A 72,089-nucleotide genomic window follows, 5' to 3' on the forward strand; every position below is an offset into this window, starting at 1 on the left:
TTCAAAAGAAAGGAGAGGAGAAGTTTATAGTGTTGGGAGTTTTGTTAGGTTAGTCCATGCTATTTAGCAATGACTGAAGCAAGTACAAGTAGCCATTTTCTCTAGAAAGGATAACTGAATTTACTGAAGACAAATATTTATTACATAGTTCAGTAGAGTGTGAATCCCATAATTCAGGTGCCAGAATGGTAAAGGTATGTTCAGTGGTTGAGAGAGAGTTCGTAGACTACTGTTAGCTTATGACCAGAGCAGGCAAGTTGCATCTTTGATAGCCAGCCTGTAGCTAAGTTAGGGGGAGGAGTGTAGTCACTGTAAATGGTTTTATGAACAAGGTGCATTCATTATTTTATAGTTTCATATGTAAGTACTGGGGCTAGTTGCCCTTGCAGACCATTTTAAGCTAAGCCAGTTTCCCTCTCTCTGCTTGAATTAACATACCATTTGATTAGAGACTGGCTTTACCCATCGCATGGTTGATATAACTTTTACCCCTAATGAGGAATAATTGGGATCAAACTATAGATAATCTGAATGGACCCATGTATGGGATAAAGCAGTTAGTAGCTGTCTGTCCATTGATAGTACAAGAGATACGGAAGTTAAACCTACTTTTACTTATAAAAGAAAAAGTAATTTTAAGAACATCTTGGAAAATAGACCCATTAGTAATATGGACAACTTCCCTATAAATTCAAGGTGTGGACGATGCAACCAATATAGTTAGTTACACTGCGTGCAGTTATGAAGGTTGGTTACAGGATAACATTAGAATATATGCCAGGAGTGGTAGATTTAATTTCCTTTCAGAAAGGATGATTTACTTTGCAACCTGCACAAAATGCCATGGTTTCTATATTGAAAAAATGAATAATGCTTTTAATAAGCATATTTATCAACATCTTTATCTTCTTCTTCTTCTTTAGGCTTTTCCCGGTTAGGGGTTGCCACAGCGGATCACCTGTCCGCTCATGATTGGCAGTGGAGTTTTACAGTGTCGAGTTGCCAGCCCGGTGCCCAAACTTCCACAGAAGGCGCACACACATACACCAAGGGCCAATTAAGAGTGTCCAATCCTCCTGCAGCATGTCTTTGGGATGTGGGAGGAAACCCACGCGACCACAGGGAGGACATGCAGACTCCGCACAGAAGGCACCCCAGCAGAGGATCGAACCGGAGAACCTCTTGCTGTGAGGCGACAATGCTAACCACTGCACCACCTTGGCCACCCATTTATCAACATCTTTATAGTATTCAAAAAAATGGTAAAAGTGCCTTAGCTAGGCACTCGTTGGTATGTGCAGGATTTGAGAAGTTTAATTTTTTTGTGGTAGAACAAATAATTATTTCAGCATAATGGGACTGGAAGAATAGATTACTACAAAAAGAGATGTTTTGGCACTTAAGGTTCAATGCAACAGTACCACCTGGCTTAAACAAGATGATATTAATAGTCAGTGAACTAAAACATAGATTAGTGAAAGTTTGCTCCTTACACTTTTTGGTGTTAACACTTTAAATGTTTTTCTGGATCTCTAAACATTTGAAGTTTTTTGAAGTATGTTGAGGAATGTTATGTATTTTAAAGCATTTACGAACATGTGTTTATGGGCAAGCTTAATGATTGCTTGATTTTAGGGGTGTGTTTGTTATGTTCAGTGTATGGATATATAAAAATGCTCAGCTGTTTTATCTGTGTGGTTCTGATGAGGTCATGTTTTTCTAGACAAAAGCGCTAAACCATACAAGTTTTTTAAGTGTGCTATCTGAATTTCATTTTACACCAATAAAAGTATTTGCAGGAGAATGTGTCCTGATCCTTTGGAGCTCCTGGTTTGGCTTATTTTACTAATACAGTTTAGCTACAAGCCATTGCTCATTCCCATGGCAGGACATAAATATCGGAACTTTATTATAACAAGTTGTATGCAGACAGTTTCTTAAGAAATGACCTTAAAATGAATGTTGGTGACTTAGATGGGCTTTGCCTAGCTCATAAAGGTAAGTGCATCTTTTTTTCCTTGTTGATGGTAAAGAAGATGTTAGAATTTCCTTTTACTGGTGAAAGACATTGGATTTGAAACTCATCTGAATTATTTCCTTTTAGTGTGCAACTGCTTGTTGTTTCATGTTTTATTGGTAAAATGTGGAATAAAAGAGGTAAATGTAACCTCTAGACACTGATGACTTCCTGAAGGAGATTGTTCTGCCCTGCTTTATTGTAAGTTTGCTAGTTTACTTTCCCATGTTACCCTCCCCCCGGACTAAGAAGACTCTGGAAAAGTTCACCACTTCAGTCTGCACTGCTAATATATTTTTTTCCTGTCTTCTGTTTTGTTGAGTTAAACTTATTTTCTCTCTCTTTCTCCTCTTAGATACATTTGCTATCCATTATCTTAGAATTGGGATGCAATTGAGTCCTTTTGACACAACTGTCAATGGTGTCTTACAGTTTCACAGGTAGCAAATGGAATTAATGTGGGTATTTAAATTGGCTATTTGTAAAATCAGACAGGTAATGCTGTCTGTAGGATGTTGGTAAGGTTAAGTTTTCTTTTTTTTTTTTTTAATTAAGTGAATCCTTAAAACCCAGAAGTATACAAATCAGGTTGCTAAACCTAATTTGCAAAAATGAGTAACTAATAGACAAGCAAATGATGAGTCCTTTCCAGTCATCATTTAAATGCATTTCACTTTTTTATTTTAGTTGTTTGGGATGCTTTACTTGTATTGCATCAGTTCATTATTTGGACACTTTGGTTTATTTTCTCTTGCAGCCCCATATTCTGAACCTTACCTAATTAAGAACTATGGAAAGAGCTTATTTTACAGTGTTGATCTCATGGTGGCTTCCCTAAAGCAGTTGTAATCTGGCAAGAAGTGGGAAGCAGTTGTAACTTGGTGAGAAGTGGGGGGGGAGAACTCAAGGAAGTGACAATGGAGCAGATTTTTACAACCAGTGAAGACTTTGATGTAATCAGTGACCTGTCACTGAAGTTAAATGAGAACTTGCATGTTTGTTCTGTACCAAAACAAAACAGCCTGAGAGAGCATCACAGCAATCATGGGTAACAGTAGATCTGAAGTAGGATGTTCATTTGTCAGCAACCTGTGGGTTACGGATCCGATATCGGATCCGAGCCGGCAACTTGTTTCAAGCTAATGGATCCGAGCTCCTAGCTCCTCCCTTCACCCATAATCCCCTGCTAACCCTCCATGACCCCAGATCTAGTTTTCCGCGGTTGTGGATGGCTGGATCCTTGTTGAGCTCGTCAGATAAGTGAAGAAAAAGTTACCTTTTTCCAAGTACTTTTTGTCAGGAATTTCTTTTTAGTTTAAATTAATACTTTTGAAGTGTGTCTGAGTTAGGTTCCTTATTTTTTAATTAGTACCCACCCTTCGCTGGTCGCTAGTGTGTGTGTTGCGTGTCTTTTGGGGCCTGTGTGTGTGTGTAGTTGCTTTTCTTTTTTAGTTTTTTTTAAAAAAAAAAAAAAAAAAAAAAAAAAGGGAATGGCTGAGGCCCCAAAAGCCATATTTTCTAAATGTACCGAGTGTGGCCATAAGCTCTCCCCGGCTGATGGCCACACTCGTTCGGTGCGTTCGGTGCCTTGGGGTTGACCACCTCACCTCGGGCTGTACCATCTGTGCAGCGTTCAACCCCAGGGCACTGAAAGAGCGGAGGTCGAAGCTGGTCCTGGCGGGACTTTTACCCCCGGATTCGGCTTCAGCCTCCGCTACCTCTGCTGCTCCCGTGGCTCCACCACAGCCTGTGGTAGCTGCCACTCCTGCCCCCCTGCCTCCGTCCGGGACTCAAACTCCCGCTAAAGTGTCGGAGGACAGGGAGGCCAGGAGGGAGAAATGGAGGGAGAAGCACCACAAGCGGCGGGCCGAGACCTCCGTTTCGGCCCTGCCAGCTAAGCGGGCTTCTCCCTCCACTGCTTCTAGGTCTCCTCCTCGGCTCTGATCCCCTTGTTTCTCCCCGGGGCCCGAGGAGGAGGAGACCCGATCTCCGTTGAGGTCATCGAGGCGGCATTCCAGGCCTGCCTCGGTGGCCTCCTCAAGATCTACCTTCAGTTTATCAGATGCAGACTTGGACCGGATGATGCAAAGATTTATCCAGGCCCAGCTGCAGATGGGAGTGCTCTTGCCTCCCCCCCCCCCCTCACGGGGGGAGCTCGACACCTTTTTTCCACCCAATTGCTCCTTCTACGACCCGCTACCTGGGTTCGGAGCCGAGCAGCCTTGGAGCCGGGGGTGGGTTGGTGCCGACAGTACTTGGTACTTCGGATCCGACCTCTCGGAGCCGTGGTCCGAGCTTCAGATCCGGGGGATTGTGTGCCTTCGGCTCCATCCAGGTCAGAGCACACTGGTCCCTCGGATCCGACGGTCTCTGCGCCGGCTCCGAACCCTTCATCGGATCCGAGTGGGAGCCGACTTTCGGATCCATTGGAGAGTGGCTCTCCCTCGGTCTTCGATGTTGTGGAGAGGGCTCTGTTGAGAGCATCCGGACCCCCGGTCCTTGCATCGACTCTTCCCTGCACTCCCTCTCTGCTGGGCCAGGCTTCCATCACCCGGCCAAAGGGACAGCCTGCTTCGATGTCACAGATGGTTCCATTAGAACAAGATGTTGCTGGCGAGGCCTCCTCGAACAGTCCCCCCGAGGAAGCTCCCCACAAGCATAAGTGCAAAAGGAGGCACGTGGACTCCCCTGAGTCCTTAACCGAGGACACGGACTTGGAGGAAGGGGAAGGCTCCCCAAGATCGCCCCCTGAGGATGTCTCCTTTGGAGACATCATGGAGATGCTGAGAATCAGAGGTGGGTGGTCTGCCCCTAAGTCTTCCTCTGACGAGTCCGTGTTTCTGGGGGCATTCGAGGCAGGCCCGTCTACCTCTTGGGTGTCCCCTCCAGCCGACCCCCAGGTGGACCTCATTACCACCAGGGCGTGGAAGGATCCGGACACCGTGGAGCCAATACCGAAGCGACCGGATAGGATTCTTAGCCCCCCCTCAGACCGATCACATTGGAGTAAGGGCCCCCCTGTAGATGCCATGTTGACGGCGGCAGCCACAAAGAGGGAATTGGCTCAGGAGAGTCCCTCAGTCCATCCACCGAGCAGAGAGTCCCGTTTGATGGATCGCTTAGGGAAGCGAGTCTTTAGTTCAGCGACCTTCTCAGTAAGGTCTCTGAACTATATGGCACATGTCATCTGGATGCAGCGGGATCTTATCAAAGAATACGCTGCATCCCCCCATGAGTCCATGTCAGAGGAGGATAAACAATTGTACTCCACCTGAATGGCCACTCTGAGATCTATTTCAAACACCTCTATGCGGCTGTTGTCCCACGCCACAGAGGGAGCCGCTAGGGCTAGCGGAGCAGGCCTAGTCATGAGACATCAGGCCTGGCTCCGTCATTGCGACTTTACGGAGCCCTTTAAAGTGTCCTTCGCGAACGCCCCTTTTGATGGTTCTGCCCTATTTGGCAAAACAGTTCGCGAGACACTTGTCCAGAGCGAGAAGGATGGGAAGATGTTGTCTGCCGTCGGAGTCCGCTTCTCTGCTCCCCAGCCGTCCTTTTCAAGGAACCAAAAGGGTCAGAAGAAGATGTGGTTCCGGAAATCACAACATTCCCAACCAGCTCCGGACAACCAGTCCTACCGTGGCAGAGGTGGACAGGGAGGACGTCGCCCCAGGGGCAGAGGGGCTCAGAGAAACTTTGGGTCCAGAGAACCTTTCTCTGAGTGGCCCGCGCAGCAGCCCTGAGGGGTTGCCCGGCTGCTCCACTCTGGAGGCAGTCGGGGGGGGGGGGGGTTTCGAAACACCTAGCGGCCTGGGAGTCCATCACAACAGACCGCTGGGTGCTTCGCATCATATCCAGAGGGTACAAAATACCAATACTTCATGTCCCCCAATCCAAGAACCTCCCCGATGTACCACCCGCTCAGAGGGAGGCCGCGGAAATAAAGCAGCTGCTAAGAAAGAGCCATCCAGCCCGTCCCCCAAGACCAGCTCCGATTAGGGTTCTACTCCAGGTTCTTTTTGGTGCCAAAAAAGACGGGGAACCTGAGACCCATCCTAGACCTTTCCCGCTTGAACCTGTCAGTAACCTAGGAAAAATTCCGAATGGTCACTCTTCAATCTATCCTCCCCCTTTTGAGGGAAAACGATTGGATGTGCTCTATAGACCTCAAGGATGCATATTACCACATCTTAATGGACAAACGATCCAGGAGGTTCCTTCGCTTCCGGCTGGGGGCCAGTCACTACCAGTTCAGGGTCCTTCCCTTTGGCCTCACCTCAGCCCCCAGAGTGTTCACCAAAGTGTTAGCAGTGATTGCGGCCCACCTGAGACTCCAGGAAATTCAGGTCTTTCCGTACCTGGACGACTGGCTCCTGACCGTACCAACAAGGCATCTACTTTGTTCGGCCAGAGACTTCTTTCTCCATCTAGCCCCACAACTAGGCATTACTATCAATGTCGGCAAATCTCTACTGGCTCCGACGCAGATCATAGAATTCATAGGTGCCAGAATAGACACCAGAGATGTGCGAGCCTTCCTAACTTCCGAGAGAATCAGGAACCTACAACTTCATGTGCGGGCTATCCTTCATTCAGAGGCTTCACCAGCGGAATTGGTCCTGAGGGCACTAGGCTCCATGGCGGCAGCGATTACACTCCTTCCATGCGCCCGTTTGAACATGCGAGTACTGCAATGGACTCTGTTAGTGCAATGGTCCTTCTTATCCCTTCCTCTCCACCATCCCATTGCTATCAGCAAGGCTTGCAGGAGGGCGCTACTATGGTGGCTCCAAGCATCGAACTTCCATACGGGCCGTCCCTTCTGCACCTCTCCCCCTATCGCCACGGTGACCACGGACGCCTCCCGCCTCGGGTGGGGGGGGGCATTATTCAGGCAGGACAGTCCAAGGCATGTGGAACGATACAGAGACCTCCCTGCATATCAACGTTCTGGAGATGAGAGCTGTGCTGTTGGCGTTGCAAGCACTTCAGAGATTCCTCCCCGCAGGAACGATTACAATTCAGTCGGACAACATGTCAGTGGTCTGGTATATCAACAAACGGGGGAACCAGATCTTATCCTCTTTGCCGCGAAGCCATGAGAGTGTGGGAATGGGCGATCTCCACCAACCGCTTTCTGATTGCAACGCACATTCCGGGGAGGACCAACATCCTAGCGGACAAGCTCAGCCGCACCCTTCTTACCCCGTACGAGTGGTCTCTCAATCCTCTAGTAGCGAAGCAGATATTCACAACATGGGGTCAACCCTGCTGCGATCTTTTTGCATCTCCATCAAACACCAAATGCGACAATTTCTTCGCTCTAATCCCCCCTCCAGGGGAAACTCCAAGAGACGCTCTGGTGCATGCTTGGCCACCCGGTCTACTCTATGCCTATCCTCCTCTGCCAATGATGATACAACTCTTACAGAAAGCCTCGCGGTTGGGGAGCAAGATGATTCTCATTGCCCCATTCTGGCCTCGACAAATTTGGTTCCCTTACCTGTGGTCTCACCTTGTGAATCACCCTTGGATTCTAGATCCCATTCCGGATCTCATCTCCCATCCGTTGAACTTGCCAACTCCAAACCTGGACAATCTGAAACTGACAGCTTGGTTGCTCCAGTTCCACTCCTAGTTAGGACTCCCAGTATCTCTTCACCAGTCAAAGCCATCCTCGTGGCAGCGCATAAGCCCTCCACCAGGAAAGTGTATCACAGTAAATGGAAACGTTTTTCCATCTGGGCAGAGCACCGCGATCTAGATCCCTTTACGGCTCCTCTTCCATCCATTTTAGACTTCCTAACTGAACTCTTTCAGGAAGGCGCTAGTTCAACTGTCAAAGTGCAATTGGCAGCCATATCTCATTATCATGTGGGACATGATACAGGGCCCTTGATGTCAGCCAAATTGTGTAAAACCTTTCTCAAGGGTACCTTTTTACTTAGACCCCCTGTAAAAGAAGCCGTACCCCCCTGGGATCTTACTTTAGTTCTTCAAGCCTTGACTGCTCCACCCTTTGAACTCGCTGCTTCAGTGGATCTCAAATTCTTGTCATGGAAAACAGCATTCCTTGTAGCCATTACTTCAGTGAAAAGAGTGTCGGAACTTCAGGCTCTTTCTGTGAAGCCTCCATACCTGATTTTTCATCCAGATAGTGTACCTCAGGATCAATCCCTCCTTTCTTCCCAAGATAGCATCAGAAACCAACATAAATCAATCCATAAATTTACCGGTTTTCTTCCCTAAATATCAAAATAAGGGAGAGTACAAGCTGCACTCATTGGATGTTCATAGGCAGCTTTGTTTTTATACTCATAGGACAGCTGGCCATAGACAATCTGACCAGCTGTTCGTTTCCTTTGCCAAATTTAACTTGGGGAAAGCTATCTCTAAAGTATCTTTATCTCGCTGGATTTCCCAATGTATCCTACTGGCTTATCAAGCCTCGGGTAGACCCGCACCAGAAGGAGTTCGTGCTCATTCCACCCGCTCCATTTCTACTTCTGCGGCTTTCAAGTCTAGAGTTCCTTTGGATGATATTTGTTCTGCAGCCACTTGGGCTTCATCTCATACCTTTATCAACCACTACAAGCTAGACCTGCTTTCTAGAGGGAGAGCATCCTTTGGCTCTGTGGTGCTTCGTAATATCCTTCCATGATGGCCACCCAGGGTGCAGGTAGCTGGTGACTCTGTCCCACAGGTTGCTGACAAATGAACATCCTACTTCAGATTTAGAAGTTATGTACTCACCATAACGTTCCATCTGAGTAGGTAGTTCATTTGTCTGCAACCATCCCCCCCCTCCTTCCCCCTGACCTTCTTCGGATCTACTAGTTAGATATCCTTTTGTTGGATATATATTGAGAGGCAAACTCGATCTGAGGTCATGGAGGGTTAGCAGGGGATTATGGGTGAAGGGAGGAGCTAGGAGCTCGGATCCATTAGCTTGAAACAAGTTGCCGGCTCGGATCCGATATCGGATCCGTAATCCACAGGTTGCAGACAAATGAACTACCTACTCAGATGGAACGTTATGGTGAGTACATAACGTCTAATTCTCTTCTATAATTTCTATAAAATAAGTTAAACGTTATTACCAGTGACTTAATCTGCTTAACATATCACGCCAAACCATTTCAGAAAAATTCCCAACCTAGTGTGCTTTTTTTGTGGCACTGAAAAGAAAGAGAGAAGTCATGAAAATGCAACAGAGTGGTATATGTGCCTGGAGATGCTCTGGAGCTGGAAGATGAAGAATAGTCTTAAGTTACAGAATTGTTGCTGTATATGGAGCTTGCACCCCTATTACCTCTTTGGTTTGCCAAAGTCCCAGAAAATGCCGGGATACATGAGGAAGTAAGTTTCCATGTTTATGCAAGTTAGATTTGAAAAATCCCATATGTAACTCTCTACTTTTACCTCCAGATTTATGGACAAAGTAAGAAATAAGAGAAAAAGCTCCAAATTAGGGACACTTTTTGAATGCTGGTACTATTAACTTACAACTTCTCAAAATAAATTTCAGTTTTGAGAGGGATAGAGCAAAGGTCTGATAAAAAAAAAAATGCAGGTGTCCTAAAATCTTTACAGTTGTGAGGTATGCAGGACAATACAGATATTTAAGTCAACCAGGAGCAATCCAGAAATTAAAACAGATGTCCTTGTTGTATTTTAATACTATTGGGTTATCTTATCAAATACCTCGGACATCTGGCTGGGGTACCAAAGCCAAAACCATTCATAGAACTGTATGTCTAATGTATGACCTACGCTGGTGTACTTAAGGGTACATTAGCATGAGATCCTTGGTTTATCTTGTCGCCAGTCTGAAAGCGTGTCTTGTACTTGGGGGTCTGTTCTATGCATGATTGTTGGTATCCTCCTTGCCTTTGCTTACACAGATAAAGTGCCCCATCGAGGAAACTTCCTAACATGGTCGCTGCTGGCTATGTAACCTTCACTGTCTTTGACTCACTGTGATTTTTTTTTTGTATTCATTCAATTTCAAAGTTAATACAGTTGTATTAAGTCATATTTTACCTTAATTTTGTTCCATTTGATCTGTTCTTGGGGTGTTTCTCAGTTTTGTTAGTTGTATAATCTCAATTTAGATATTAGAATTTTTACATGGTTTGGTTATACATCCTGTTGGTGACTCTAGACATCTGTTGGGAATGCTGGAGAGTTCTTTGGCTTAGCAGAAGCTAAACAGTGTACTTCCTAACAATTTCAGGCTGTCCATCTGAGTTTCTGGAGTACTGGAATATAATATTAATAAAATAGCAAAAAGCACCTGGCCCCATTGTGTAGAGAGACAATGCTCTGACTACACCCCAGATAGCCTGTGTTTGATAAGTGGCACAGATGCTAGGGGGACCAAGTAGGGGAGAATTGAAGTGAGTAGCTGATGTTGGCTTTCCCATCTTGGGGGGAAGGAGGCACCTCAGTTTGTCGCATTGTTGATATCTACATGAGCGCAGCTGTATCTATCACCCTTAGCAGGGAGCCTAGCATACTTGCAGTGCTGAACATTGCACCACTTAGCCAGATGACTCTACATGTGCAAAAGTGTATGTGTACATCATGAAAGGTAACATTTATGGAGCATGCAGGCCCGAGATAGGAGCATGGCTGGTAAGCCTGGCACTCACTCCGAAGGAGGAACAGATGAGTCATTTGAGTGCAGGAGGGGGGACCATTATGCTGATCCTATGAACGAACAAAAAAAATATAGAAATACAGAAACTAAAAAAAAAACATTTTGTTGATGGCTACAGCCCTTGGGCCTTGGAAAATACCTTCATTCAGGTTATAGAGGCCTAATATATATCAGAGCATTTCAATTACTCTATTAAACAATAAAGAGAAGACCACAAACAGATCATAGCAAATGGCCCCACTCCATAATTCACGCTCCCAATGAATGCAAAATGTATATGAAAACCAGTTTGACAGCCTGTTTTAATAAACTAATCTCAATGTTGCCCCTAAGATTTATGGGAACAGTATATAGCACTGTACATTTTAAGTGGTCACTACTACCTGAGTGCTCTGCATTTATATATTGAGCTAGGGTTACCACCTGTCCCACTTTGTGAGGGACAGTCCCTCTTTGGGCAGTTGTGTCCTGCAAAAAAATTGAAAAAATGGCAAATGTCCTGAGATTTTAGGACAAACATTTTCAAATATTTTCTTTAATAGCATAAAACAGTTATTTTGCATTTGAAACACCTATATGTTATAAGAAACAGAATAAGCAACTAAAATGCTACAACTTTTATTTAGGCAAAAAAAGTGAAGTTATGTCCTTTGTACTGGCCGTAGGTATGTTTTGCCCTGCAAAATCTGACGTTTCTACAAAAAATGTCCCACTTTGGGCATTTGAAAAGGTGGCAACCCTATGTTGAGCAGCAAGATGATAGGGAGAATTTTGCTAGACCTCCCTAACCTAAGCCATGTCCGCATTCTGACCTTAAATTTCTGTATTGTCTTACCAATGTACCATTTATTGTGATTACAGTCCTTTAGCTGTTGCCCATCTACAAACAGAATTAATGAAGTATTGATACTCATTTATATTAACTTTCATTTCCACAACACATTTGCAAATCAAATAGTTGACATTTATGTCTGGCATTTCTTTGTATAAGTAATGGCAAAAACCTCATAGTAATTAAACTTTATAAACTCCTAGCATTCCTGTATGAAAATAATAACTTTGTTGGGTAAAATGGCTTTCAGCTTGTCATCATTTGAAAGTACTCTGCCCATGTGTAGTACTAGGTCAGTTAGAATGAAAATTAACAGGCTTCAGCAGTAAACAAAACCATATTAACTGTGTCAGGCAGTATATCTTCATTTTTAACTTGCCACTTTTATTTGAAAGTACTACACTTTCCTTGGGATGCAGTAAACTCACCTACATGGAGTTTACATGTGTGCGAGGTGAGCAGCACCGATAATTACATATGCATGCCAGGCACCATGTTTAAACGTAAACAAACTTGGTTTCATGGCTAACAAACAGTGTTGCGGCCAGGAAACTGTGTAAAGCAACACAGGTAGCAGTAGAGACGTAGACCTGTTTACCTATGGGCAATCTAGGTCTGTATGTTGCTTGGAATGCCACAATGATTACCAGAGTTAATAATGTAGCAATGTATATGGTCCAAATGGGTCTACTACACATGATTGACATTTCAAAAAACCGAGACCATATGATCGACTTTTGAAATGTCGATCATGTAAAAAAAAAAAAAAACAAGCACCGTGCACCCCCGTGGGGGGGTTACACCCCCACCCCGCCCCAGAACTTAAATATACCAACTCCGAGATCGCACTTCAGTGCGGAAGATGGAAATCTTTCCATTCTGTACTGTATGGTGATGCCCATTCTGCATGGTTGATATTTCAGAAGTCGATCATATGGTCTCAGCCATATGGTCTTCGACTTAGTGAAATGTCGACCGTGTGAAGGGGACCCATCCAAATACATTGAAGAGCGGTGTATACAGTGCAGACTATTGTGGAATCCCATTTCAGGCATACTGAGCAAAAGTTGTAAATTATCTAATGGTACAGGAGTACCATTCAAAATAAATAGTTAGGTGAAGCATGTGCATTGAATAGGGGCACACCACTGAAATGTAGGAATGAACGCTGAAAGGAGACAAGTGAAACATAATGTACAGCAGATGAGGGCATGCAAATGACAGTTGTAGCAGGGGCACTAATCACATAACATGATATTGTACAGACTGCACAGTGAAAATGTATATTATACAACTGTCACACAAGGTGACATAATGGAGAAGATGTCTTTGTGATTGAGATATAAGCATCCTGACATGAGCAATGGAAAGGACATCTATCAGGGATGTTACACTGCATATTGTGAAGCTGTGCAAAATGAGTTGCTTGAATATGACTAATGTCAGCAGAGGTCCCCATCAAGTGGGATACATAGATACAGGCTCATAGACAACAGTAGCCAGAAGCATGCACAGTCATGGACAACATCAGAGTAATACCAACAGTATTCCCATGTCTCTGACAATGATATATGTGCTTGTAAGTAATCCTAGATAGTTCTGCATGAACGCACTTGTACAAAACTATTATGAGATGTCAGCAATCTGTCAGGGTAATCAAGCATCCCATCCTGACACTGTAACGTCTACTGGAGGTGTTAGGAGAGAGACTGCTAAATCTGTATGTGACATTATGATCAATCCAGGCTAGTTGACAGGTGTGCATGGCATATATATGGCACAGAACATACTGTCACAAATGTAACCCATGCCATCAATGTCAAACAGCTATGTATGTATGTACTGTGTGCATTACTGGAACTGGTATCACACATGCATCTGTTATAACACCCTGATGTGCATTCTGCATCATCAGGCAGTAATGTTTATGCAACAAGAAGAATAACTAGATATGGCCAGTAAGATGTGTGGGAGATTACAGTGGCAAAGGTGGTACATGTGAGCTATACATCCCTGGAAGAATTATAGGGAGGTACATGAAGAAGGGTGCATTGTACTCCGTTATTGGTGTGATGAAGGCTATGTACTATGGAAGTATTATGACCTTTGTTGTGGATGTCCTGCATATACTCAGGAGCTGTGTTATGTACAAGGGAGTAGTCACCACTGTGTGCACATGCCAGTGGATGTTCCACATACCATATATTTCATTACACAGATCACATAACACTTGGTCTGCTCATAGGGGTGTGATGTCTACATTATCATTGGGTTGTGCATTTGTTTTTATAATGTACCTCTCTGGACTATATGAAGAAACACATGAATGAACTATCAGATTGTGTCCCAGGCAGGTATGATCCTAGCCCTAAACAGCATTCTACCTTCACCCAGGATGATGCCACAATATAAACAGAATTGATGAACTTCAACAATTGGCTTAGTTTCTGGTGTCAATCCAGGGCGATCCAGTATATCTCTGCCTGAGCCTACATGGTTGTCACACCATGCTGCTTTGCCAGTGATAGTCTAAACCTGTTCCCTTTAGACTGTGGATACTGGCAAAGGCACTTGCCTCCCCCATAGTGCCTTTGTTAGGCAATGTGAAATCAAAAAAAGTTCTGACATAACATTCTTTGGAGGCAAACCCAGAGTTCTGCTGCTTAATGCTAGCAGTCTAAATATGAAGCTGCATCAGCAGAAATAGCTAACCTGCTAGTTGACAGATTTGGCACAAACTTCAACACCCTATTCCCACGGGGCCATACTAGCACCAGTCCCCTGCCTAGTATCAGACATCAGGTCATATCTGTGCTCTCCAAGGCTAAAACCTCAATGATACCAGATAAGAATCCAGGCTGCTTACCAAGCAATCTAAAACAGGATCTAGTGTACCAAATTAGCATAGTCTTTAACCACAGCCTTAGAACTGCATTTGTTCCAGCAGAGTGGACAGCAGCAGCAGTAATCCCTTTGCATAAAGGGAGGCCATCAGCCAATGCTAGGAACTATAGATCTGTGAATCTAACCAGTCTCATCTGCAAGGCCATGGAAAGAAACATCATGGACCTTATCAACAGTGCCATAGGTGACCTTCAAACTCTAGACCCAGCCTAATTTGACTTCAAGGGTAGGTCATGCTTACTAAGCCCACAGCAGACTTGAGGTAAGGCACCAACGCCCTGGATGAAGGTAAGAGAGTCCATGCCACCTATCTTGATCGGGCCAAGGGTTTTGACACAGTCCCCCCACTCAGTTATCTTTGAGAAACTTTCCCAGCTGGAGATTAACCCTTACATCACTAGATGGTTAGCCAATTGGCTCATCGACAGAACACATACTGTTAAAGCTGATGACTCAACCTCTATCAATAGAGCCATCACCAGTGGCATACCACAAGGACTATACTGTTTGAAATCTATTTCTTGTGAAGTCCATGCTAAAGTATCCAGCCTTTGGCTTTTGCTGATTGCAAATTGGGTGCAATCACTGAGTCTACCAATTATGTAAACATATTACAGGAGGAACTACTACAGAGAGATGGTTGGTGCCAAAGCCAAATGGCTTGAAAATAAAAAAGTGCCATTACTTTTGCGCTTGGCAAAGTGGAATCCCCTGCTAATTACAGCATTGACAACAAACACCAAGCTCAAACTCAGCGGTGCAAGGCCCAGGACCCAGGTAGATGGCAATCTGAACATCAACCAAGTTTCCTCAGTTCTAAGGTAAACCTTCTACATCATGCACCTCTTAAGTGAGGCCATAGTATCCAGGTCTGAGGATGTTATAACAGAAGTGTACTTGACCCTCATCAGAACACTAATAGACTACAATGCTGCCTTTTGCATGTACCTCACTAGATACTTGCAGCTGGACCGACCACAGGGGTTTCTCAACAAGTAAATACAGGGCCTACAAACCATGCCATGATGTACTGTACATAGACTGAAAGCCCTGTCACTGTACTCTGCATCATATAGGATGAGGTGACTTGTGCCTGGCCTACAAGCCAGTCTGTGAACTTTCCCTGATGTAAATGCTGCACATCCGCAAATCTAATGGCACAAAAGTCACTCACTCTAGGGGTCTTATTTTAGCCTGTGACATTAGCAGAACATGCTTGAGAGACCGCTATAGCTGATTACATCAGCAGTGTCTGATAAAAGGAAAACGGTAATAGTGTCTGACATGCTGGTGTAAAATGCTCTCCAAATGTCAAGCAAGTGCGCGCACACACACACCAGTTGACTACAGTAAGAACAGAACCCCCTAACTAAGTACACAAACTAGAGATGTCTGTATTTAACGCAAGTGCCACAGCACGAGTCTGACATGGAGAGCGTCTGGCAACACTTTATAAATAATGACATCAGCAGTGTCTGGTGTGAGGAAGATGGAAATAGCAGTATCCCACAAGCTGATGTAAAATCTTTCAAATATCAAGCAAGTGCACAAAATCCCCCCCACACACTTACCAGTTGACTGCAGTGGTAACAGAAACCCTACCTAAGTATTGATGCAAGTGCCACAGCACAAGTCTGACTTTTGACTTTGAGAGTGTTGGACAACACTTTATAAGTGATGACATCAGCAGTGTCTGGTGACAGGAAGATGCTAATAGCAGGATCCCACATGCTGGTGTAAAATGTTCTCTGTAATGTCAAGCAAATGCACAAACACACACACCATTTGACTGCAGTGAGAACAGAACCCTTACCTACCTAATTACAGGGACTAGAGAACTCAGTACTTTATGCAGTCACCACAGCTCAAGTCTGACTTTTACATGGCTGTAGGACAATTTGTGGTGGATGACATCACCATTGGATGTTTGAGAGAAGATGTTGGGAGGCCTGAATGAAATGGATGTGTAGGCATGTCCAACTGTCAAAATGTTGGTACTTCATGGAATTGTAGTGGTGATTGCAGGATACTCAATTATGTTTTTTTGACTAGACAGATATACACACAAACACATGCACACACCAGTTGGCTGCAGTGAGAACAGAACCCCTACCTATATAGGGTACACAGACTAGAGAATGCCGTACTTTATGCAAGCACCACAGTGCAGCCACTGCTGTCTTTTGCAAGGCTACAGGACAATTTATAGCGGGTGACCTCAGTATTGGATGCTTGAGAGAAGATGTTGGGAAGTGCATCTTAAATGGATAGCTAGCCATGTACAACTGTCAGGATATTAAAGTGTTGTATGCTACCAGACTGAGTGCAATGTGTAGTATTTGATGTTTCCAATGTGTAGGTGTACTTTGAGACAGCTTTACAAACTATATGCAGACAGCTGTCCACATTACTACAACTATTGTAAAATCTGAATGTGTGTTATCATTATAAAGATTTGCATGGTATATAAGAAACATTTACTATTTTTGTAGTGAAGTTGATATATTTGTGAACAAGAGCTGAGAAGACTGACTGCAGTGCATGGGGGAGGTAACAGATGGTTGCAGTGTAAATACATTTTTTCCTTAAAAATTTGCCTTCCCCTTGTTTGCAATAAGCATAGGTAATACATGGTAATCTGAACTTTCATTAGCACACCACCAAGCAGCTGGTTTGTGCGATCAAAGGCAAAGTGTGTGAGAATGTGAGAGGCACATTTCTACTGCTTTCTCTGTGCATAGTTAAGAGCTGAGCAAGCACAACCCTCATTGATAAGATTATGAGAGTTCTGAGTGCTGAGTGTATGATACACACCTGCTGCTTAGCTGACTCTGGCAGCAGATGTAAATACATCGACACATTTCTTTTGGAGCCCAGATGATATAGGGTTTGAATCCAGGTGTATGTAATAATTTTACATATGTATTTATAGTGTAATGAAATAATTCTGTAATCTACATACACTGTGTTACCTTAGTCCAGCATGCTTAAGCAGCATTGAGCAGAGGTAACCATATGAAGGAAGAGACGTTTACCATTATTTGGCATTGATGCACAATGAAGAACTCCACGCAAACACAGAGCCCCATAGCTTTTTTTTTTTTTTTTACTTGTGTGTTGTGTGTGATTCTATTTTTATTTTTTGACCACATTAAAGGTGTTAAAATGGGGTAGATAAGAAAGTGGTGAAATGGAGGCAAGCAGGGGGAAGAACAAAGGGAAAGCAATATAAGAATACGCAAGAGGGAGGTAGGAAATTACTATAACTATCCACTTCAACAGTGTAAAATGAAAATGTCTTCAGAATATTAGCTAAATTTGGACCATCACCTCAACAAAGAGGAGTGACAGCAATGCAGTCATGTTGTATAGCCAAGTAGACTAAATCAAGTGTGCCAAGAAGATGTGTGCGAAGTGTAGACCTATGTATGGGATGATATTTTTTTGTGGGACAGCTGCCCATTTTATTTTTTTACTTCAGTAGGAGAGGATGATTGGGTAAGGGAAGTAGATATTTCTGGATCAAGTAGGTGAGGAACCAGATGCAAACAAACAGGACAGACAAGATAGAAGGACGGTGAGGAACATGGCAGGTAGGGGGACACCATGTTTAAGGGTTAAGGAGGGGCAATAAATGCCCATGCCTATCAAACATGGGGACAGTGAGAATCTAGTTCTCACCCACAGGTTTGTCATCGTCACCTTATTCTGCTGGCTGTTGGAATGTTTGACATCTGTGCTCCCTCCATCCAGCATAGGTGTGCACTAGTGGTCTGTGCATAACCCTACGCTCCAACCCTGGCGTCTCCTAGCAGGTGATAAAATCCCCACCTCTGCCAGTACTCCCAGAGGGCACCACAGCATCAGCTGCCACAGTATTGCTATCTGAGGGTGCAGGTACTGTAGAGGCAGTACGTACTGCCAAATGTGCTAGACATCAGTGCTTGAGTTGATGGAGTGGGAGCAGGCAAAGCCACTGAGGTTGGCATGCCTCCCTGTGCTGTAAAGCATTTTGTGATCTGTCAGAGATGGATAATATGAAAACATTTTGATGACACGCACAAAAAAAAAGAGATAAGGATGGGATGAGAGAGAAAAAAGATAAAATTAGTACCATCATATGTGACATACAATGCATTATAAAAACAATAAAAGTATTTTATCTAAACATTTACATTTAAGTATACTTAACTGCAAACTATAATTAAGGATTGCTGAAAGTAATCCTTGCAATGTGCATATATTGCACATATGCTTGGCCCAATTATACAGATCTAAGTTAACACTAGGGCATTTATGCCACTTGTTTAGAAATTAATTTATGTAGTATTTTTAAAGGATTGTACTATTTTATATTTATTTGTAGTATTTGAACTTGCAACGTCTGACTACAGTCTTACACTTGACTCCTACAGCTGGTTGGTGCTACAGACTGGAACATGCATGCTTGCTTACTTGTACCATTAGGATATGCATGGCTTACTTTGCTACAACTGTATAGAGAAGAGATTTTTAATTAAAAAGCTGCAATAATACTCCTATGCTGCATAAATACCTCTTGCTACCCTCAGTTTCTCTAGGTGCTCAGCATGGGCCTGTCTGTTCGCAGTAATCTCTGCATTAGTTGTGTAATGAAGAGAGCAGAAGCACATTTTGCATACCAGTCTTGCCTATATGTAGATTTGTATCTGCTATAAATTCTCTTAGTATACTTACATAGCTGTGGCATGTTACCAATTTGTATCTGCTATAAATTCTCTTAGTATACTTACATAGCTGTGGCATGTTACCAGTCCTGAACTCAGCTACCCACTGGTTGAGTGTACCTTTTCAAATCATTAAAGTGATTCCTACACTGTTCACCAGTGTGTGGAACACCAGTTGCACTGAAGACAGCCTGGCCCAGACTATTCCAAGTCTCAGACTTATGCTGGGAGTTGGTATAGTTCCCCTGCAAAAGCCTTCAGATGTGGAGCTTTACAAAAAGTCCAATAAAGATTCTGGACTCCTGAACACCCCACCTTTGTGTTGTAAATTTGGCACCTTCCCTTCTACTGGAAGTCGTGTGTAACCAGAGAGAACAGCAATAGCTAATGATGATTTCCCACCAATGCCTGTGATAACAGTTTACTGGTAGTGCGCAAATCTGAACAAACAATGCCAACCTCATTTGCACTACGTTAAGTGGAGAGCAACAGTGCCAAGCAGAGAGAGAGCAGTTTTTGAAATTAAAAGGTTAATCTGAAACTTGGAGTTAGTTTAAGGGTTGCCTGCTGCTGGAACTGTTAGGTGATTTAACTTTGCAGACTTTACTGGGGGCATAAATTTCATGACCTCACAAATTATTGGTTTGGCTTTGTCCACTGCTAAAATTGATTTTTACAATGTGGGATTCAAAATCTATGCATAGGAGAGAGAACATTTTTGTCCACAGCTGTGATTTTCCGTCTTTGCTACAGAAGTGCTTCAAATGCATAGTCATGAATTATATATAAATACACATGACAGATTGAGGGGTTAACCATGTATGTGTATCTGTGTGGCCTGACAAGGTCCTAGTTTATACATTTCATGTGTGTGTGTTATTGAAACCTGAAGGCCATCCAAGGCCAGGTAGCACAATTATAATTACAGAAACATAGTTTATATACTCTGTCATATATATAATTCATATGAGCTCCACTGCTGTGCATACTTATTATTTATAATTGTTTAACTTTTTTATGTGACATTTAATATAAAGTGAAGTGGAACAACAGTAAAAATGTTTGGTATTTCCTGTATTAGAACCCAAGATCATATTTATTGCAGCCCTACACTTAAATCTGCTGCCACAGGAATAATTAAATAACATTTAGATATTTCCCTGTTCATTATTAACTTATTTGTGTTAACTGCAGTGCAGTGCCACTTAGCGTGTTTCCAGGGTTCCCAACACAATTGATGCAATGTATCTGTTTTGAAATTGTCTACTGTTTGCTTCCTTTCTGCATGCATTTTAGATCTGCAGGTGTTGGTGAAGCTTGCTAACTGTTGTGCAATTTACTGAGTCGGGTTGTGTGATGGAAAGAAAAAAATGCAACAATGTATCCTTTTTGAAGTCATGAATGTCCGCATCCTGTCTGCAGGTGTTCTGTCTGCTTGGTGTGTGGGCATTACTCCAAATGTATGTGATGGTAAGGGTCACACAAACAAAGCAAGCCAAGCTAAACTCATTTTAGCCTTATGAGTAGTGTTTATTAGGTGCCATCCTTAAAAGACAAAAGTGTGACTTCAACCCTGATCTACATATAGTATGTGCTGTGTGGAGCAACCTACAGATGTGCTACACACACAACAGATTCATAGGTGTAGTAGATATATTTGTTATCAAAGAAGTACTTTACATAACATTTATTGTGTTTATCGCTTTCCCGTGTTTGTGCTAAGCAGCACTAAGTGCAAGTACTGGCATTTAAAAAAGAAAATGTGTAAAATAAACTACACTACAAAATGTAAATTAATACACATGAAAGATTGTTACACAAGTCTGGATTTGAAATCTCACACCAATGAACCTTCAAAACATAGGGTGTTTTATCTTATCCCTCTTTGTCACAGAAACAGCTTTGCGTCAGAGAATGAAAATCATTGTGCATATAAGCAAGTCCAACATCATCCCCAGTGTTAAGACATATGACACTTAAACACTTCTGAGTTGTTTGTACATGTATTAATTTCAGATGTAGTGCAATGACTTATCACACAACCATTTGAGTATTGTTTACAGAAATACAACTCTCATCTCTGTGCATGCCGCTCATTCTTCTCTTATCTGATCAGTTATCTGAGACATGCAGTTTGTAAGGCATTTTGTATCATTGTCCTTAAAATGTTTGAGAATATTAAATAGCAATGATATGTAGTTTTCAACAAACTGAGGGAGGTTTGAATATTACTTAACAGAAACTGAGAAATGTGTGCTCCTTACTTACATTTAAAACCTTGATACAGTTACATCTGCACTTTGTACGTGTAACTTGGCTGACATACCCACTTGAGACAAGGGAGTCTGATTTGCTGTTGTTTTCCTTCTCCCTACCAGTAATCATTCACAGTTGCAATCTATTATCAACAAACGTTGAGGGAGAGCCTGCTCTATGTTTATATCTGCTACACAGAGCCAAGAATTTGGGATTCAGCAAATGTCCTTCATGGATGCATCTGCAGTCATAACAAGTGGGTTGTCCTGTCGTCAGGCAGCCCTGCAGTCGGCCGGATTCCAAAGTCCGGGTCCGGCTTCGGCTGATGTCGCACTCCACCCGACGTCATCTCTGTTGGTCTTCGGGTATAAAAGCATCAGCCGACGCCATTTTCCTCAGTCTTTCTTGCCGCGTGGCGCCCGAAGCAGAAGCTGTTCGCAAGTGCCGGTCGGTCGGATCCAGAGATTACTTCTACCGAATACTACTTCGAAGACTTCTAAAGCTAAGTACCCCATTGGGGACTCTTTCTTGCCTCAGCCGATGTCAGAAAAAGTTAACAATTGTTTAACCTGTGGGAAACAAATACCTCATAAAGATTTCCACTCTTACTGTCTGCCTTGTTTAGGCCCAGGCCACGACGTAGCAGCCTGTTCGGCCTGTGCCTCTTTCAACCGACGAACGCTTAGGCGTCGGTCGGAGTTTGCAGAACAGTTTTTCGGTACTGATTTTGCGTACATTATGCCGTCGGATCCTCCGACTACCCAATCTTCCAAAAAACGCAAAGATAAAGACCGACACTCGCGGTCCGCGGTTTCGGCCGAAACCACGGCAAAGCAAACCGCGAGTGTCTCGGTTTCGGCCGAAACCGAGAAAACTGCTCAAAGCACAGCTGAACCTATTCTTACAACTGAGGCCCCTGCTACAATTCTTGAATCGACCTCAGAAATTTTACCCACTACGGTGGTTGACTTATCAGACACCATCCCCTTGGATGTCTCTACCCCAGCACGTGGTGCTGCTAGGCGTCCAGCAGCCATGTCCATTAAGGCCTTCGCCAGGGCTAAAGCAGCCAAGACTACTAAATCAGTGCCTGTTAAACCCCCCTCATCCAGGCCCTCTTCTAGTTCTCAAATGCTTTCCTTGGCAGAAGATTTAATTTCTTTAATTAGAGGATCTCAATCTCACCCACACAGGGCCTCTCAGCCCCCAGAGAAGAGACCTAGGGCAGAGCCCCCTGAGCCAGTGTCTTCTGATGATTCTGCTGATGAATCAGACATAACTGACCAGCCTGAGGCTCCCTTCTCCAATTTTGAAGATTCTGATGCTGAAGAATCCATTCCAGCTGCTTCCCCACCAGAAGAATTCTCCTTTGGGGAAACCTTGCATGCCATGCGAGAACAGTTCCAATGGCAGCAACAGGATTTTTCAGACTCCAGGAAAAGACTTAGGACCTTTCTGCACCTCCCACAGCACAGGCCCTTAGCTATACCTCCTGTTCTCTCTGTGGTGGATGATGCTTTCAATGATGTTTGCTCCGCTCCAGATTCTTTACCCCCAGCCCCTGCCAAACCAGACAGATTTTACAGGGTGCCAGATACTCATCACCACCTTTACAAGGCCCCACTTGCAGACCCAGAAACTATATCCCAGGGTCCCAAGGCAGTAGCCGACCACAGCTAAAACCCTATTCCTTCTGAAAGGGAGGCTAGGTCACTAGGCAGGTGGGGTAAAAGGTCTACACTTCAGCTACTCTCTCAGCTAGAGCTTTAAACTGTCATTTTCACATGATACAATACCAAGAGTTTATGCTTGATCAGTTAACTAAAAAACTAACTACTGATGAATCTCTTGATAAGAAATATGTATTAGAGATGGTAAATAACATACAACAGGTTAGCAACCATTCCTTAAAATGTGGCTATGATGCACTGGAGGCTTCATTTAGATCAGCCATGACAGGCACAGTGATAAGAAGGCATGCATGGCTAAAGGAACAAGCTTTACCGGATCATGTTAAAGCTAAGTTGCTAGATCCTCCTATGGACAAGACAAGTTTGTTTGGTACACCTGCCCAGCAGGTTATGAAGAAAATGGAAGAAAAGGCAAAATCTGTTCAAACTGTTAAAGATTTCTTGCAGGTTCAACCCCAAGGTTTAGCAGGAACTGGCCTGCCAAAAATTGGTCCTTTCCTGACTCCACAAAATTTCAAAGGGGCAGGAATAGACGTTCCAGAGGCAGAAACCAATCCAGAGGAGGTGCCTACAGAGGACGACAGTGGCAAGGTAACAACAGAGGCACAGACACAGCCACTGCCACTACATCAGCACAACCACAGTGACTTAATCCTAAATCCGCCTACCAGGGAACAAATAGCAGCTCCTCTAGGCGGAAAGTTAACCTTATTTTCAAAGAACTGGCACTACATAACAAAAGACAAGTGGATTTTACAAACCATAGATCAAGGTTACGGTTTCACTTCCACACTTTACCAGTCAAAGAGGAATGCCAAATCTACCTCCAAATCAAAAACAGAGGCTCTACGCCAGATAATGGAGTTAGCAAACATGAGAGCTGTGGAAAGAGTGCCAACAGCAGAACAAGGAAAGGGTTCTACTCCAGACTATTCCTAGTTCCAAGAAAGGAAAAAGTTGGAGACCAATTCTCGACCTGTCCACCTTAAATACATACATCATTGTCCCAAAATTCAAAATGCTGACCCTACAGCAACTTCTTCCCATGCTGGGCAAGGAGTCTTGGCTGGTAACTCTAGATCTCAAGGAGGCATACCTGCACGTCCCCATTCGACCAATCTGCAGAAGATACCTCAGATTTCTTGCAGGATCAGAGCACTATCAATTCTCAGCATTGCCCTTTGGCTTATCTACTGCCCAGAGTATTCACAAAATGCCTGGCATCAGTAATCGCCATTGCAGACTACAGGAATTCAAATTTACCCATACCTGGACGACTGCCTGCTACAAGGGGACAACAAAAGCAAGCTGACAACAGATTTACAAAGGGTCATTTACTTGCTACAAGGACTGGGATACACAGTCAATTTACAAAAGTCAAGGCTGATACCATCCCAAACAAGGACATTCTTGGGCTGAATTGGACACAGTACAACAAATGGCATTCCTGACTACAGAAAAACAAAAAGAGCTTCCTCTTTACTTCTTGGCACTAACAAAACTGAACAAGTTAACAGCAAGAAAATTTCTACAGGCCTTGGGCTTCATGGCATCATGCATAATCTTGGTCCCATTTGCCAGACTACATATGAGGAAACTACAGTGGTACCTAAAGAATTTATGGTCCCAACACAGACACAGTCTAGAAACAGAAATCCCACTAATTCCATGCTTAAAACAGGAGTTCCTATGGTGGGCTCAGGCATGCCAGTCAAACCCAGGCCTGCCCTTCCGCAGATGTCAACCAAGCCAGACCATCACAACAGACGCTTCAGACCTAGGATGGGGGGGGGGCCACATGCTGGACAGATGCGTGCAAGGATTGTGGACACAGGATCAACTTCACCTGCACATCAATCTAAAAGAAATGCTGGCAGTAAAACTGGCAATCCAAAAGTTCAAACCATTCCTCAAAGAGGGCCAGTTGATGATAAGGACAGACAACACCACAGTCATGTGGTACATCAACAAACAGGGAGGCACTCATTCATACCCCTATGCAGAATGACCTTGGAGCTGTGGACCCTGGCACTCAGCTACAACATTCAGTTACAGGCAATATTTGTACCGGGAAAGACAATACTCTAGCAGACATACTAAGCAGAACCACTTGGATGCCCACGAATGGAAGCTGCACCCGGACATCTTCAAGACCATCTCAAAGAAATGGGGAATGCCACAGATAGACCTATTCGCATCACCTCTCAATCACCAGCTCAAATTCTGCGCAAGGACATTCCACCCACTAGCATGGAAAGTGGACTCACTCTCCTTCAACTGGAAAGGCCTAACAGCATATGCATTCCCACCTCTTCCTTTGATACACAAGGTACTACTAAAAATCAAGGAAGAACGTCCAAGGATAATCCTGATAGCCCCAAACTGGCCAAGACAACACTGGTACCCACTACTGAAGAGCATGTCTCGGAACAACATGTGGCCAATAGCCCGCATGCCTTTGATGTTAACTCAGAACAACTACAGCATCATACATCCAAACCTAAAAACGCTGCAATTGACTGCATGGAACATCACATAGCAGCAGCTAATCCAGAACTTTCCCAAAGAGTTAAAGACATTATTCTTGAAGCACGCAGACCTTCAACAAGAAAGAACTATGCTGGAAAATGGAAAAGGTTTGTCATTTGGAATACCGAAAGAGGAAAAGATGTGTCAAACATAGATATGCCTAACATTCTGGAGTATCTGGCCGAACTTCTTCATTCAGGCCTGTCCTACTCCTCCATCAAGATACATGCATCAGCTATTTCAGCAGAATACAGCTTTGATCCACCTGTTTTTTCGCACCCTTTGCTCAGGCAGTTCCTCAGAGGAATCAAGAATGTAAAACCTCCAAGGAAACCACCATTACCAGCTTGGGACTTAAACTTTGTGCTAGAAAAGTTGACACTAGCACCCTTTGAACCAGCAGCAACAGCAGACCTACAACACCTGTCATGGAAAACTGCTTTCCTACTGGCAATTACTTCAGCAAGGAGGGTTTCAGAACTACAGGCCTTAATGGCAGTGCAACCCTTCCTAATCTTCCACCAGGATAGAGTGTCCTTGAGGACTAATCCTACATTTATGCCTAAGGTGGTATCCAGAGTATCTTTAAACCAGGCAATCCACCTACCTACCTTCTTTCCCAACCCACAAAACAGAGGGAAAGAATACTGCATACCTTGGATGTACATAGACAGCTACGCTACTACTTGGACAGAACAAAAATAGCAGAAAGACTGACCAACTTTTGTAGCCTATGCAACAGGAAGGGAAGGAAAAGCTATTTCCAAACAGACAATCTCCAAATGGATAGGAAATTGCATACGATACTGTTACTCCTTCCATGGAAAACCAATTCCACAGAACATAAGACCTCATTCTACAAGGGCAACAGCCACTACCACAGCCTTCTTACGAGGAGTGGCAACCAAAGACATTATTGAGGCGGCTACTTGGACCTCCGTGCATACATTTGCCAAGCATTATAATTTGCCTCTTTATTCCAGATCCCGAGCAGGGTTTGCCACTGCTGTACTGCAAGGGATCCTAAACACACCATAATCTACCTTTATCCTCCTCCCTAGTTGGCTATGGTATTCTACCCACTTGTTATGACTGCAGATGCATCCATGAAGGACATAGTACAGTTTTGTACCTACCATAAATGTAGATGTCCGAACTGGATAGCATCTGCAGTCAGGATTACCCTCCCTCCTTCCCCTCTGTGGTACTCCTAGGGTGTTTACCCTCCTAATAGCTAGCTGTTGGGGGGGAGTCTTTTATGGTGTATTTGTTTGTATATATGTACATATATGCTTATTGTTGTGTTTACCTCTATCTATTTGGAAACATTGGCATCTATCCAAATTTTACCCTGCAAGAGGGCTACTGGCATCTGGGGCAAGAAACACTGAGGAAAATGGCGTCGGCTGATGCTTTTATACCCGAAGACCAACAGAGATGACGTCGGGTGGAGTGCGACATCAGCCGAAGCCGGACCCGGACTTTGGAATCCGGCCGACTGCAGGGCTGCCTGACGACAGGACAACCCACTTGTTATGACTGCAGATGCTATCCAGTTCGGACATCTACATTTATGGTAGGTACAAAACTGTACTTTCTAATGAGTTCATACCTTATCTGCATCTTCATCATTCTCACAGGCCTGAATCTACACTATAAAGAGGGAACTGTGTAGCTAGGGAACTTGAAGATGTAGAGACTTGTTTATGTGGATAACACTGAAGAAGATTATTACTTTGGATTTATCTGCACAGAACACTACTGATCTTGATAAGGTATGATTGCATTTTCCAGTTAGATACTGGATATTCTCCTATGTCACTTAGAAAAATATTTTATACATGCATTAGCTAAAACTACTTTTATCTGTATGCACATTTTAGAAATTTACTAATGGCATAGGTATTTCCTTAGGGCATTTTACTTTCTCAGATGCACAGCCTTCTTAACTTTTATCACTGTTAATGTTGCAACTGTTTCTCTTTACGGTCTTCTATTGTGATTTCAGTGAAATGTAAATGTCAAGGCTGACTCTGATGCTAGGAGTACACAGCCATTACATGGATAGGTAAAGGTTGTGAGCATAGCCTGGCATCAATGTTACTGTATGTATGTGCATAGGATGAAGGTTTTAGACCCTTCTGTGCTGAGTGAGTGTGCTATGCATTGCCTCTTAGCCAATGCAAGGGCATGGTGAGCATGTCTACGTCTGCCTACACCCACAGCAGCTGGTGGCTCCCCCTCTGACTCCTCACCTCTATGTGGCTGTTCCCCCCCCTCTGACTCCCCATCTGCATGTGGCTGTGGTGACCTTGCCAGTGATGGTGGGATGTGTACCCCTTCCCCTTGTTGATCCTGCTGAAGCTGTTTTTTTAGGATGACATTGTGAAGCATGGCACAAACAGTGAAGATTTCAGTACATGTACATAGATTGTACTGCAGGGCTCCCCCGATGTATCTAGGCACCGAAACTAAGACTTCAGCAGCCCAAGCACACACACACTGACATTTCTTGTTTGAGACTGTGCATCAGTATAGTATTCCTGAGTTGGGGTATGTGCATTTCTGATGGGCGTCATCAGCCACAGTTCCAGTGCATAACCTGCATCCCCCAGTAAATGACCCTGTGGAATGTCACCTGTAGTAAACATCTCATGCAGTTGGGAGTTTTGCTAGATATGCGAGTTGTGGTAACTCCCTGGGTTGCTAGCACACACATTTAAGATGATTCCCTTAGTGTTACACATGACATGGCAGTTAATGGAGTGGAAGCCCTTTCTATTTATGTGCACCTTTCTCTGTTCTCTGGGTGATGCTTTGATTTCTATATGTGTACAGTCTGTGGGACTCAGTACTTCAGGGTAGTGTGTGCTACAGGATAGAACTCCTGCATATGTGGCCCTGTCCTCAGGTGTACGGGGAAAATATGTGTAGTCACTGGCATTTTGGAGCATAACATTCAGGAACTGATGGAGGATCCTGGATGCTGATGCCTGTGACACCCCCAGCATGTCCCCTTTTGGTCTCTGAAAGCTTCCTGTAGCCAAAATTCTAAGTACTACACATTATTTTGTCTCCACTGGTATTGGTTCCCCTTGGTCTGCATTGAGGATGATGGAGGTTGCACAGTTCCTGTAGAGTGTGTCTATCCACCCTGTAGAGCTTTCATCCCATGCAGATTGTGATGAGTTAAATGGGTTCTAAATAAACTTCTTTTTAGCCATGGTCTATTAGCAGCAGTGCCAGCACATTCTTCAGCCTGTTGCACATACACATGAATTAAAGCAACATCAGCTCCTAATATTCTTTATGGGTTCTCTTTTATGTGGCTGTATTCCAATTTTGGAATTCACAGGGAAAACCAGCACTGAGTCTACACAGTTGCTTTATAGCTTGTTGAATAGCTCCTCCATTTTGGTTTGATTGATTAGCATAGAATTCAGCTGCTTATGCTGTAATTAGCATAGCATAGTGTTTGCCATTTCTGTGCTGTTTCTACAGGGTCTATATTAGAACGAAATTTCACAATTTCGAATGTTCTAATATTGACCCCTGTTCGGTGAATGCTGAAAATAGCGAAACGACAGAAAACCGATTTTTTTTCCTAGGGAAAGAATTTGGTTGTCCATTTCTGTCATTTCGCTATTTTCAGCGCTGTGGTGGAAAGTTACGGGTCGGATTCAAGTAAGTGCATGATTGGGTGTGGGTTAGGTGAGTTAGGGTGCGGGTTAGGTATGTGTGCGATTGTGTGAACGTGAGGGTTAGGACTGGTTAGGGCGCGGGTGAGGTGACTGTGTGATAGTGACGGACCCTAGGGTTAGGATTTGGGTTAAGGCAATTGGATAGTTAGTGGTGTTTGTACAGTTTAGTGTAGGGTTAGCTATAATATTTTAGGTGTATGTGTGTGTGTGTGGATTGCTGTTTGTTTGGTGTGCTTGTGTTGTGTGTGTGTTTCGGAACAGCAAATTTTTTTCCCTAGGAAAAAATTTGCTGTTCTGCATGTTCAATGTTGTCAGCGTTCGCTGAATAGGGGTCGATATTAGAAAATTTGAAACTGTGAAATTTCGATGTTCTAATATAGACCCGTTTCTGCACACTGTAGAGCTGCTTACTGAATCTAAAATGGTGAGTTATCGTGTGAGCATCATGCGACAATGCGCACATGGTTTTAGCAGACTTTGTGAGCTTTACTGAATCTGCCCTTGTTTTTACACTAACAATTTACCGTCATAGTCCTATTACTTATGAAATACTAACTTGCATGTGTGTGGGTCTAGTTCAGATGAGCGAAAGCCCATAAGAACAAATCTGACATGACTGAGATGAATTGAATGAAACTGCACTAGAATGTAAGTTTAAAAACCCGAATTACACATAATCGAAAATAAGCTATTTATGTGTAAGGTAGTGCAATCTCAGAGTTGGAATATTTAATTTGCGGGGGGTGCAAGGGGGCATGCCCCCCACAAAAAATGAAGGAATAAAAATATTTGCAGTCTTTCTTTCTTGTGGTTAGATTGGCATGCAAGGTATGTTTCCAATACTATGTTCATGTACTATTTCTTTAAGTTTGTAAAGAGTTATGGGAAGTGTCAGTTGTGGGATGTTGCGATTGTAGTGTAAGGTAAATTATTTTATTATGCAAGTATACTGAAAGGTTTGCACTTTGTTTTTAATAAGAAGATTGGTTGATGTATTGGCAGTAGATCTCCTGGGAGCAGTTTTTGGTTATGTGCGATTCGGGTTTTTAAATTTTCGTTCTTGTGCAGTTTTGTTGAATACATCTCATTCATGTCTGATTCATTCTTATGGATTTTTGCTCATCTAAATTAGACCAGATTCACTTCATAATCTCAAAATACTGAAATATCGAATTATAGTATCTCGGGACCATGAAGTCGAAAATCCAAATAACCGAGATCACAAAACTGAAAATCCCGAAACCACAAAACCGTGAAAAAACACAGCACACACTACACAACACATACAAACACACACACCTCCTGACACTGTACAAAAAACAATACAACACACGCGCACAACTAAACACAGACCTATTCTTACTATATGCACTCCCCACACCCCCCTTACTAATATATATCAAGTCCGAGGTTGCACTACACTCCATATCAGACAACCCAGCACCACACATTCCGCACACCCCTCCGCACAAGCACACATCACAGACATACAAATACCACCACTCTCATCACTAACACACACACACACACACTCTGACCTACCTACCCTAACCCACACATAAAACATCCCAACACACTCACAAAGACACAATCCCTCCCCAAAACTCTAAAATAAACACTCACCTAATGCACTATCCGTATTGTGGGTTCGACATTGACAGATTTGACATTTCCGGGTTTGCGATTTCCGTCCATTCTACTTTATAGGCTCGAGATTCTGAAATCCCATATTTCAGGATTACGAGCTTATAAAGTGTTTCCAGTAGACCATATAGATAGATAAACATTTTCAAAGTAGGCCAGAATCAAGTTGGAATGCATGAGTGCACATGATATGCCGATGGCCACTTGTAAGTAATTTCCATCTAACATAAAAAAAATATATATATTATGATGACAAAAATGCAAAAAATTCAAACTGAAATTGGTGATATAGTGCAATACAGTGAATTCTCATTGTTTGTTTGAAGTATACAGTGTTACCACATCAGTCACTGTCCATGTAAAGTTCGTAATTTGGTTTATCAATTCACTAACCATTTGAATTACCAAGACTTGCAATGCTAACTCCTGAATGTGGTGATTAAATGATCAAAAATCCTGATTTACATATACTAAGTCCAAGATTGCCATTTCAAAGAATATTCCCCTTTCTCTGACGTATGGCATTCTTGGATGTGGTATATATAAGTTGAGGGCTTGCTCTCCACATTGTAGGGTGCAGAGGGGGCTTGCCCTTCCTTTAAAAACAGGTTTAAAGGCAAAAAGTGATGTTCGATATTCACTTCTGTTTTTCAGTAGGGTGGGGGGTGGCATTTCAAAACTGGATATTGCATGTCTTGACGTTTTGGTAGGGAACCTAACAATTCACCAGTGTCTCTAACATAAAAATTGTACCTCATATGCAGTGAAGTCTCTTACAGACACAGTGGGGGTTCTGGGCGAAGGGTTATTCATAATTTTATATACTTTGGGCAATGCATAAATATAAGGTTATGCAAGGTGCTTTAGATGCAGTGTTTGGATTTGTTCCTAAATTGTTACCCAAGTCATAACCCCTGCCCCAAATGCCCAAAAGTAGTTCATTATACTGAATGCTATGGGATCGCTCCAAATAATCAGTCATCAATTTTCAGTAAGTTCTAACATTTCCTGATATCTAACACTGCTGAATAAACCTGTTACCTCTTATCAGCTGGTCTTGAGACAGTCATCTTTATGTGCCTTGAACTCCTTTAGTGCAATGCTGGTCTGTCAGATTGTGATTCCATTTCTGGCCCCTGAATTCTTTTAATGCTACTTTTGAATTCTGTGATAAAACCTTTTCAAACATAATCAGAGCATAATATGTCTGTCTGACATGTCTTACATACCTTTTTGATGCCCAAGATGTTCTTCGTGTTTCACTGTTGCAGTCATTACATTTGGGTAATCCTCTGGTAGGTTGCCCTCAGTCGGCCTGAATAACAAAGTCTTGGGTCCTGCATCAGTTACTGTCTCCTCTTCCATGACGTCAGGTCATCAGGGGTATAAAACATGCAGCCGACACCATTTTAATCAGTCTTTCTTGCCACTCTGTGCCCGAAGCAGTTCGCAAGTGCCGGTCGGCCGACTCCTGAAATTTTCATTTTCGAGTTTCAGAACCGAAGTCTTCAAACTAAACCTAAGTGCCCTGTTGGGGAAACATTTTCTTGCTCCTTACCGATGTCGGTAAAAGTTAATTGTATTACTTGTGGGAAGCAAATACCTCATAAGGATTTTCATTTGTACTGTATTCCTTGCCTAGGCCCTGATCAGAACGTGACTTGCTGTCGGTTTTGTGCTAAATTTAACCAATGCACTATTAAGCGTCAGTATATTTTTGCTTCGAAATATTTTGGTTCAGGATTTAACTATCCAGAAATGTCATTGGTTAGCAGTCAGACTACCGTAGCTCACAAAAAACGCAAGGAAAAAGACAGAGACAGACCGTCGAGGTCCAAAACTGATGACAAAACTTCTCCTAAGCCAGTCGCCGGTATGTCGGTACTCAGTGAGGCGCTTTCGCAGCCCCTGATGCCCGCTACTTTTGAGTCGCAGGCCTCTACCGAGACCCATTCGGAGTCCGGTATGCAGCGAGATTCTGCAAGTATTGAACTTCTATGTCTAAAAAAACGACGCATGAGCCACGTGCTCAGGCCCCTATGCCTAAAAAACAAATGATCAAAATGGCTGAGGATTTAATTACCTTGATCAGGGTTTCCCAACCCCCCCCCCCCTGCTAAGAGGCCTAGGAAAGGCACTGATTATGAATCTTCAGATCAGGTTTCCATTTCTTCTGATTCCTCTTCTGATCAGTAATTTTCTATTCCACCTTATTAGGACTCTGATGCAGAGCAATCCATCCCTTCTGCTTCTCCTCCTGAGGATTTGTCTTTTGAAGAGACTTTGCATACTTTAAGGGAACATTTTCACTGGGAGAGTCAGGACTTCTCAGAATCTAAAAAGAGGCTTAGGGATTTTCTTCTTCTTCCTCAGCATAGGCCTTTGGCAATACCTCCTGTATTAGACATTGTTGATGATGTGTTCTCAGAATCAAGCATGGCTTCTGATTTCCTGCTTCCGTCTCCTAGTAAGCAAGACGGATATTAGAGGGTTCCTGATTCCCACAAATTTCTTTTAAAAAATCCTGCTGCTGACCCTGAAACTATTTCTCAGGGTCCCAAGGGTGTTAAGGCTTCTACAGCCAAAAATCCTACCCCTTCTGATAGAGATTCCAGGGCGCTGGATAGATGGGGAAAGAAGGTTTATAAGTCTGCAACCTTGGCAATCAGGGCTTTAAACTGCCAGTTTCATATGCTTAAATATCAACAGCATGTTATGGGCTTACTGAAACAGAAAATAATGTTGATTTCTGGTTGTGTGGAAAATAGAGTTACAGGATTTATTGCATTCAGCAGAACAGGTTGGAAAGCATACTTTGCAGTGTGGTTTTGATTCCTTGGAGGCCTCTTGCAGGGCCGCTGTAACTGGATCTGTGATAAGAAGGCATGCCTGGCTCAAGGAGCAAAATCTGCCTGATCATGTTAAAGCTAAATTGTTGGATGCCCCTTTACAGCAGGACAGTCTGTTTGGTAATAAGGCAGAAGAGGTTTTAAAGAAAATGGAAGACAAAGCTAAATCGATGCAAACTGTAAAAGATTTCTTGCAAGTACAGCCACCCAGGTTCAGTAGACACTGGCTTACTAAGAATTGGTCCTTTCCTGTGTCCAACAGAGCCACTTAGGGCAAACCCAGATGCTCCAAAGGCTCTAGATATTAATCACAATGATCTTAAAGGTCAAAGCAATGGGGTGCCTCCAAATCAGGAGGTGGTAAAGCACAACCCTACAGTAAACAGTCTCAATGACTTTCCTCTGCCATCTCCAAGCACTTATCTTTTGGCTGCCCCCTTGGGGGGGGGGACTAGCACTTGATGCTCAAAATTGACCTTTAATTACCCAGGACAAGTGGGTATTAAACATAGTATCCCAAGGGTACAGATTTCATTTCCAAACCTTGCCAATTCCAAGTGGATGGCCAGATCTGCCACCAAACCAGTGGGCAGAGGCCCAGAAACAAGTAATGTCACTCATGGATATGGGGGCTATTCAACCAGTGCCAGAAAAGGAAAAAGGACAAGGATTTTATTCAAGACTTTTCCTGGTACCCAGAAAAGACAAATCATGGTGTCCAATTTTGGACTTATCAATTCTAAATATGTGCCTGGACATTCCAACATTCAAAATGCTGACTTTACAACAGCTACTGCCTATGCTAGGCAAGAATGCCTGGTTTGTAACTCTAGACTTGAGGCATACCTGCATATCCCAATAAGGGAATCTTGTAGAAGATACCTCTGCTTCAAAACAGGCTTTTTGCATTACCAATTCTCTGCACTGCCCTTTGGCTTATCTACTGCACCCAGGGTCTTTACAAAGTGCCTGGCACCAGGTTTTGCAGACAAAGAAACATTCAGATTTATCCTTACCTGGATGATTGTCTCATTCAGGCAGAGGACAAGGACACTCTTCTTCAGCATCTGGCATTTGTAAAAAGGATTCTGGCATGCCTAGGGTACACCATAAACAAAAAGAAATCACAACTGGTACCCTCTCAAATAATTGCATTCCTGGGTGCAAGCTTGAATACAGCTGCCCAGATGGCTTACCTCACACCAGACAGACAAATTCAATTGACAACATACTTCAAGCAAGTGGCAACAAAACCCCAGCTATCTGCAAAACAAATTCTGCAGGCTTTGGGGTTCATGGCATCCTGCATTCTACTAATTCCATATGCGAGACTGCATATGAGGAAACTTCAGTGGTATCTAAAAAGCTTATGGAGTCAACATTGTCACAATGTGGAAACAATGATTCCTCTCATTCCCTGCCTGCAACAGGAGTTTCTTTGGTGGGCAGAGACATGTCACCAGAACAAGGGACGGTCATTCACTCTACCCCCTGCCACCCAAACCCTAACTACAGACGCATCAGACTATGCTTGGGGGGGCTCGTCTGGCAGGGAGATGCATTCAGGGCAAATGGAGCCCAAACCAAATGCACCTACATATCAACCAGGAAAAAATGCTAGCTGTTCAGAATGCTCTGACAGCCTTCAAGGACTTCCTTCATCCAGGACAACTACTGATAAAGACGGACAACACCACAGTTATGTGGTACATAAGCAGGGGGGTACCCACTCCTACCCCCTTTGCAGACTAGCCATGGCCTTGTGGAACACAGCCTTCACTTACCAAATACATCTTCAAGCTCAATTCCTGCCAGGAAAGCAAAATACTCTGGCAGATGATCTAAGCAGAAAGATTATGGACCCGCACAAATGGAAACTGGATCCACAAATCTTCAGCATGTTAACACAAAAATGGGGGAGCCCAGACATAGATCTATTTGTCTCTCCCCAAAACTATCAGTTGGACAAATTGTGCACAATAACTCATCACAAAAAAGCATGGAAAGTCGATGCTCTATCCTTCAGCTGGAAAAAACCATCAGTCTATGCCTTTCCCCCTCTGCCTCTACACTCCAAGGTCTTACTAAAAGTCAGACAGGAAAAAACAAAAATGATTCTAATTGCTCCGGACTGGCCTCGCCAACACTGGTACCTGCTTCTAAGGAATATGTCGCACCTTCCTCTGTGGTACTTGCCTCAAACACCTCACCTATTTTCTCAGCTGAACTATCAAATTCTGTACACTCCGCTGCAAACTCAGTCTTGCAGCATGGCTAATCAACTAATTTCACCAACCACATCTCTGACTAAACCTGTGATGCATGTCATTTTGGAAGCCAGAAGGCCTAGTACTAGAAAATCTTATGCTGATAAATGGAAGAGATTCTGTGCTTGGAACCAAGCTCAAGGAATAGACACAGCAAAGCCCAATATTCCTCAGATTTTGCAATACTTAACTGAGATGCTTGACAAGGGCCTATCTTTTTCTTCTATAAAATACATGCCTCTGCCATCTCAGCTCATTACAACACAGAGCCTCCCTTCTTTTCTCACCCCCTGCTAAAACAGTACCTTAGAGGGGTCAAAAATTTAAGGCCTCCCAGAAGAGCTCCAACTCCTGCATGGGACCTCAACTTTGTGCTGGAAAAACTCATCATACCTCCTTTTGAACCAGCAGCTACTGCGGATATAAAATTTCTTTCTTGGAAGACCGCCTTTCTTTTGGCAGTCAATTCAGCTAGAAGGGTTTCAGAACTACAGGCTCTCATGGCAGTGGAGCCTTTTATTATATTTTACCCGGATAAGGTGGCCCCCGGACCAATCCTTCTTTTATGTCTAAGGTGGTATCCAGTGTGGCTCTTAACCAGACCATTCACCTGCCAACTTTTTTCCCAAATCCGCAGAACAAGGGTGAGTGGATTCTGCATTCATTGGATGTACACAGACAACTAAGATTCTACTTAAACAGGACAAAATCTCTAAGAAAGTCTGAGCAACTACTGGTGGCATTTCTTGCAGGATCAGAGGGGAAGGCTATATCAAAGCAGACTATTTCTAAATGGATAAGCCATTGCATTCATTTCTGCTACTTGCACCATGGTAAACCTGTGCCCAAGGGGATCAGATCCCATTCCACCAGGGCTGCCTCTACTTCAGCAGCTTTTCTCATAGGGGTCCCTACCAGAGACATTCTAGAAGCTGCTACTTGGAGCTCAGTTCATACGTTCACAAAGCATTACCATTTACCTCTCTCTTCTAAATCCAGGGCAGGCTTCGCCACTGCAGTCCTGCAGGGCCTTATAACTGCTCCTAATGCTGTTTAGTTCCATCCTCCCATCCATAGCTTTGGGATTCTACCCAAATGTAATGACTGCAACAGTGAAACACTAAGAACATAGTACAGTTGTGTACACGTACCATAAATGTAGATATTGGAGTGTATTCACTGATGCAGTCCAGATTACCCACCCGCCAGCCCCCTTTCTATACCTTTTCTTTCCTTTACTTTCCTTTACTATGCTCAAAAGCCTTTGTGGTGTATTTACTTTTAGTTGAAGGTAAATTTTGTGTGTTCTAAAGTGCATTTATATATTTATGGTTATATATACATATTTTTGCTCCCCATTTGGAGGGCACCTGACATCTGGGGCAAGAAAAACTGATTAAAATGGCATTGGCTGCATGTTTTATACCCCCTAATGACCTGACATCATGGAAGAGAAGACAGCAACCGATGCAGGACCCAAGATTTTGTTATTCAGGCCGACTGAGGGCAAACCTGCCAGCAGATTACCCAAATGTAATGACTGCAACAGTGAATATACTTGAACATCTACATTTATGGTAAGTGTACACAACTGTACTTTCTTCCACCATCAGTATACATGTGTCTGTAATCTTAGTGCATTAATACTCCCTTGTACTTAGCTGAACTCTGGCTGAAAATGGGCTTGTCATTCAGATTTTGAAGGCGATCACACATTCAATCCACCACTAAGGACTCCTTTTTCTCCATAGCATGTGAACTTCTTGTGTGAGTGGTTTATTTATTCTTCCTTGATACTTTTTGCTTTGGTAGAAGTTCATCTTCTGGAAGACTTTATTTCCTGCCTGTGTAATTGCCAGCTAGACAAGAGAGCTTTTGGCTCTCATCTGTAGGGACCTTTACTTGGTGTTTCACAAGGTTCAGCTGATTTTTCAAAGTAGGTCATACTTGTCTAAACAGGTTTCAGAGGTGGCCCTTATTCATTCCATCTGTCTTGATCATTTATTTCCAAGACCAAATCAAAGGGAGAAGGGGGTCTTTCACAATAAATGTGTGCATCCCTATCTTAAGTTTCACCTAAGACTGCTGTATTAATCTTATTTACCTCAGCCAGGGAGAGTTCAGCACTTGCCAATCAAATGCCTTCTAAATTGATTGCTAATTGTATTATCTTCTTAACTGGGTGACCAGTTACTCGCTGACCATTGCACTCAGACCACACCAAGGGTGTAGTTTCTGCCAGTGCTTGTTTTAGGAACATGGACCGTGTGGACACCTCTGTCCCAAGCACTTGATATTTAATACACACCTTCACCAAATATTATTTTTTTGTCTCACCACCCCATTAACCAAACTTCTTTAAACACTTCAGTGCAACAGGATTCAAGATTGTAAGCTTGTCTCTGTGATTTCTATAGCCACTACCTCCTGGGGAGGACTATCGTCAACTCCTGTTACCCACTTCACTACTCGGCAAAGTAAGTGGAGGAGGCAGATATGTAAATTCTCAACATGGAAACAAGCCCATTGTGGAGATCAGTGACCTGCAGAAAGGTGATTGAGGCACAAATAGCAGAGCTGTTTGGGTAAAAGCAGCTCAGTGAAAAATGCAAATGATGAGGAAATGAGGTACTCTTTACAAATGAGTCCCAGTAATTATGCAAATGGTAGCATCAAACATGGAGAAGCAATTCAGAGGCTGACAAAGCAAGTGTGCTGTAGCATTCACATATTTAGAGTGCAAGGAATTGCTAGTGTACAGGTTACTACAATGGTTGTCATAGCAGCAGCTGTAGCAGACCACCATGTGATCAACATCAGATCACTGCTGCAGTATCATATGCTATTTGGATTATCTTCTGCCAAGGATGTTACCACTGGACAGCTTTCAAAGCTTCAGGTCAACTTTCACATTCCCTAACCACTATGGGATTTGAGGAGAGATGCATAAAAGAAGTGTTTAGGACACCCAAAATGTCAGAGCTTTCTTGAAACCAAACTATGATCCCTAAGTGGACTTTGAGCTACATACATTCGACTAACAATCCTTCAAGGAGGGATAGATAAGTACACTGAAGGAGAAACCTTCCATAGTTTAATTTTTCTGAGGAAAAACCGATTTCTGAGAATTTATTTTATACTAAGTAATTTAGTTTTTATGGACTGTCATGCCTTGTAAGGGGAGTTTTACCTTGTGAATGCTTGTGTAAAAAACTGTGTAAGAATTTTTTTACTATTTCTTTTCTATATATTTGTGAGAATTGGTCTGTTGGGAGGTAGGACATTGTACTTTTGGGTACTGCCATTTGATTTTCCACCTCAAAATTATTTTCTTTTGAGGTTTACTGGCTCTGAGGCTCCTCTACCCATCTTTCAGGCTTCCTTCTCAACTACACCAATGAACATTTACTGTGTTCTTCCATTCTTACTCCTTCCCTTGCAGTAGAAATTCTTGGACTGCTCATCAATGTCCCTTGGTCCATCTGGTGTTGCTCCTTGGGAAGCCACTAAGGACTAGAAGCTGGACAGGTCCTCTGTTTGTAGGGTTGTCCTTTCTTTTTCCATGGAGTCTTCAAGGAAAAGAAAACAAAAAAATAAGAATGTTACTTCTGTTTCTTTAACTGTGGACAGGGAAGGTATGTTGGGATTTGCTGATTACTTGTTTTAATGCTTTAAATCGTGTTTCTTCGCTGACTAAATAGAAAAATAAAACATTTCTGTCATATTCTGACACTAAATTCCAGTTAGAAGAGCACTAAATGTTTTTTTTTTCTTCAGCCTCAAGCTGAGGTTTCTGTTTCTGAGGAAAGTGCTCCATCTGATTTCCCTCCAAAACCACTATATTTTTCTGAGACTATAGCTAAAATGAAGAGAAATTTAAGTGGGAACAGAATTAAGTCCTTATTCCCAGCAAAACTGTTATGATTTGTTAGATTGGGTTTTCTACAGCCTGCAGCTGTCTGTATTGATTTGTTAACTTTAGAGGATGTTTTCTTAACAGCTTTCAGCATGACTGACAGTCAACCTCCTGTGCCTAAAAAGACATGTAGGTTAAGGGGCACTCATGGGAATGGGCATGAGTGAGGTTGTGTAGTGTGTCTTGTCCAGCTCCTATCTCCGTAATCATTCAAAGTTCTGATTGATGCGGCAAGTGGGAGAGTTGGAGTATAGGATAAGATGTATGAAAGCTGGTAGATTAGGAAGAGAAAAAAAATTGGGAAATGAGCCTACACAACATGAAAGACTGGAATAATATGGTGTGGACCATGTGTGCAGTGTCTAAAAATCTAAGTGACATTAAAGCAGCCTTGGTGTCAGTTGACTGACTTGTTGAAAGTAATGGCTGGTGATGTTCAACAAATTAAACAGATTTCCACCTCCCAAGAAGTGAAATTTACAAACATTGAGCCTGTAATGGAGCAGCAACATGTGCAACTCAGGAATCTGTGACCAAATTCCATTGCAGATGCTACACAAATCTAAGAACTGCAACTACATTTACAATTGACGCAAGATAAAATTGGATGACTTAGAAAACAAAGTCCATCTCAGCCATCTTGGGATTTGGTCTGCCGCAGGAAGTGGAGGGGCCACTTGAAGAAACTTTGTAAGAAAGGAACTAGCACTCTTGTGAAATGCAGCACCCCCAATAACTGACAGGGCTCTAGGATTATATCTAAGAACAGGAGTAACAACTATCCTAAGCACTTAATTATAAAATGCCTAAACTGCAATGACAGGCAATTTTAAATATGACCAGGAAAAGAGGTGAATGGCAGGCCATTTGGTCAAAATTACTCCAGACTACAGTGCTTCCCTCTACTTCAAATGGAAACAGTTGGTGTCCTTTTTAAAGCAATTTTATGATTTGGGTTACAAAATTAACCTGTGTTTCCTGGCTACTCTTTCTTTGAATAAAGACTCATTCTGCCAATTTTAGCTCTTTTCAGGAAGCAGACCAATATCAAGCATTGAGGCCATATGTATAAGTGATCTTATGCAGGAGTGGTGCAAGGCAGCAAGAATCATGACACATCTGCCATGACATTACAAAAAAAAAAAAAAAAACAGAAAAAGGTAAGGGGCAATGTTAAGGCCCTGACTCCTGGCTCAGTTTGATAGCAAATTAAAGGAGAAATGTGCTTGTAGACACACAGGTTAAATGCTCTAACAGATTTCAGCCCTTGGCAACAAATCTATCTAACATCGAGGAAGGAGATGTAGAAGAAGCATAATTTTCAAACCCTGAGATCCCAGTTGAGGAGTTGTTTGATGGTGTAGTCTTAGGGTGATGTTGATGATGCTGATATGTCTGGAATAAATAAATGGGCCCAATGCAAAGATGGAATTTGATTGTGAGACTGAAACATAGTATATTTAAATATTTTGTTCCATGTGGGAGGTGATGTTACTACACCAAGGTATTTAGTTAAAGTCCCAAAGACTTCTGCAGTTTTTACAGTTCATATGGGTTAAGGTGTTGTATATTAGAACATAGGCTCCTTTCTGGGGGGTGATGCATAATTTGTCATGCTGAGCTTTCTTGCTGTATGAGTTACTATGGATTGTATGGTAATAGTATATCTCGTATTCTCTCTTTACTGGCTGATGGATGAAGGGGGTGAGGAGTGGGCTAAGTAACATATGTACTAAGGATCTAGATTCTCATCTTGTTGTCCACGTGCAGGTTGGGGTGTATTTTGTTCTGTCAAGTATCAGCTAACTGTAATTTTTTTATACTAGAGTTATAGATGTAGTATTTTGTAGTGTTCTATCTATATGGTCTGGGTGAATTCTAACAGAGCTGTAAACTCTAATCAGTGAAGTGTGGTTTATGGCCATCAGTGTTGTACACGAGTTTAGCCTTGCAACATGAAATGTTAAGGGCATGACATCACCTGTAAAAATGAAAGCAATATTAAACTGGCTGCACAAAGAAAAAGCACAGCCCTACTGCAGGAGACATAAATTAAGAGAAACAGTGCTCTTTATGTTTTTGCCTACTGGAAGAGGCATAAATTTTTATTTTGTGCTGCCTCGGCTAAAAGTAGAGGGGGGAATTCTTCTTCTTGAGGAACTTAGTTGGGTAGTATTGAATAGTTGGACTCATGGATAGTGGTGGCAGATTATTGTAAAAATTAATACTCAAAATGGGATTTTAATTTTAGCTACATTTTCTGACCTCTGCGAGGAGAATCCAATGGTGTTTGAAGAATTCAAGGAGATAAGACCATCTGGCAACCAGATAGTAAGTTAATAACTGGGGAAGACTTTAATGTGGTGGTTGATCCTCTGACTAACTGTATTCCTAGAGGGACATGCAGATTACCTAGAAACGCTCAGGCACTTGAGTGTCTTATTACTGAACTTTCTTTGGTTGATGTGTGGTGAGCACTGTATCCCATGTATTGGGATTATACCTATTTTGCTTTAGGGTAGCCAGATAGCTGGACTATTGGTTGGTGAGTGCTAAGGTGCTACAGGAGGTGCAAATGACAAACATCTAGCCCAGTATTTTGTCTGACCATCTTATGGTCAACCTTACATATACTCAGAAATTAGGGAGTATGGGATGTAGGCAGTGGAGGTTTGACACATTGCTATTACAAAGAGAGGATTCCAGAACTGTTTTTGGCTAGGTGATGGGTTTTTTTTGGTTACAAAATCAGCTGCATAATTTTAACACTTTTGCATTTTGAGAACTATTCAAACAGCAGTGCAGAAAGTTAACGAGGATTAAGCCATCAAAGAGAATGAATAAGTGGAATGAGGAAATAGGAGGACTGCAGTCAGCATATCAATTATTGGAGGCCAGATATAAAGGTACCAGGTGTAAAAATGAGGCGATATGTCAGTTGAGTGGGCTAAAACAGAGAATTAAACAATTAGTTTTCCCATATTCAAGAGAAATGGGAGATGTATAGGTTATTTAATCGGGCCTATGGCATTAAATCCAACAAGTTAATTGTGCGGAAGTGTAAGACTCATCTCACAAGGTCTCATTGCCTCTGTTAGACAGGAGGGGATCATGTAAAACAGCCTGGGTAAAAAATAACCAGATCTTAAGAAATGAGTATGCTTTGACTATTAGGGCCTATGTGTTTGGGTAGCAGGATTGATGCTCCTTTGTGAGTGAACTTTTGTCACTGGGAACAGTAAAAGTAAACAGGCAGCCACTGGGGTATGCCCATGGAGGAGCAGGAAGTAGTAAAGGCCATTAACATTTTATCAGGAAGGCTCCAAGGATTGATGGATTTGGTATAGATTTTTGTAAGGTATTCAGCACAAAGTTAAGTAAGCTCTCAAAAAACCTTCCAAGACACCAGAGACCTCCAAAACACAAGACTGCTACAACTAGCACAGTTCCCACAGCACCCACGACACATAGCAACACAAGTCAAGTGTCTCAACTTCCAAACCCCTAAGGTGTAACACTCGAATATCAAAATTTCTAGTCATTGGAGACTCAGTAGTGAGATGCACGGATGTCCCACTCAGGTTGGACAAGGAGAAAGTCACAGTCGGCTGCCTGTCTGGTGCCAGGATTCATCAGATTATGCATGCACCAGGTCTCTCAGCAGCAAGTACCATTATGACTGCCATAGTTCATGTTGGAGTGAATGACCTGAGACCTACCTCACTGGACTATATGAAGAAAGACATGATTGAGCTGTCGGAGTACGTGTTCCAGTCAGGTATGTCCCTAGCCTTAAGCAATATACTACCCTCACCTAGAATTATGCCACATTGGCCCAGTTTTTGGTGTCATTTAAAGGGATCCACTTCCTGTCAGCCTGGGAAGCCATGGTTGACAAACCTCTCTGCTTTGCCAGAGACTGTTTGCATCTGGCACTTCTAGGCTTTCGTTGCTGGCAAAGGTTCTTACCTCCTCCTCCACCAGAGTACCTTTTTTAGGCAAAGTCTCAAAAACAAACTTACCGATGTGAAGTTTGCCAGTCATAACAAAATAAAGGCCATGCTGCTAAATAAGAGCTTAATCCAAAAACTGCACAGCCCAGAAGCACTTCTATCACTGGAAGATGTAGATGTCTGTGCAGTCACAGAAACCTGGTTCAAGGCCTCAGAGTACCCTGGCCTTGCAAAGATACAATGCCTTTCACACATTCAGACCACAAAATGAATGTGTGAGAACCAAAGGAGGCAGTGATTCTATCAATATTAGAGATAAGTTCATCTCCTGTCTAGTTAGACTGGACAAATCCATGGAGTTATTCCAAGTTCAGGTTATGGTGTGTAAGACCCCCATTCAAGTCATAGCCAGCTGTAGATCCCCCTTCATGGGTCATGGCGCACATGAAACATACTTGACTTAACTGGAGACAATCCAAATATTACCGAACACTCTGGTTATGGGGGATTTCAATTATCCCACCATCAACTGGGAAACCTATTGTAGCCCAAACCCACTAGCACAAAAGTTCCTTAACTTTAACTCAAATGACCTGGAACAAATTGTTCATATCCCAACAAGAGGAACAAACATGCTGGATCTGGTCCTCACTATCATGTCAAAAGGATGAATTACCGCAACTGTCGGACCCTCATTAGTTAAATCTGACCAAAATCGGTCACCTTCGAGATGACACTAACACCAGAACTCACAAAGGGCAAAATCAGACTAAAAAACTTCACCAAGGCAAGCTACACCCTCCTAGGTTAAGGTATAAATGCATTCTGAGCCCCACCGCCAGCTTGAAGTGGTAACTACACATAAACTTGCACTAAAGCCCTGTACAATCACTTGCATAAGTGTATAGACTCTGCTGTACCAGAAGGAATGAAAGCCAGAGCCCCAAGTAAAAACAAGCCACCATGGTGGACATGCAGTATCATCAAACCTTTCAATAAATGCAAAAAGTTGATGTACATGAAAACAAAGGTGGGACCCCAGCAATGGAAAAGCACCCTCCTCAGCCTCAGCAAGCAAATAGAACAACTTGTCAAGTCCTGTAAGGGACTCTGAAAAAAAATAGCAAGCACAGCCAAGGATAACCATAGGGCCTTTTATAGCTACATATGTAGCCTAAAAGGTAAGACCCAAGCATGTGCAGAACTAGTGATCAATGGTATCACACACTGAACCCACAGAGATAGGAAACCTGCTACTAGATAGCTTTGGTGAAAATTTCACCTCCCTGTTGCCTTCACATCTATCACAAACATTGCCCCCCCCCCACCTATCTGAAGTACAGGTCATCAAAATCTTGTCCAAGGCAAGACAAAAGCCTCTGTGGGACCAGATGGCATATAAAGGCGGTCTTCTAATCAGGCTAAAACATAAACTAGCATCAGCATTAAGCACCTTTTTCAATCATAGTCTAACCACAGCCTTTGTTCCGGCAGTATGGAGAACAGCGACAGTTACTCCCCTCCACAAAGGTGCCTAGCAACAGACCCATAAGCCTGACCAGCCTCATCTGTAAGGCCATGGAACATATCATTATGGATGTCCTAAATAAAGACACAACTGATCTCCAAACCCTGGATCCCACCCAATATGGCTTCAAGGGCAGATCCTGACTGTTAAATCTTGTGGATTTTTTTGAAACTGTAACCAGGGCCATTGATGAGGGGAAAATCTGTGCATGCAGCGTACATAGACTTGGTAAAGGCCTTGGACACAATCCCACACTCGGGCATTACCGATAAACTTAGTAAACTGAATGTAAACCCCTTCATTGAAAGATGGGTTGATTGGCTCACAAACCGACACACAGTATCAAAGTGGGCGACTCCACATCAACCAGCAGACTTGTTACCAGGTGAGTGCACAGGTGTCAGTGCTGGGCCCCTTACTGTTTGGTATATATTTCTCAGACTTTCCGGTCAAAACTAAGGAGTTGTGGCTGACCAAGTTTGCAGACGACTGCAAACTGGGTGCAATTATTGAATCTCCAAATGTAAGTATACTCCTGGAGGGTCTTATGCAGACCAAAGACTGGTGTCTTAAGTCATGGTATCAAACTGAATGCAAAGAAATGCATCATCATTCCCTTAGGCAGAAACAATGTCCCTTCACACTGTCAAATCAACAACAATACCCTAAGTACCCATAAAGTGGTAAGGGACTTGGGTTCACAAGTTGACTGCAACCTTAACTTCAGCCACCATGTGTCTACTGTATCAAGGAAGGCTTTCTAAGTAGCACACTTGATTAGTAAAGACATCACCTTGAGAGTAAAAGAGGTTATAACTCCTTACTCAGCAGTAATCCAGCCCATAATTGAGTATAATGCCCTGCTTGGCATATACCATACAAAACACCTGAAACAATTGGAGAGACCTCAGAGGTTTCTAACAAAGAAGATCAAGAGACTCTGGCATGTGCTGTACACAGACTAAAGTTACTGTCACTTTACTCTGTATCATATAGACTTCTTAGGGGAGACTTATTTCTGGCTTACAGAGCAATCTCAGACTCTAACCTAATGAACTTGGTACATATCCGTAAATCAAATGTGATTTGGGCCACCCATTTCAGGGACCTAAATATGGCCTGCAACTTAAATAGGACATGCTAGAGTGACAGATTTATTTCTCAGTGACTGCCGCGTCTTTGGAATAGGCTACCTATTTATGTGAAACAGAGCACCTCTTTGACACTGTTCAAAAGGAACTTGGACTAGTGGATGGGGTACCATAAATTCTTACAGGGAATAGTGCCCACAACCCTCCTGGACATGGTCATCTTGGGTATTAACTAACATTTCTATGGCATTACGTTGGGATGAAACAGGCTTGAAATGACCTCTGGGTCAATAGCCTAGTAATCTATGATCCTTTTGTGTTCTAATTGGTAAGCAATTAGAATTAATTGTTTTCCAGAAGGATTCCTTACGGTGAAGGTCAGAAGTTGCCTAAGCCTGGCAAGGATGCAACTAATGCAAAGAGCTACAGGGCAATATCCCTAATTAATACAGACCTTAAAATGTTTACTAAAATTTTGGCCTTGAAAGTAGAGAGAGTGTTAGGGCTGCTAATAAGTTAGGTTTATAAAAGGGAAGGGATGAGGACCAGATGCACTCAGGTTGTGGTTAAATGTGCAGAGTATGTCAGATTGAAGGGATCATAGGAGATTACTAGGCTATTGACCCAGAGGTCATTTCAAGCCTAGCTGTTTCAGCCTTCAAAAAAGGCTCACATTAAATTAGGTTTCTTTTACAGAATAAAACCTTTTCTAACAAACTCTTCCAGATCAGCTATTGCCAGGACCCACCCACTTTAGTATATGCCTCCCCTATATTTACTAACCTCAAAAAATCTGACTTAAGCAAACTTGAAGCCAGATTTGCTGTTAACCTGCCCCACAGAATCCGTCATTGTCTTGTTCTAAAACAACTCAAATGGCTAGAGCTGCCCAACCTACTAACCCTAAACCAACTTACCATAGCCCATTCCATAATTTACCTACCCAACAAATGTCCATCCCTACAGGACCTAGTACAAACCCATCTCAATAACAGGACTCTGAGCCTCAAAAAAATTGCTACTCAGTCAAAAAATCCAACAACAGTTTTGGAGACTCTATATTCTAACTATGTAACTAAATCACGGAACTTCACCCCCCCCCCCCGAACATACTAAACACAGCAAACCTAACGCACTTCAAAAAACTGCTAACATCCCACCTAAATGACTACTGGTTATGCTCCTGCTCCTCACCAGGCTGAACCCATTTCTCCCCTCCTCACCCTCTCTCCATGCTTACTGAATACCTTACTCCCATCCTCACCCTCTTTCCCCTTACTGTCCACTTTCAATATATCTCTATTTGCTTACTGTTCCTATGTGATTATAAGTATAACAACATTAAGCATAACAGTTTACAGTACCAAACGGGTATATATGAGATGTACTCCATTGAATATCAAGCTATTGTATGTCTGAGAGAGTACTCCACTGAATGATATCTTGTTAAGTGTAGCTGCCAAAATGTGCTTTTACGTGATCCTGTTAGCTTTATTTCTAACTTGAACTGTGATGTGTTACTACGTGATTTATTATTATCATTTCTCTGATTGTTTCACTATTGTTTAAAATACTGTTATGTTATGTGGAGCTTTTCTCCCCATGCCTCTGCTGAAAATGGGCAAACTTGTCCAGTTGGAATTCCCTGGTAAACAAATTTTAAATAAACAAATGTTAAATAATTACTCCAAATTAAAACAGCCCAAAATTTGACTTTCCATTAATTTGAAATGGGATGACTCCTAAAATTAGTAGGAGGAAGATGTTTATCAGGAATTATGGGGGGTTGGGGTTCCACACTTTGAAGAATATTTGAATGCATTCATTGCCTGAAACTTCGACTTGGGCAAGCCATCATGATTCAAGTAGAACTGTATGTTGGATTTCTGGCTAAGCCCACAAGGCTATACCCTCCGGCCTATAAAGTCTGGGATCCTGAAGGGACTGAGCTCTGTTATGGAGCAGGAAAGGAAAGGAGTGTGTGGTTGTTACCGAAAGTTCATTAATCTGGAACCATCCTAGGATTCTTGTCTATGATAAGGCCATTTGGTGGGACAGGTGGGTCAATGCAGGTATGCTATGGATATCAGTCTTCTGGGATAAGGCACGTAGTACAGTACATACTTGAGTCCAGTTGCTACAGATATGCACATTTGCTCCCAAAGGCTGGTGGGAATTCTTTCAGCTAAAGGCTTGTATAGTAAAAAGTGATACAAAGGGATGCAGACCTACCAACTGCAGAGGTTATGTCTCATGAGGAAAGGATAATAAATGGAGGAGGGGAGAATGGAAAAAGAGTTATCTGCAGCTCAGATATATGCTATAACACTAGGTAAAGATGGTGACATACTACTAGGTAATGTACAAAGATGGAATAAGCAGTTGGACAATGAAATGCCACAGGAAGAATGGTCAGCAGGCATATGTATCTCACTGGATCAAAGGTTGTCCCTATTAGTCAGGATTATTTACCCACAATCATTCCGCCATCGGCATATGATGTCAAGCATTTTATGAGAGAGAATTTTGGTCCATACCGGTAAATGCTGGCATTACCAGGCTCCCAGGATGAACTATTTGTTTGCTTTGGCAATGTCCATGTGCACAGATGTTATGGTGGAAAATATTCAGTGGTATAGAGTAGGCTCTATGGATCCCCTTTCCCATGGTACAGGAATATAAATTTTGGTTGTTTGGGATACGGCAGCATGGGGTCTTGAGGTGACAAGAGTTTTTTGGATTATGTAAGTGGTCTCCACACTTCTGAATTTTATCATTTCTTATTGGAAAAGTTATTCATCTTTGGATATCTCTACTTTTTATGGTTTATAGACTGAAATTGTGGCAGAACAAAAACATTGTTTTAAGTACTGTGAGTGCTTTAATTTAATTTAATATTAAACTTCAGTCACATTTTGAATCATAGCATTAAATGCTATCTAAAAGTCCACCAAAACCTAAAAAACAGGAAGTGATGTATTTAAAAACGTTTTTCTTAAAGGACCTATGTACTTAAAATTATCTCAACCTTAAAAAACAAAATTTTTTAACTGTCATTCCAATTAAAACACATGCCAATGTGTAATTCTCTTTGTACATTCCTTATACACATTCACGTTTGACATAATATAGCAATATAAAAATATCGTAAAACACTCTGCAATAACTTGTACTGTTGACCATAATTTCTGTACTGATCAAAAATCCTAATAATGCACTGGTTAGTTTTAACTTATCAATGACTGATTATAAGATTTCTTGTTTGTTTATCTACAAAAAGCCCTAAGTTTTAAAATACTATTAATAGAGCTGTACTCATTTATGCTCAGCCATGCATAAGAATTTAGCAAAATTTGCCATATTACTTTTTTTCTAACTGCAAGGTCCAAGCACCCCCCCAGGATTATCCTTTACTTGTTGAATGAATAAAAAATTAAAAACAATGATCTTGATTAGTGGCAACATGTTTGGCCAGTGCTTTAGCTTGCTTCCCTTTTTTCAATTGCATACTGATGCTCGTATATTCTCTCCTTTAAAGTTCTCTCCATTTTTCCAACCTAATAAGAGGGACATTTTTTTTACAAACAGCTAAGTAAACAACCCTTTTAGTATTGCATTTGAATGACCCTTTTAGCCTATAGTTTGTACTTCTTATTTCAAATTCTTCCCTAGCAAATGCATAGCTACAGAAATTACACATTCCCTCATACCAGAATATTTTTTACTATTGCAATTATCTTGTCTGTTATTTACTTCTATCAAACTCTTTAAACTAATACCTCTTCTTGCCACCATTTTCGGTTATTCTATGGTTCTACTGATGCTGACTCCAGAGCTGATGCTACTGGAGGTCAGTTATGAGAAGATTCGCTTGGTTACTTTCTCAGAACTTGCCAAAAAATGTTAAAAATTAGATTTAAAATGTTTTGTTAGACTAGGATTGTCTGTTTGGTTCTTGTGCTGCTGTCGTCCTTAAAACAGTTGATGAAAGAGGAAAATTGATACAAGGGTTTACCCAAATTTTCCAACCATCTAAGTTCAATAAAAACCTTTCTTCTAATTTTAAACAGCAAGGTGATACCAAATAGGATTTTAAAAAGTAATGGCAAGGAGGCTCTAAAAGGAAAGAAAAGCATCCCACAACAAAGGCCAATCCAAAAATTCAGAATGACTATTTGCCTCTTCACGCTTCTCCATTCTACCCTGGTAATCTGTCCCTTAGTCTAGACTGTCATCTTCCATAGTGGCATCAGTTTATCTCAGAAAAATGGGTTCTATGAAGCATCCAACAGGGGTATAGTTGGCAATGGGAGTCCCTCCTTCTCTCTCACTTACAGGGAATTTCTTCTGATTCTGTAAACCAAACACCTCTTTCATTCAGTTTTGGATCACATGTCTCAGGAAGTAATAGAATTACTGCCTTCAGATCAGATAGGCAGAGATTTTTATTCAAGAATACTTGAAGACCAGTGCTAGATCTTTTCCTTTCTTAATCTTTATATGAAAGTTCAAAATGCTATCCCTTCAAACCCTGTTACCTCTCATACATTCCTCAGTTGTATGGTGATGTTAGACTTAAAAGATGATTACCATCATATTCCTATTGGCAAGGAATTCATACTTTTTAGGATTTGTTTGTATCTGGCTTACATTATCGGTTCCCTGTTTTACCCTTTGCTTTTTCCATTGCACCAAAGGTATTTACAAAGTGTCTGGCTCCAGTAACTGTTTACTGTAGACATGAAGGAACACACCTTTCTATGTTTAGACGATTAACTTATAATTTCAGATGGTATTTTCCAGTTGTCAGGACTCACTGAGATGTGTCAAGAAGCTCCTTCTCAGCCTGTGGTTTCAAATTAACTTAATGAAATCCTTTCTCATCCCATCTTACAGAACAACTTTTGTAGGATGTCTTCTAGATATGCCCATATGAGGGGCTTTTCTTCCTCGGGACAAAGTAGGAATGTGCAGAGTAAATTTTCTGACCTTTTCAACCAGTCTCTGATTCTAGGTTTCAGGGGTTCTATGATCATGATTCCCTTGATCAGACTTTGTGAGAAAAATTCAGTGATACCTCTGGTCAGTTTGGTCTTAGCATCCTCACCCTTTTTTTACGTTCTAGTACTGTGATTTTTAAAAAGTGAATTACTGTGGTGAGTGAACCAGCTCTCTCTCATTCCTGGTCTCTCCTTTTCCTCCTCCTCAGTCTGTGTCAACAGATAACTCAGACTTTGCTTGGGGTCTGTGTCTGATAGAGTGAAAATGCAAGTTCTTTGGAACAAGCAGGACAGACAAAAGCATATAAATATCAGAGGTGTTGGCAGTAATCCATTTTGTCTCCAAGACCTCTGCAAGTTATTACAAGATGTGATAAATGAATAAATAAGGAGGTACCAGATCTTATCCCCTTTGCAGACTTGCCACAATGGCCCTGGAAGGTAGCAACTCAGTTCAGCTTGACACTTCAGGCTCCTTACATTCTGTCAGAGCAAACCATTATAGCAAACAAGCTGAACAAGACCAGGGCAGAAAATCAAGATGAATATTTCACCCAGGAGTCTTTCAGAAATTCTTCCAACTGTAGGGAATACCACAAATAGATCTGTTCACGTCCTTTTAAAACAGGCAGTTAAAGAAATCCTTCTCCAGGATATCTTACAAGCAAGACTGGAATACATATGCTTTCTTATTCCCATGGATATCCAGGTTCTTCTAAAGATTCAGGATGACTCCCCAAATATAGTTTGGATAGTCTCTCTTGGCTCAGGTAACATTGGTGCATCTTTCTATTGAAAATAGCTAAGGGCAATTACCGCAAGCTCCCACAAAGACTTGATTTACTCACCCAAGACATTGATCATTTGATGCATCCCAGTTTGAAAACACAAGTTGACTGCTTGGATGACAGATTTTTTTCCAATGTCTTTATTAAATTTCCACGTGACAAAGGCAATCTTACATTTATATAAATGAAAAACATACAAAATGAAATCACTTTAGTTGTAAACAGTTTACATCACAGAGAATATTGAAACGACTGCAGTTGTAAACATTACTAATCACTTATAAACATTCTAGTCATTGGCAGTTAAGCATTGTATAGCTCATTCAAATCCTGCCGCTTAAACATCACTCCTGCTCTGCATGTACTTTTCCCACAATTCCCATTTTTTTCTATGTAGTTTGCTCCTTCCCTTTTCTAAAGATCCCAATTCCAGTTGTTTTATTTCCATTACTATATTCACTTCTTCAAGTAAAGTTGGTCTAGACTTTGATTTCCATTTTCTAGTCATTTCTTTTTTGGCAGCCACCATAATTAGACTCAGCAAGGCTTTATTATGTTTAGGCAGTTCCGATTCTGTAGCATAACTGAAAATCATCTCCCCAGTCCAATCCACCTACCCAGCATCTCTGACAGAACAGCCCTCAGGGAGTCCCAAAAGTCTGCTAGCTCATAACACCTCAAAAAAATGTTCCTAGCCACCTCTTTCATGCCCATCACACCTCCAGCATTTGCTATCCACCTGAGGAAAAATTCTTTGGAGTCTACTTGGGGTATAAAAATACCCATGTAAACATTTCCAGGCAAAGATCCTAAATCTTCTAGAAGTTTGTTGCATATTTGGGAGAGATACATATATCCCCCCATTCTCTCTTTGTGAATTGCTTATCCAGTCTCTCTTCCCAATCCTTTTTAAGCTCCTCTGATTGATTCTTGTAATTATCATGCAGTATTTTATATGCTTTACTAATTATTCATTTTTTAATGAAAGCTTCTGTTCTACGTTCTATTAAAAACTCTACCAGTGCTGGACTTTCATTTAGAAGCCCCCTATTTCTTTCCCTTTGCCTATACTCTATCAGTCCTTGAAGGGAAGGCAATTACCTTTCTAGTTATTTGTTCCCAGTACCTTGGTTCCTTTGCCAATTTTCTCCAATAAATTCCAGCCCTCTCTTGCCTATTATTTGTATCCCTGACCACAATCAACCGTATTGGGACAATCTCTTTTCTCCATTCTTGTACTGGTTTAGTTCTTAGAATACTCCCTGCTATTTTATGAATAATAATACTCTGCATGATTTTGGTTGTACTCTTTGAGTCTGCATCCAAAATCCCAATCTCTCCTTATTTCTTGAGCTTCTTCCCTGCATCATCATCCCTTTCCACCTCGAGTTATAGTTTTCTGCCTGTGCTCTGTTTAAGAGCCTTAACTGTGTTGCTCTAAAATACCCCTCAAATTAAGTAATCCTAGTCCACCTTGTTCTATTGGTAGAATCATCTTATCTCATTTGACCCTTGCTGTCTTCCCTTCCCAGATAAAATCCTTCATCATTTTTTAAATTGCTATTCACAATTTCTTTTCCAGTTGATAAAAGTATGCCTGACCTGTGTATAAGACCAAAGGGACTAAAAACATTTGAATGGCTTGTATCTTAGTATCCATATCCTTATAACAAAACTTCCAGTTTCTCAATTTTCATATCATCTCCTGTTTAGTCTCTTGTCACATATCCTTAGCTGCCACCACAGAGTCATTTCTAATCTGTACTCCTAAATACTTCATTTTATCATGTCCCCATAAGTATGGGTATTGTTGGACCAATTTGTGTGTAGGTGCATAATTTACAGCTACGGTCTGTTTTAGCTTCATTAATTTTGTATCCTAAGAAGATCTGAAATTGTCTTAAAATGTTCCACAACACTGTAATGTTCCTTTCTGGTTTTGTCATGTATATATCATCATCTGCAAATAGAGCCAGCTTTTAATGACTACCATACCAATTATATCCTTGAATTTCTGAGTCCCTTATTTTCTTTGCCAGTGATTCTAAATATAATGCAAACAACAAAGGGGAAAGTGGACAACCCTGCCTGGTTCCTCTACTCAAGCAGAAATTATCGGAGAGGACCCCACCCACTTTAATTTTCACCTCCAGTCCCTCATATATTCTTCTAATCAACCTTATATCAACCTTATAATTGTATCAGGGAAAAGAAATGCTTCCATTGCCCTGCTCATGAAGTCCCAGTCTACTCTGTCAAATGTTTTCTCTCCATCAAGACCCACCAATAAAAGTGGTACTTTCTTACATTCTGCTTCCCTCTGGATCATCAATGTTCTGTTAATATTGTCAAATGTTTGCCTGCCCTCCACAAAACCACACTAATCCATATCTGTCAATTTTGGTATCACTTTTGCCATTTTTTTTTTAGCCGTGGGCCTGTATGAAGCTGGATCCGATAGAGCTTTACCCTCTTTAGGTATTACCATTACCACTGTCTTCCAGGTTGCTGGAACTCCTCCTCTTAAAATACTGTTAAACAAAACCTTCCAGATCTTTATAATTTTTTTCCCCTCCTAACCTTCCAAACTTCCACAAGAATACCATTTGCTTCTGGGGACTTTCCTGTAGATTGGTTATACATAGCCATTTTTATCTCATCCCTTCCTGTCCTGTTATAATTGAGCCTCATCTACCTCTAACTTCGGCATATTTAATTCTTCCATAAACATTTCCATTTGAATCTTTTCTTGGTTTCCATATTTCTCTGATTTATACAAATTTTCATGAAATTTCCGAAATATTTCTAATACTTCTACAGGGTTTTTTATCTTCCTTGTTATAGGCTCCCTAAGCTTGGTGACTACCCTTTCCACTTTTTGTTGCCCGAGTTATTGTGCTCTAGAATTATCAAAAAACAGTTGCTTAACAGCAATCTTTCAAAACTGATGCATATTATCGAGGTCATCCCTTATTTTCTGTTTAGCATTCTGCATTTGCTCCTCTTGTTCTGAGAGATTTCCCCTATTTTGCAATACTTTAACATTTGTCAGTCCCTCTAAATAATTCTTGTTACTGTTCAGCCATATCTCACTTTCTTTTATTTCCAACCTAGTTTTAAACTCCACTTTAATTTTATTCCACTCCTTAACTATGTTTTCAGAAGACAAATTTGTCTTCTCTAGTAGCTCCTGAAATAATTCCACAACTCTTTCCTCTCGTACTAGTAGGTGGGGAAGTGCCAGTGTCTCATTTTCATTTCATTACCTTGTGTTTTTATTTTAGTTGTTATTGGTGCACGATCTGGGTCTGTATTATATACACGAAAGCTGTAAACAGTGAATACATCTACACTGACACACAAAGGTCGATGTACAAAAAGAGAGAAGTACGTAATCGGCAAAAATGAAAATGCCGAACGTATTTAGTCAGCCAACAGCGCCATGCAGGTAAGCTCAAACTAACTAAATAAAATAAAATTAACACACTTTTGCACTTAAATATACCAACTCCGAGACCGCACTACAGTGGGGAAAAGGATATATTTCCTCATCTCAACAATCACTCTGCTGGCCAAGCAAATACGTTCAGTGGTTTCATTTTCGCCAATTACATATTTCGCTCTTTTTGTACATCGATCTTTATGTGTCGATGTATTCACTATTTTGAGCTTTCATTTTTATAATATAGACCCCATGATCTGAAATAGTTATTGGGTATGTTTCAAGACCTTCAATTAAATGCACATGTTCCTGTGAGATATAAAATATGTCTAGCCTAGCCCTGTTTTTGTATCTCTGTGAGTAATATGTAAATTCAGTCTGAACTCCTAGTACTGAATTCACATCTTCCATGCCAAACATTTTCATAAATTTCTTCAAAAATCTACCCTCCCTTGTTATATTACCCCTTCTAGGCCCAGAGACACATCTTCACTGTTGCAGACCAAATTCCAGTCTCCACCTATAAGTAATATTCCTTGCTGAAAGCTAATTATTTCTCCCCAAAATTTCTTAAGCTCCATTATAGCAGTTTTATGGGGGATGTAAATGCATGCCAGTGTAATCCTCCTCCCTAGCCAGTAGCCCCTTAGTACTATGCATCTTCCAATATTTTTTTCCCCTCTTCTATCACTGTTGGAGCTCCTCTTGCAATTAAAATAAGTAGTTCTCTTTTCCTTTGCCCCAAGTATTCCACTGAAAAACTTTATCAAACTCATGTTCAGTTCTTTCCAGATGTGTGTCCTGTAGCATAGCTATTTGCACTCTACATTTTTAATATAGTTCACTACTCTCTCTCTCTTTATCTGCAAGACCATTTAGATTGAAATACATTACAGAAAGCATCATTTTCTTACACAGTTATTACCACCTTTTCTATATAGCTGCTGTTTTGTTAAATGTCTAGTTCCAACTTTTTTTGTTACATGTATATGCTGTCCGGCAGTTTGGTCTTTTATACAGTTGATTCATGTCATATCCATTTGCACCTATGTCACATCTTGCATAACATTTTGCTTTTTTGAAAGCCCTTAAACAGAACAACCCCTCCCAAAAAAACCCTCCTAAAAATCTACAAACTACAATAACACACACAACTATATACATCTTCAAATATTGAAGTTTTTGCTTCCTAATAAGAAGACAAGTTCTAAGTTGATAATTACACAGACAGGCTAAAACTTAACCAAAAAAGTTAGTCATGCTAAGGCGCATGGTACAGCCTGTGCTATTAGTAAATGCTATTTAATTTTTTATAGGTATATAGCTCTCCCAGTTGAGAAAACACTTGAATGCTTTCAGTAGACATTTTCTCCAAGCCATTTTTCTTTATCAAATTGTCTTCTAATGACATGCAAACCATACACTGAACTGCTAAGTGTACCTTGTTTTTCAGAAAGAAAAACCGTGTTTAGTATTTTTTCATTTACATGCTTTGTAATAAAATTGTTACTGGATAATGCTTATGGTTTTTACCCACTCACTTCCCTATGCAAACGCGGGAAAAATTTGTCATACTATGTTAACCAGACCCTTTGTGCTCTCCTTGCTTGGATGATTGAGATTTGACACCCTTTAGGCACCTTTTCTCTGAGGACATGCAACAGGTACTGAGAGAAGCTAAAAACCATGCTGCTAGAAAATCATAAGTGTAAAAGATCTAGTTGGTTCAATACTAAGAACCAGTAACCTTTTAAAGCCCAGACCCCTGTAGTTCTAGATTATTTTGTGTCGGTCATTATCTTCTGACCTTTCTTACTCTATCTGCTTGCCTGCCCTTACATTTCACCCTTTCTTCATGTCTTCAAGTCAGGTAGTTTTGGAAGGGGTTTTGCATATTTGTCCACTTGGGAAAAGAAGTGGCTCCTTCTTGGGATCTGAACCTTGTGCTTGAAGAACCAACACTTCTTACATCTGAACCAGCTTATCAAGCCAAATTGAGATTAACTCGGAAAACTGTGTTAACCTTCCTGCAGAGGTTAGAGCAATGAGTATCAGAGTTATAAGCTCTTATGGTGAGTTAACCCATATTTAACCCATTGAGAACCAATCCTCTTTTTATGCCTACACTGGTTTCAGAGTTCACCTTGAAACACTGTATTAAATTTTCCTGTATTTTTTCCAAAAACTAAAGGAAGGAGAAATAATCTTGCACACTCTGGATGTCCACAGGCAAGACAGATACTACCGGAACACTGCAAAATCCTTCAGGAAGCCAATCAGCTGCTTATTTCCTGTGAAGGGAAGAAGAAAGGACAAACGGTGCTAAAGCAGACAATTTCCAGTTAGTTGCCTCATGCTATTTCTCTCAACTATTCTCACCATAACCAGTCACTTACAGGCAGGGTCTGGGCTCACTCTGCAAGGGCGTTGGCTTCTTTTGTGGCTTTTTGAAAGTAGTGGACTCTGCAAGTATTCTAAAGGCAGTGATATGGTCCTCTCTACATACTTTTAGCAAAACATTACAAACTGGATTCCTTTTCCAAGTCCAAAACAAGCTTTGTTAGGACCAAAGGGTCCTGGATTCTTGAATTCCTTTCTCTCTCTCTCTCTCTCTATATATATATATATATATATATTCATTCATTCTATAGTAAGTTACTCAAATAGCTTAGGCTACTGCTTCAGTGATCTAATGTTGAATATAGTACAGCTGTGTAAGTAAACTTGCCAACAGTAGATGGTCTAACAGATTACTGTTGCAGTAGCCTTCCCTTCCCTCCACCCCTTGTTTTGTTTTTCGTGTATTGGCAGGATGCAGACAAATACATACTCTATTTGAATATAGTTATAAATTTTATATATTTGATTTTTCATTTCCAGTGATTTTGCTTTCAGGGTTATAGCCTCCGTTCTTGAGGTAAGAAAGTACTTGAAGCTTTTGGTGTCCTAACCACTACTACTGAGGCTGTCCAAGAGAGCCCCACAGTGGTAATGTTGCTTAGAAGGTGCCCTGAAGTTTTGAAAGCTGGCCAATGGTCATATCCTTGGTATGATATAACCCAGATAGCTTAGGCTTTTGCAACAGTGATCTATTAGAACATGCACTGTTATAGTAAGTTTACTTACACAACTGTACTTTATTGGCTGCAGCCTTCTGTGCCACTGCAGACAACACCATTAGTGTGTAACCTGCTAGCTCTACTGAGCAATAGGCAGTGGCCTGCTTCCATGTGGACAGAGAGAGCATGGGACATCTTGTTGAATTGTGTCATCAATATGGGGGAATCAAGGAGGATGCATGGACTGCCAATCACAGTGGACACTAACGTATGTGTAACTTTAGTCATACTTGCAACAGGGTCCATTCAGCAGCCTATAAGGGAACATGCATGGAATATCACAGGTATCAGCTTTGCATAGTCCACACAACTTCAATATTATACTGCAGCAGATGAAGGAGCCTTCAAGGTGGCCAAGGACTGCAGAAGCGACAGCCACCACTGTGCAGGTGTTTTACACCACTGCCCATTTCTATGGAGTTCTGGGAGTCATTGAGTGCACATACACTGCCATCAATATCCAACGTGGTCCATAGGATGACAGATTAATCACCTAGAGGAGCTTTAACTCCTTGAACTGCCAAATGGTGTGTATTGCTGGTATCATCTCAGATGTTTCATTGCACCACCCAAGTAGTTTCCGTGATTCACACGTATGGCACACAACAGTTCATGCTAGGTGACCTCCCACAGGATTACCATTTTGTTAGGTTATTATGTAGTCAAGTATGGAAGCCAGTGTGTACATTTACTATGCAAATCTAAAAGTGTCACTGTTATGTGTGTTATAGGTGATGCTGGATGTGCTTTGGCACTGTGACTGCTGACCTCATCCACAACTCGGCTCATGGTATAGATGGTATATAATACTGAGCATGCTAAGATGTACAACTTGTGAAATGTGTTTTTGACCAGATGGAGGACACTTATGCTGCTTTGATGTGTTCAATGGGGCATTGCAATGTTCACCTGAAACCTACAACCAAATATTTGTAGTGCATGCCATGTTGAATAAGAAGGCTGGGCTGAAGCATCTGTAGCAGCAGAGAAACACGATCAGGGCTCACCATCCATTGCAGAACAGAAGCCAAACAGCAGGAGAGGCAATAAAGGTGCTCCTTGTGATACAGACATGGCTGCAGCATATACAGCAGCACTACAAGGAGGTGGCATGTGGTACACAGCTATGGGCCATGATTTGACAATGTAGAGTAAACTCATGCATGAAGTTTTACATTCAGGACATGAGAGTAAGTGCACAGAAGGCCACAATGTGCAGCAGATATTAACTTAGCCAGAGAATGTTGGGGTTGGGCAGGGCACAGTCATTATCATTTGCACTGATGTGGGGTTAGGACACAGTAACAGATGGCAGTAACATTGTTACTTGGCCCAGGATCATAGGATGTAGATGTGGTAACTTCTCAATCTGTAAGAAGGAGGTGACAAGTCCGGGATCACATGCTGCAGTGGTTGGTTGGGATTGCTGTGGCATGATTGTCAACGACACATGCAGTGGTGGTTAACAGTCATTGGACTTTGAGATCTATTGCAGAAATGGGCGAGAACTGAATGACCATATACCTGTGGCTTGACTGGGTGTATCATGTAGGGAGACAGGATATGTACAGCTTTCACATTCTAGATCATGCATGGCCACTAGAAGGCTTGGTGTTTCATCTGCCTATAGAGGAGATTCAGCTGAAGTGATGGTGTGACTACTGCTGTGGTCTGACTGCATTTAACTTTGGAATGGATTTATTCATTTAATGTTTTGATACTTCCATTTTTCTCTTGTATTACAGTTTGTTTTATACTATTTTTTACTTCGAGATTTTCTTCTTTGAGTTCTAAAAGTTCTTGGCTAAGGTCAGCTAGAATAGAATTCCTTTTACATTTACTGATTTGAAAAGGAATCCAATCTAGCTAATTAGTGGGAAGAGCTGAGAAATAAGATTTTCTTATCTGCAAGTATTTTCCTGCATTGTTATTTAGCTGAAGTGCTGTCAGTCATAGCCTGCCTTAAGTATAGGTCAACTAGGCGGCCGCCTAAGGCGCTGCTCTAGCAGGGGTGCTTTTCCAGTATTTACTTTTTAGTAATAAAGAAATAGTTTCTTTAAAAATGTGTTCAGTGACTACAGGAAAACCTGAAGAGTAAAACAAACTGAGAAAAATTAAGAAAAAAAGTAATTTGGATGGTGTAGGTAGACCAGGATGGGGGCACTGGGTGGTGTAGGGGGGTTGCGAAGCCCTTTTGTCTAGGGCACCAGCTGACTAAAGGCTGGCCCTGGGCTATCACTGCTTTTGATTTTCATTTGGAGTTATTCATTTAAGGTTTGGATACTTCCATTGTGTTTTGAATTTCGATCTTCTATTAGTTTGTTTTATTTTAAATTGTGATTTATCTCAAAAGTTTTTTTTTTCCTTCTAGGAGTTTTAACGGTTCTTGACGAAGGTCAGTTAGAAAAGAATTCCGTTTCCATTAACTTAATGAAAAGGAGCCCAATCAAGTTGATTAGTGAGAGGAGATGATAAATAGGATTTCTTATTTAGCTGCTAGTATTTAGCTATACTGTTATTCAGCTGAAATGCTGCCTCTCTCTACTGTTGTCTGACTGCATTTGATTGTTTTTTTGTAGGCCTTTTGTTTGCTGTCTATTGACCATCAGTCTTCTCCTGTCCAATTGGCCGATTTGTTCCCCTTCTCCAGTGTGATGGTCAATGGGGAGAGGCTGCCATTTAAGCAACTAGTAGGGGTGTTTCACTTTTTCTCCCTGACCCTAACTCCAAATACAAGGCTAGGCGCCAAGCAGAGGCATGTAATATACTGTCTGTGAAGAATGTCCCCTCATTTTCACAAGGGATGTTCCCTCCAAATGGCCTTGCCCCTTTCCTCAGAGCATGAGTTGGTGGTCTGTATGGTCTCCACCAGCGAGACTGCATAACACAATGCATCCCCAAGTGTACAAAAAACCCTTCCCACCCCCCAGGAGAGGTGAACAAGCATATCCTTTCACTCATCCCCTGCACTACCCGGTTTCTCCAGGGTCTCTAAGTGAACCTCATTTGCAGGCTGCTAACTGATCCCCATTTGCCTGGGTCACAGTACTAGCTTCATCCCTGTATGCCAAAGAAACAGGCAAATAATGTTTCACCATATTGGAAAGTTCCTTGTTACTTCATTAGAAAAAGGTAGCTTGTAATTACTTTTAGTATCAATACATCATAATTCAATAAAAAAGTAAGCATTAATGTGAACATAATCTGAATCAGAAAAACAGCTATAAAAACTATCCCCATTCATTGATTCACTAAAACCAATTTTATCGTCTTTCATAGTTTTATTTAAAATTACAAATTGTGTAATTTTCTAGGCAAGCATAATATGCCATGCTTCATTTCATGAAACTTTGGAACAGATGGAATACATTTCAAGCTTAAATTTAAAACGGCACGTTTATGTTGCGAAATATAAACGTTTTTTGTCGTGCTTTTCTAAAACATCTGCAAATTCCTCAATTGCTAAATCATTGCCAGATGTAAAATTCTAAAAAAATGGCATTTGCAGTTTCTTTAAATCATTAGCAATTGTAACTTTATAATTCTGTACCTTTTATTATATTATGCTTTGCCACTTGTATTATTTTCATTTCTTCATTTATGCTGCTTGGGTTGAAATTGCTGACAAAAAGAATAACTTTTAATATGTTCACGCTTTGCTTCTTTCATTTCAGAAGTATTGCATCAGTCACTGGTGGAGTAATATGTATTACTATCACATGAATGGCAGTCACCCTTCTGCAGGTCCTACTTATCTTCTTCCTTCCATTTGTTGTCCATCGTCAGGATTCTTCCCATTTATTTTATGGTTCCATCAAAATAGAGGATTATTTTTGATTCACTGATCATAACCCACTTATGTGCTCAAGAGATGGATGCCAAGCAATTCACCTCGATGATAATGCTTCAGAGGTGAATTTTTGGCATCCATGTCGAGAACGTATAATAAAGGGTTATGATCTGTGAGACAGTCTAATTCCTTGTAGTGCATGGAGCTTTATCTGCTCCATGTACTAATAGTTAAAGGGGGAAAAAATCGCTGTGTTTTCCCGGCTTTCCAAGCTGTAAAACAGTTAAGCACTATCTAAGAAGTAGTGCAATGCAGTCCATTACCTTTACGCTTACCTCCATACCTCTCAACTGTCTAGATTTTTGCGGGAAGTTCAGATTATTGCTTATATTTTTGATCTGTTCTTCATACAGTGTGGTTTTCGGACAAACCACTGAGGCTTGCAGAACACTAAGTAATGACATACACTTGAATTTCAGTGTTTGCATTCTTCAGATTATGCAAGCAAATACGCATCCTGTTCTAGCAGTTCTTGTGTGGTTTTATATATATATATATATATATATATATATATATATATATATATATATATATATATACAAAAGTTAGGGACATGTAAAGGGTATGAACAGCAGGCAGAAACAAATGTTTTTATTCTGTCTCTTTCATTTGCTAGTCAGTACAGATAAACTTTACTGCCTAATGTGGGACCCAGTCTTAACAGCATAAGCAGGGGGTGCTTAACATTTGTTAAGGTTGGGTCATTTGCCATTCTGGTGCTTAACTGGTTTGTCTTTTTCTGAATATCAGAGCATAATCAGTGAACTCTTTGAAATGCAAAACTATAAAGTTAGTCATAATATCTGTATTGTTTTTTTCTTTTGAGATTTTAAGTCCACTTTCCTACTATCTCTGCAGTCAGTTTGGTGGATATGGGCACACAGAGACAATGTAGCAAATGTCTCATGTTTACTGACAACCACCTAATTCTTAAACATACGGTATGTGAGAGATGTAGTTACACAAATGACTGGAAGCAAGGCTTTCTTATACAAGCACTTATACCAAACAGGTTGTCAGAAACACACACACACACACACATTACAGATCAGACACATAGACCTACACATGCTGAGACTTCTTCTTTCGGCTGCTCCTGTTAGGGGTTGCCACAGCAGATCAACTGTTTCCATTTCTTCCTGTCCTCTGCATCTTGCTCTGTCACACCAACCACCTGCATGTCCTCTCTCACCACATCCATAAACCTTATCTTAGGCCTTCCTCTTTTCCTGTTACCTGGCAGGTCCATCCTTAGCATCTTTTTCCCAATATACTCTGCATCCCTCCTCAGCACATGTCCAAACCAACGTAATCTTGCCTCTCTGGCTTTGTCTCCAAATCTTCCAACCTGAGCTGACCCTCTAATATACTTATTCCTAATCCTGTCCATCCTCGTCACACCCAGTGCAAATCTTAACTTCTTCAACTCTGCCACGTCAAGCTCGACTCCTGCCTTTTTGTCAATGCCACTGTCTCCAACCCATATAACATAGCTGGTCTCACTACCCTCTTGTAGACCTTCCCTTTCACTCTTACTGGTACTCGTCTGTCACAAATCACTCTTGACACTCTTCTCCACCCACTCCATCTTGCCTGTACTCTCTTCTTCACCTCTCTTCCACACTCACCATTACCCTGAACTGTTGATCCCAAGTACTTAAAATCATTCACCTTCACCACCTCTACTCCCTGCATCTTCACCATTCCTCTATCCTCCCTCTCATTCACACACACATATTCTGTCTTAGCCCTGCTGACCTTCATTCCTTTTTCTCTAAAGCACATCTCCACCTCTCCAGGGTCTCCTCCACCTGTTCCCTACTCTCACTACAGATCACAATGTCATCTGCAAACATCATAGTCCACGGGGACTCCTGTCTGATCTCGTCTGTCAACCTGTCCATCACCATTGCAAATAAGAAAGGGCTCAGAGCTGATCCTTGATGTAATCCCACCTCCACCTTAAAAGCATCCGTCACTCCCACCGCAGACCTCACCGCTGTCACACTACCCTCATACATATCCTGTACCACTCTTACATACTTCTCTGACACTCCCGACTTCCTCATACAATACCACAACTCCTCTCTAGGCACCCTGTCATATGCTTTCTCTAAATCCACAAAGACACAATGCAACTCCTTCTGACCTTCTCTGTACTTCTCCATCAACACTCTCAGAGCAAACATCGCATCTGTAGTGCTGATGTTCTTCATTCCACATTGCTGCAGTCCTAACCATTGGGTAGTCCGCTGTCCAGTCGGCCCGAATACCAAAGTATATGGCTGACGTCGGTCAAGGCGCATTAGACTGATGTCAGGACGCCAGGGTACTAATGCGCATGACCGACGTCATATCCTCAGTCTTTTTTGCCGCATGGTCCGATGCAGAAGCAGTTTTGCGAGTGCAGGTTGGCGTTCTGAAATTTTCTGAAGTCGGAGTTTCAGACCGAATCAAAGTTGGCTAAGTACCCGTTGGGAACATTTTGGTTTTTCTTGCCTCAGTATTTAACCGGATGTCAGAAAAAGTGAATAACTGTATTTCTTGTGGGAAACAGATACCTCATAGGGATTACCATACTTTGTGTATACCTTGTTTAGGGCCTGAGCACGACGTTGTTGGATGCCGCTCTTGTGCTAGATTTAACAAACGCACTATTAAGAGAAGGTTAGACTGTGCCAGGTTAGTGTTTGGGAAGCGTTGTAATTATAAAATGCCGTCGGATGCTCCGGCGCCGCTGGCCCAAAAGCGCAAGGACAAAGCAGCAAAGCCTAGGGTTGCAGAACCGGCAGTCCCGGACGTCGGTTCTTTAGAAGGCTCAGTGGAGCCAGAGGTTTTGCCAGGAGTTTCTGTGGAGTCTCAGGCAGAGACTTTACTGTTACAGGATGTGCCCTCTCAGGAGGTAGGCCAGGCTGATGGGATTTCTCAGGTAACTGTTCTTCCCCCTCTTCCTAAGGCAGTTAGAGCCTCTCCTTCTGTTTCCAAGACTTCCTTGAGAGGTAGGCCAAGTTTAGCTTCAGTGGGGGCTTCTCCTAGCACTTCAGGTTCTGTGCCTAAGAAACATATGCTTAAAATGGCAGAGGATTTGATTACTATGATTAGAGGTTCTATGCCCCCTCCTGATAAGAGGCCTAGGGTGGAGTCTGAGTTTGAGAGTTTTGAACAGTGTTCAGAGGCTTCTGAGTCTTCGGCTGAAGACTTGCAGGAGTTTCCTCATTATTCTGATTCTGATGTGGATGATTCCACTCCTTCAGCTTCTCCTCCTGAGGATTTTTCATTTTCAGAGACTCTGCATTCCATGAGGGAGCATTTTAAATGGGAAGGCCAAGATTTCTCTGATTCCAGGAAGAGGCTTAGGGAATTCTTGTTTTACCCCAGCATAGGCCCTTAGCTATACCTCCTGTGTTGAATGTGGTGGAAGATGTTTTTGCAGAGGCTTCCCTGAATCCTGATTCTTTGCCTCCTGCCCCTGTTAAACCTGATAGGTACTATAGGGTGCCTGAAGCTCATAAGTATCTTTTAAGAGTCCTAGGGCAGACCCAGAAATTGTTTCTCAGGGGCCTAAAGGTGTTAAGGCCTCTGTTGTTAAAAATCCTGTTACTTCTGATAAAGAGGCAAGGGCTTTGGATAGATGGGGTAAGAAAGTGTATACTTCTTCCACTTTAGCCATGAGGGCGTTGAATTGTCAGTTTCACATGCTAAAATATCAGAATTATCTCCTTTCACAATTGAAATCTAAGGTGGATGCTCTGGCGGAAGGTATTGAGTGTAAAGAGTTGCTAGATTTAGTTCATGTGTCTGAACAAGTGGGTAAGCATTCTTTGCAATGTGGTTTTGATGCTGTGCAGGCCTCCTCGAGGGTGGCTGCCACTGGTTCTGTTCTTCGCAGGCACGCTTGGTTGAGGGATCAGAATTTAGCTGAGCATGTTAAAACAAGGATTTTGGATGCTCCTTTACAGTCTGATGTGTTGTTTGGTTCGCCTGTGGAAGCAGTTTTAAAGAAAATGGAGGACAAGGCTAAATCTATGCAGACTGTCAAAGATTTTTTGCAGGTGCAGCCTCCAAAGTTTAGCAGAAATTGGCCTACTTAAGGGATGGACATATCCTGCGTATGATTCCCAGTCTAGGGGTAGGTCTAGACGTGGTAGGGGCAGAGCTCAAGGTTCTTTTAGGCCTAGAACAGGGAGTTCTCCTGCTCAGACTTCTAGTGAGGGCAGGGGTCAGTCCTTTCGTAAACAGACCCAATGACCTGCCTTTTCAGCTGCCAGAGCATTCTCGACTGGCAGCTCCTTTGGGAGGAAGACTGTCTCTTTTCAAAGAAAATTGGGATTTAATTACTCAAGGCAGATGGGTTTTGGATATCATTCACCACGGTTACAGGTTTTATTTCCATACCTTGCCCCCTTTCAAAGGCATGCCAGACGTTCCTCCTCCACAAAGGAAAGAGGCTCACAAGCAAATTTCTTTGTTACTCCAAATAGGGGCCATTCAGCCAGTTCCTGTACCAGAAAGGGGCCTAGGATTTTATTCTCGCCTGTTCCTAGTACCAAAGAAGGGGAACACGTGGAGACCAATTTTGGATTTATCTATCCTCAGCACTTATCTGGACATTCCCAAGTTCAAAATGTTGACGTTACAACAGCTTTTACCTCTGCTGGGCAAAGATCACTGGATGGTAACTTTAGATCTCAAGGAAGCTTACCTTCATGTGCCAATAAGACTAAGATGCAGGAAGTATCTGCGTTTCGAGCTGGAAATTCTCATTATCAGTTCTCTGCATTGCCCTTTGGCTTATCTACTGCGCCCAGAGTATTCACAAAGGTTCTGGCTCCAGTGATAGCTTACTTCAGGCTAAAAGGAATCCAAATCTATCCTTACTTGGACGACTGCCTGATTCTGGCTCAAGAAAAGAAGATCTTCTACAGCATCTGGAATATGTCATAGCAGTGCTAAGATGCCTAGGGTATTCTGTGAACGAAATAAAGTCCAGTCTAGTACCCTCTCAAGACATGTGCTTTCTGGGTGTGAGACTGAATACAGCAGCCCAGATGGCCTTTTTAACCCCGGACAAACAAAAGAATCTTTCCAGTTACTTCCATCATCTATCTCTTCAGTCCGGGCTGACTGCAAGGACAGTCCTTCAAGCCTTAGGGTTCATGGCATCTTGTATTCTGGTGCTTCCCAATGCCAAACTGCATATGAGGAAGCTACAATGGTATCTCAAAAATCTGTGGACACAGCACTGCCAGGATTTGGACACTGTCATTCAAATAATACCTTGCATTCAAAAGGAATTTTTGTGGTGGGCTCAGGAATGTCACCTAAACAAGGGACTCTCTGTGACCCGGCCAGAGGCAAGTCAGATTCTAACGACAGATGCCTCACATGTTGCTTGGGGAGCTCATCTAAATGGAAAGTGGATACAAGACAAGTGGCCTGCCAGACTACAGCATCTACATATCAACATGAAAGAGATGTTAGCAGTTCAGTTTGCATTAATTGCTTTCAAGGAGTTACTTCTTCCAGGGCAGGTGTTGATTCTAACAGACAACACAACTGTCATGTGGTACATCAACAAACAAGGGGAACACATTCTTACCCATTGTGCAGACAAGCAATGATTTTATGGGAGACTGCGCTCAGTCTGCAACTAACTCTTCAGGCAAGGTTTCTGCCGGAGCACAGAACTCCTTAGCAGATGTATTAAGCAGACAAATCATGGATCCCCACGAGTGGAAACTGGATCTTCATGTATTTCAAACATTGACAGTGTCATGGGGAACTCCAGACATAGATCTGTTCGCTTCTCCACTAAACCACCAGCTGCCAAAGTTTTGCACAAAGGATTTCATCACACAGCTTGGAAAGTGGATGCTCTTTCTTTCAGTTGGAAAAATCTTCATGTGTATGCCTTTCCACCTCTGCCTCTTCTTCCAAAGGTGCTTCTAAAGGTCAGACAAGACAAGCCAAGGATGATTTTAATAGCTCCAGATTGGCCTCGGCAGTACTGGTACCCATTACTGAGGAGTCTGGTAAGGAAGCCTCCATGGCCTTTACCCTTGATTCCACACCTGTTGTCTCAGAGGGACGGTCATCTGCTCAATGTCAAGCTTCATTCTCTACATCTAACAGCCTGGCATATTCTGTTTTGAAAGACAGCAGGTCTCAGCTTCCTCAGCAAGTTTTAAATGTGATTATGGAAGCCAGAAGACCTAGTACAAGGAAAGTGTACGGAGAAAAATGGAAGAGATTTTGTTTTGGAGTGCAGCAAACAATTTGGAGATTACTGAGCCAAATTTGAGTGTGGCTCTTCAATATCTTACTGAGTTACTGGACAAAGGTTTGTCTTTCTCTTCCATCAAGATTCATGCTGCAGCAATTTCAGCTCACTATGATTGTGACCCACCATTGTTTTCGTGATCCTTTGTTCAAGCAATTTCTTAGAGGGGCAAAGAATATAAGACCGGCACGTAGAGCTCCTACTCCTGCTTGGGATCTCAATTTTGTGTTGGAGAAACTTACTCTACAACCTTTTGAGCCTGCGGCTACTGCTGAATTGAAATACTTGTCATGGAAGACTGCTTTTTTGTTGGCTATTACTTCTGCAAGAAGGGTTTCTGAGTTGCAGGCCCTTATGGCAGTAGAGCCCTTTTGATTTTCCATAAGGATAGGGTATCATTACGTACTAATCCTTCCTTTATGCCTAAGGTGGTTTCTAGTGTGGCTTTAAACCAAACTATTCATTTGCCTACTTTCTATGCAGATCCCCAAAATAAGGGAGAAAAGATTTTACACACTTTAGATGAACATAGGCAGTTACGTTATTATTTAAGCAGGACTAAGGATTTCAGGCAGTCTCAGCAGTTGTTTGTTACTTTTGCTTTGAGTTCTCAGGGCAAGCCTGTGTCTAAGCAAACTATTTCTAAGTGGATTGGGTTTTGCATTTCATTTTGTTATTCCCATCATGGCAAGGAAATTCCAGCTGGGATTAGACCTCATTCCACTAGGGCTACTGCCACTTCAACAGCATTTCTAACGGGTGGCAACTAAGGATATTTTGGAGGCAGCTACTTGGAGTTCAGTGCATACTTTCTCTAAGCATTACCACCTTCCTCTCTACTCTAAATCTAGGGCTGGTTTTGCCACAGCTATTTTGCAAGGCATGTTGACAGCTCCTGCTTCCTTATGATTTGCCAGCCTCCCTTACCTCTGCTTTGGGATTCTACCCAATGGTTAGGACTGCAGCAATGTGGAATGAAGAACATAGTACAGTTTTGTACCTACCATAAATGTAGATGTTCGAGGATCCACATTGCTGCAGTCCAATTTACCCTCCCTCCTTCCCCTCTTTGTTTAGGGGTGGTGGTGTGAGTTAATATATATTATTGTATATATTGTATATATGTTTGGTGCAGGGCTTTTTGGTGTTTTGGTTTGGGCCTTGTCTTTTTAGGGTCTTCTGACATCTGGGGCAAGAAAAGACTGAGGATATGACGTCGGTCATGCGCATTAGTACCCTGACGTCCTGACATCAGTCTAATGCGCCTTGACCGACGTCAGCCATATACTTTGGTATTCGGGCCGACTGGACAGCGGACTACCCAATGGTTAGGACTGCAGCAATGTGGATCCTCGAACATCTACATTTATGGTAGGTACAAAACTGTACTTTTCCTGGCATGAAACCATACTGCTGATCACTAATCATCGCCTCCCTTCTTAACCAAGCTTCCACTACTTTTTCCCATAACTTCATGCTGTGACTGATCAGTTTAATCCCTCTGTAGTTACTACAGCTCTGCACATCACCCTTATTCTTAAAAATCAGTACCAAAACACTTTCTCCATTCCTCAGGCATCCTCTCACTTTCCAAGATTTCATTAAACAATCTAGTTAAAAACTCCACTACCATTTCACCTAAACACCTCCATGCTTCCACAGGTATGTCATCTGGACCAACAGCCTTTCTGTTCTTCATCCTCTTCATAGCTATCCTTACTTCCTCCTTGCTAATCCGCTGCACTTCATGATTCACTATCTGCACATCATCCAACTTTCTCTCCCTCTCATTCTCTTCATTCATCAACCCCTCAAAGTACTCTTTCCATCTGCTCAACACACACTACTCGCTTGTGAGTACGTTTCCCTTATTATCCTTTATCACCCTTACCTGCTGCACATCTTTACTAGCTCGGTCCCTCTGTCTAGCCAATCGGTACAGGTCCTTTTCTCCCTCCTTAGTGTCCAGCCTTTTATACAACTCTTCATACGCCTTATCCTTAGCCTTCGCCACCTCTCTCTTTGCCATGCACCTCATCTCCTTATACTCTTGTCTACTTTCTTCATCTCTTTGACAATCCCACTTCTTCTTCGCCAACCTCTTTCTCTGTATAACACTCTCCTGTACTACTGCATTCCACCACCAGGTCTCCTTGTCCTCCTCCCTTTTTCCAGATGTCACACCAAGCACCCTTCTAGCCATCTCTCTTACTAGCTCTGCTGTAGTTACCCAGCTATTCGGTAACTCTTCACTGCCACCCAGTGCCTGTCTTAACGCTTCCCTGAACATCACCTCACAATTACCCTTTTTCAATTTCCACCATTTGATCCTTGGTGCTGCCCTCACACTCATCCTCCTCCTCTTGATCACCAGTGTCATCCTATAAACCACCATCCTATGCTGCCTAACTACACTTTCCCCTGCCACCACTTTACAGTCTCCAATCTCCTTCAGAGTGGCCCTTCTACATAAGGTATAATCCACCTGTGTGCATCTTCCTCCACTCCTGTATGTCACCTTATGCTCCTCCCTCTTCTTAAAATATGTATTCATCACAGCCATGTCCATCCTTTTTGCAAAATCCACTACTATCTGACCTTCTGCATTCCTTTGCTTAACACCATACCTACCCATCACTTCCTCATCCCCTCTGTTCCCTTCACCAACATGCCCATTGAAATCTGCTCCAATAACCAGTCTCTCACCCTTGAGTACAGTCATCACCACTTCATCCAACTCTCTCCAAAATTTTTCTTTCTTATCCATCGCACACCCAACTTGTGGAGCATATGCACTAACAACATTCATCATTACACCATCAATTTCCAGCTTCATAAACATCACTCTATCCGACACTCTCTTCACCTCCAAAACACTCTTAGCATACTGTTCCTTCAGGATAATGCCTACGCCATTTCTCCTCCCATCCACACCATGATAAAACAATTTGAAACCACCTCCAATACACCTAGCCATGCTCCCCTTCCATCTGGTCTCTTGCACACACAATATACCAACCGTCCTTCGGTCTATCATATCAGCTAGCTCCCTCCCTATACCAGT

Source organism: Protopterus annectens, chromosome 10.part0 (genome assembly GCF_019279795.1).
Source record: "Protopterus annectens isolate FY-2018-M chromosome 10.part0, PAN1.0, whole genome shotgun sequence".
Lineage (NCBI taxonomy): Eukaryota > Metazoa > Chordata > Ceratodontiformes > Protopteridae > Protopterus > Protopterus annectens.